Genomic DNA, 60948 nt, shown 5'->3' with positions numbered 1-60948 from the left:
ACTCCAGTTCAGGCAGCTGCCACAAATGGAGCATGTAAACCTGCTCTGATACATCTTTACCTAAATCATTGGGAGTTTTGCCATTGAGTCTTAAAGAGAATCAGCTTTTAGGATACAGGTTAAGTTCAGAAGCACTTCCTATCCATGCCTTGGCCCTTGTTTGTCTGTAGCACTAACATGAAGCTTAGTATGTTGACAGCTGAGTTTTTGATTTATCAACATGTCCCCTTGGATTCCAGCAAAACCTGTTGCAAAACAGTTAAACTTCCTAAAGTAGCTGTGATGCCGAGTTTTGGTGCACACCCTATCATCACGAGACCGCCTGGAGCAACAGGGGCCTTACTCTTGATGGTGCATCTTTGGGAGCAGGGCCTAGCTGGATTGTCATGAGCAAGGGCTTTATGAACCAACTGGTAGGTGTGAAGGTCTATTTGCGTATGTTGGGCTGGTGAAATAATGCAAATTCTTAGCATAATTTCCTTCCAGTCCTGACGCTGCTATCCAGCTTATATTATTACTGTGTTTTTGTTACCGGGTTTGTTGCCCTCAGTTTACCGCTTCTCTTTGTTCTCCCCTAGCTCTCTCAACCACATCCCCAACTTCTCCATCTCCTGGGAGAGTACGTGGGAGAGCAGCCTGCAAGGCTGGACCTGGAGCAGGCAGCACGCTGCCTTCCTCCCACCTTCATCCTCCTGAGAGTTCTTACTTCTGTCCCCACCTCCCTGCTCTGTCCTGGTCAGAGATGCAGGGAAAGGGGAAAGACGAAAGACAGCAAATTCCAGCAGGAAATACCCCACTTTCCAGCAGTGCCTGATTCACAGCACGGGGCTTAATGATGAACTGACTGTCACACCAGCGGCACAAGCTGGTCTGAACCGTGACACGGGGGGCTTGAAGTCCACTTTGCAGAAGTGGTGAGGCTCTATGGTGCAGTGGCAACAGGGACATGTGCAAAGATGACAAAAATCATCTTCTGAACTGTGCTGCAGGTCTTGGTTACGGGGCTGGTTTCAGTCCCTTAACATTCTTCTCCTCAAATGCGTCAGTTGATGCACTCATGGTGTTAATTAAGGCAGATGAGAGTGTGCTAAGGACAGTGTATGTTGAACATACGACTTCTAAGCATATCCCAGGTTCAGAGGAACACCAAGCCTCTACAGCTTATTTTTGCAACCTCTATTTGCAGCTGCCTATTTTTTACACTTCTTCCCCCTCTCCCTCTCCCAGATTTCCCCCTCCAGGCTGTTTTTTCCTCCCCTCCCACCTCCCCAGGTGCTGTACTGTGACTCCTTTTGCTCCTTCCCCTCTTTTCTTACTCAGAAGCACCAGACCAGAGCTGTCGCAGAAGGCTGGACAGAAAGGCCACCCAGCACAACACCCTGGCTGGGGTGCGAATTTGGTGCAGTCTGCAGACATCCCAGATGTCTATCAGTGCAAATGAGTTACTTGGGAAACACGCTGGCCACCACGCAGGGTTGGCAGTGGGGCCATAAAAACCTCTCCAAACTGATTCATGGAGGGATGAGGCAAGCTCTGGCAGTCTCCTTAGAGACAAGAGATAAAGAAAATATCCGTGCCAGCGTCGCCACGGTCTGTGCCCGAGAGCGCTGAGTGCCGCTCTCCGCGCAAGGCTGACGAAATCCTCGCAGCTCAGTAACTGCTGGCGGAGAAAAATATGGGAAGGGGAGGGCGGAACGCACAAAAGCATGAGCTGAGCTTTCCCCACGTAGGTCCCAGCTTCCAGCTGGCCCTCCCATCGGCAAACCCTGCCAGCCCTTGGCTCCCGGCGGCGTTTCCGCAGCCTGTCTGAGCATGCACGGCTGCCGGCGCATGTGCGGCCGAGGCAAAGGCCGCGGACGCCAACACGGCCCTGCCCCTCCCCGGCTGTGCCCGCAGTGTCAGCCCGGGGACGGAACGCTCCGGCTGCCCGGGCGCGATGGAGCGGCTCGGGAAGCTGCCAGGGCCGACGGCGCGGCTGGACGCCATCCTCCGGCACCTCTCCCCACGGCCAGGAGCAGCCGCTGCTCCTGTATCCTTTCTGATGTGGGATCAAGGTGGGGGGAGCGAGATGTTGGCCCCGTTGGGGTCGGGGCTCGGCTTCCCCCGCCCCCGCGAGCTTTGCGCATCGCTCCCCATGCCCAGCGTGTGCCCGGGCGCCGAGGAGGGGCTCCTGGTGGTTTCCCCTACAGAGACACTGGGTCCGGGAAGGACATGTGGGCAATGTGGCAGTCCTGTGGCCTGGTTATGGGGTGGCAATGTGCAGGGGGAACATGCCCCATGCAGCCGCTCGGCGAGCAGGGATGCACAAAACCCCTGTGACTGGCGTTTTTGGGGTCAGCACCTGTCCCACCCTGAAAACCTCTTGCTGCCTGGTGCTTTTTCCAGGAGATTCAGCCCTGCAACCTGTCAGACGTGGGGATGTGCATCTGATGGGCCAGCTGCCTCTTGGCAGCCCCCCGGCACATCGACCCCGACACTGAGTGGGGGGGGTTACCTGCAGTGAATTTTCTTCCTAGAGATTTGTGGGTTTGGGGGAGATAAGCTCTGCGAGGCTTAGCAGTTGCACAGTGAGTCTCAGACTTTGTTGAGACGTCCAGACTTGACTGGTAGACCAGCAGCAGGAAAAACATGAAGGTTTGGTTTGTGAGTGGGAAATGAGGTGGAAATGTTGGAGGCTGCCAGCTTTACAACAGATCAGAGAATGGAAATCAGGGCAGACAGAAGTTTTCACGTTGGGCTGTCCTGTGTTTCCAAAAGTTAAACGGAGACTGCTTGTTTGTAGTGTTTTTAAAGCTGCTGCCATAAATCTTGCTTAGAAAAAAAATATTTTAAAAAATGCTGCTGATTCTCAGTGAGAGCTGAATGCTGACAAGTTATCTCTGAATTATAGTAAATTGGTGAAGAGGATGTGATCAAACAGCTTGTAGGAGTCTTCGAATGTATTAAAAATATGAAGATAGATGGATAGTAGTTGACTCAGACTGCCATAAGACAAAGGCACAAGTAGGAACACAAAATTGGAAATAAATGCTAGGAAAAGCACCCTGGTTGTAAAGAGAGAGCAAGTAAGTAAGGAGAGGCACTGCACAGCTGTTTTTTTTTTAAATCCAGCTACGATGGTCCTGATGCAAAGAGCTTTGGAGAAATATATGACGAAATTGAGCTGGAACAAGAAAGCTGTCTGGATAGAATAAATGACAGAATCTTGTAAGAATAAATTTATTTGATATACGTTACCTTAGTGCAGTGGTTTTGTTGTCATCTCTGGCTTGGTGAACTGGGTAGGACAGTCAATTTTCCTTCCAGAAAATGCCTCTCCTTTTATGAAGGGAGAAATGTCTTAATAGAAATGTCTGACTTGATAGAGACATAAAATGTGTGGAACTGGCTCAAGCCCGCAGGGTCTCTGCACTGCCTTGCTAGGGTGCAGATTGCGCATCCGCTTCTCTGCCCAGCGAGCCCTGCAGCATGGGTTAGCTGCCTTCTCCCGGCTCACCTCAGGCTCCGACCTTCCCCACCTGGAAAAGAGAGCATCCTGATCCTCTCTGATCATTTAAAATTAAACCTGCGTAATAGAGAGCTTAACACCAGCTTGTACATACCCAGTTTCCTCCTGGAGTTGCTTTTAGGGATCAGTATATTAGAGATTGGTGTATGATGTTGGTTGTACTGGTTTATTGGAAGATGAGTTATTTCTACACCACAGTGGAAAAATTCTGCCTTTGCCAAGCCCTCGCATGTGGCCTCAGGAAGGAGACAAAGCAGTGGAAGGTGAAATGTGGTAGATTTTTCTTGTGAGCTTGGCATAGGAGCCAGAGGGAAGTGCTGTGTCGGTAACAGCAGCATTTGTTTCCTTGCAGAAAGGCCGCTGAGAAAAAGTCACTTTCACAAGTGCCTGCGGGAGACCTCCATTCCTACAGCTGTGAATTCAGCTTGGATGCTGCCTGATTTGGGACACTGAAAAAAAACCCAGCACACCAAGTGTAGAAGTGAAGGTTTCCTTAAAATGCAGGCAAATTGGGGCGATTCAGAAAGCGACTGCACCTCTTGAGTGATTTGGGTGTTTGGCTTCTTCAGGTCAAACCCTGATGCTGCTGGCAGAGCGGGGGCTGTCAGGCCAGGAGCTACCGAGCACCAGCTGTCTGTGAGATTGTTTCTAGGAGAACTACACAAGTTTACCATGCTTGTCTTAGACATGCAGGAGTTGGCACCATCCCTCCAGACTCTGCAGGGAGATGGTTTGAAAGAGCTTCTGGGGATCTTGAACCTTGCTGTGCCTGTGCTTCAGTCCCTCCAAAAGTATTGTATTGCCTGCTCAGCTGGATAATGTGACTGTGGATACATTATTCCCAAAAGGATGTGTGTGAGGGGAAGGGAAGGGTTTAAATACCCCATGTCTTCACCAAAATGAGCTGCTGGAGGTGGCATCTCCTTATCAGCCTGTGTACCTCTTGTTTTCAGGTGTCCAAGCAACTCCTACTTGTCATTTGAGCATTGTAAGGTGGCAAAAGCAAAACCAGTGAGAGGAAGAGGTGCTGTGAAGGCCAGGAGGAAGGTGTTTGAATGAGGTCCAGCTCTTGGGGGACTTGTCTGCTGACCCCCCTTCTGGGAGGTGGAGGTGTGCTGAGGAGGGCACATCAGCTGAGGTTCAGCTAGTGCCTATGTCTCCATCAGCTGTCTGCAGATGTTTGGGAGCCTGAATGGCTAGGAGTCCCATTTTCACTGAAACTGGACCTGAAATGTGATGTGTGGAGCAGCAGTGCCCTCAGTTGGGCAATCCCTTGCTCTGGGACCCACTGTAGTGGCTTCCACTTGGTCTTCCCCATGTCCTCTTCCTTCCCTCTGTCTTCCATCCAGTTCTTAGCACCTTTTCCTCCCTCTAACTCATCATTTTTGCTACACATTTTTGCACGTATTGTGTTTCTTCTCCCACCGTACGCAGCTCTTGACCTGCTAATGTTTAAGCTTCCTGGTGTAGGGACCATAACACAACTGTTGTGATGAAACCTATTTCTTATTCCATGAAGCATGCACGCATCTATGGCACATTGAAAAAGTAGTGGCGAGCAGTAGAGGAAAGTCTTTGGTTTACATAAAACCCTGAAGCACAGAGGTCTCCAAACATGCATGTGCGGAGCCAGAGATCTGCATGAAAATGTTCTTTGTCCCTGGGCAAGGCTTCAATACCATACACAAAGCTCTTGCAAGGCTTCATTAGCAAGTGGGGTTTAGTTGCTCTGTGGATGAGGACACCTATCTCTGCATAGAACACAACTGTGTTTATTTATACCTGTTGAAATCAATTGAGGTGGAGGACAAGCCCATAGCTTTCCTCTCTTTGTGATCGCACCCGTCAAGTTTTGGAGTGACCTAATCTCTGCAGTAACTGGAGAGAAGGTGAGGGTTTGCACCACCGCGTGGGAATGTGAAGTCCCACGTTCACCCCATAAGACTTCTGGCTCCAAATTTGGTGCACAGATGTTAGGAGGGGAGAGACGGAGAAGCACCTCAGGAGGCAATGCAGGTTTTGGGTAGGTCTGGCTGCTCTCTGGAGCATAGGGAGGGAAACTGGGCAAATAAAACATCTCCACTGATCATCTCAGTGAGTGTCTTGATGTTCTGGGAGATGAATCAAGGCCCATGGACTACTCTGGAGTCTCAGGCATTTTGTACTGACTTTCTATAGCCATGGCCAAGGCTGTACTATGCTGTTGTTTTGTAGTTCTCTGCCAGACTTGCTACTCCAAAGGCAGGAAAGATTTTTTTAGAAGCAAAATAAACAAGGATATGAATTGAATGTCCAGCACAGCGCTTATCTTTAAGATGAACCACATTATAGGATTCAGGCTGCATGTGTATAGATGCTCTTTTGTGCTTAAGTGTATATTCCTTAATTTCCACCCCAGACAGGCATTCCTACTTCAGCCCAAATTAGTACTGATCCTCAGCCAGGGAGGTTTCGGTAAGTTGTATCTTTCTTTGTAGAGATTAAAAACAGTAACCTGCAGAACTCCATTCTTTTTTCCGCCCTAGCACACCTGTTGATCACCAGACGTTGTGTAGCCTTTCGTTTTGCAAGGGTATATTCTCCTGGGTCTAACTGCAGTTTAATAAAAAAGCTGAACCACGCATCTTGAAAATGCCTGAGTGGGTAATCTGACTGCAGAGACTATTCTCGTGTCTTCAGTATCTCTGTTGAGAGTAAAGCTGCTGAGGACCGATCCCAGCTTTCCTGCTTGCTTCTCCGCCTTGGGAGGGCACAAGGGGGATGCTTTGAATTCTGCTGCAGAAGCAGTGGGTGGCTGTGGGCAGAGATGCTGCACAGCCAGGAACACACCGTGCTGGGTCTGTGGGGGCGTGGGAAATGCTGCACACCTGCAGAGCCGAGGTCAACATGCAAGTGGGGAGAATTTCTCATCAATTCTTTCCAGCAGCTGCTGATCGCCTGTATGGCACTGTCCTCCTGCCAGGTCTCGCCATCGGTGGTCCCATGGCTTTGCTCAGCCTTACTAACATGTTTCTCCTCTGTGTCTCAGCTATACCCTGGACAACGATGTCCTCACCACAGAGCAAAGGCAGTTCTATGAAGACAATGGGTATCTGCTCATTAAGAAGCTCGTTTCTGACGAAGACATTGAGCGCTTCAGGTACGGGGCACTTGCTTAAGGTGCAGGGGGGTCCTGTGTGCAGCAGCATCCCGAGGGAGCTCTGGGAAGCTGGAGGAAGCTGGACTGTCACAACATAGATGTTCCCTCTGCTTTGCAGGAAGGAGTTTGTGAGGATCTGTAAAAAAGAGGTGAATCCACTGGGAGCTATGATTATGAAAGACGAGTCCCTGAGATCCCGGTATGGTCAGTCTGAAAAAGTAGTTAATAAAGTGCAGGACTTCCAGGAAGACAAAGAGTTGTTCAGATACTGTACTCTGCCAGAGGTAAAATTGAAAAAAAAAAAAACAAACAGCAAAAAGGGGGATGGTGGTGGAAGAGCATATACGAATGTATCTATGTTTTAATGCTTATGTGAAGAAGCTTTTTTTTTTTTGGGGTCTGCTAAAGCAATATCCTTTATGCCTTAGAGTCCCTGTATGCCACTTGTATAAGTATATATGTGAGGAAGGAATATCAAGACATCTTTTAATAATGTTCTGCATGAACACGGGACGGATGGTGGTCAGGGCAGAAGACTTAGAGCAGTGCTCCTCCGCTCCTGTGGTGGGCGAGCCAGTCAGGAAGGCAACTAGCCCAAACCATGCTGGACTAGCAGGACAGATCAGCAACATTTTCTGAATGTCTTTTATCCGGGCAAAGCATCTGCTCTCTGGGCAGGTCCACCTTTGTAGTGAATATTCATGCTGTGGTTGAAAGCCATAGCTTTGTGGAAGTATGACCCTCCCCATCTTTTCAAATCCCCCCAGCAGCCTGCTGCACCATCTTCTACCCTGGCCTCCTACCACCATGTGTGCCGTGCTGGATCCTGCCTCCTGTCCACCATGCTTCCATCCTGACCTCCTCCTCCTGTACCCTGGTCCTCAGCCAAACATCTAGGTCCCAGTGCTTCCTCAGCATTCTTTCCTCGTCTTTCATGTTTCTAATATATTTTTCTAATGTTTTCTTCCCTGTAGGTCCTCAAATATGTGGAGTGCTTCACAGGGCCAAACATCATGGCAATGCACACCATGCTGATAAATAAACTTCCAGATTCTGGTAGGGAGAACTTGGATAAGAGGAAAACAGAGAAAATGTGTGTATGCTGTCTATCTGGCCCAAATTGAACTTAGTGTTTTAGAAAACCTGTTTGAAAAAAAATGAGTCAGATTAAACCCCAAGTTTTTCAAACTTATGTTTGAAAATTTATGAGGCCATTTTGGTCATAATTTGCTTTCTTTTAACCTTGGCTTAATGAGATAACATTTCTTGTCTTTCAGTGTTCAGTGGATGTTTGTTTGCTAAAGATGGTGGTGGTCTTGGCTGCTCCGCTCACGTGTTCAAAGCGAGCAAGCAAGCTCCCTGTTCGGCCAGCTGCATAACGGCTTTTTAAGCTCAGCTTTTGAATGTGTTGAGAACTAATGCTTCCGTGGCCCTCGGTAAAAGGCAATAAATCCAGAGGTCATCCTTTGCTTGGAGTTTATACGCTCCTGACCTCACTGTCGGTGGTTGCATGCTCAGCGCTTTGATACGAAGATACTTGAAGAGGTGCCAAAAGGAGTTTTGAAGCCTGGCTTTGGCTCCTGCTGCTGGAAATTGAGATCGTAATTTATACGGGGGTGCTGGGCAGGGAGAGAGGAAGAGAACCGGAATAAACGTGTTACAGTTTTCAAAGTAGCTTTGACTTCGCATAAGCCGTTTTGGTTTAGTGAAGTTGAGACCTGAGCTACGTTTCTTATTCTCAGGTGTGCAGCTTCTGAGCAGATATATAGTACTTTGAGTTATTAAAATACTGAGTTTGTTCAGGTTATCTCCGCTTGTCATCTTAAATACTCCACAAAAAGCTGTGTCATTTTGATTCGGAGATTCAACAAGAGACCATACATTTTTAAAGTAAAAACAAAACGATAATGGATAAGAAACAGGAAACTGCTCCATATTTGCAAGGTCTCCATTCAGTGTCTTTGAGGAGTACTTTAGGAGAGCTGCAGATCTCAGTAGAGTTTTTGAGGCTGCCCAAATTCTAAATAATAAGGCAAATGGTGCAAGTGGAAACATCCTAACTGTATCTATCTGAGGAGCAAACTCAATGGTAAAATAAATATATTAATAATACATAAAAGACTGTTTTGGTGTCATAATGTTTCCATTTCTATGATGGGAAAAGAATTAACAAGCACAAATTTAGAAATACTTATTTTTGTTTAGACTTCATGGAAAAAAGCTTCTAGGTTGAAGGCTAATAGCGTGGTGGGTAGACTGTCTGGGGAGACTGCAGCCTATAAATTGGGATTTTTTAAAATTTTTTTTTTTAAAGAACACTGAGTAAACACCTGCTGGGTGCAGCACAGGCAGGGTTGATTCCGCTTGCAACACAGTGATAGATCAAGTGACTGCAGAGAGCACGGCTGTTTGAAAGTCTTTGTACTGGGAAAGGCTTGTGCAACACCGTGCTGGTTAAAGTTCACGAAGGTGGAGAGCAGCCAGAGTTGATGGTGAAAACTTGGCAGGGGGTTGTTGGTGGTGCAGACCAGCAAAATCCATCTTCTGAGGGACTGCGCAGCCCGGCAGCCTCCTGGTGTTCACTGTGTCCCCATGCTGTTGCTGACCCAAGAGCCACACTGTGCTCTTGGTCCATCCTGGGATGGGGTGTAGGATAACCCTTTTGGCTTCTGAGTCAGCGGTGGGCTGGAGCAGACACCGAGTCTTCAAAGTCTCTCCAGTGGCAAGCAACAGCTTCTTAGTACGTGTCATAAGCACCATGATTTAACGGGAAGGAAAAAGCTGCGTTATGTTTGATGCCGTTGAATATTTTGAACCTGTGTTGCAGATAAACAGACTTTTCTGCACCCCATGCATCAGGACTTGCACTATTTCCCCTTCCGGCCCCCGGAACGCATCGTCTGCGCCTGGACCGCCATGGAGAGGGCCGACCAGGACAACGGCTGCCTGGTGGTGCAGCCGGGGACGCACCAGGAGCCCCTGAAGCCTCATGGCTATCCAAAGTGGGAGGTAGGACAGCTGGGGGGTTGGGGACCACATTTTGACCGGTGAGAGCTCACTGTGGAGGGGTGATGCACAGATCAAAGCTGAGGTTTTCAGGGATGGTTTTTCTGTTTATGCAAACACTGACTTGTTGCTTCAAGAGAGAGTTCTGTGGTTGGCCTCACTCCATGTAACCTGGGTAGATTTTCCTCTGTTCCCACCTTCACCTAGAAATTGTCCAGCTTGTCGTGGCATAACAGCATTACCGTATTCAGCCATTCTCCACTGCCCTGGCCGAGTCTGAGGACTCCTTCTGCAGCCTTCCAGTACTTAAAGGGGACCTACAGGAAAGCTGTAGAGGGGCTTTTTACAAGGGTGTGTAGTGATAGCACAAGGAGCAATGGCTTTAAACTGAAAGAGGGGAGATTTAGATTAGATATAAGAAAGAAATTCTTCACTCAGAGGGTGGTGAGGCACTGGAACAGGTTGCCCAGAGAAGTTGTAGGTGCCCCATCCCTGGAAATGTTCAAGGCCAGGGTGGATGAGGCTTTGGGCAACCTGGTGTAGTGGAGGGTTTCCCTGCCCATGGCAGGGGGGTTGGAACTAGATGATCTTTAAGGTCCCTTCCAACCCAAACCATTCTGTGATTCTATGATTCCTGTTCTTGTTCCTGCCTGGTGAGCATGTGCACTCTCCTGAGGAGGAGAAATGGGTAGTACCTTCCTCTTAAGAACAGATGTTTCCTGACCTGGCCTGGTGTTGGTGATGGTTATACTGCGAGGAGAAGGCTGGACCCCAGTGGTGTCACAGAAATGTGGGGTTCTCTGGTGGTCATCTTTGTTCTCTCCAGCTGAAAAATGTTCTTAATTGTCTGAATCCAGCTTCAGAAAATAGAAGAAGTATTATTTTGCTGTACCTCAGGCTTGAAGTAGGAAGAGTTGTAGAGAAGTGGACAGGCTCTTAGTTGGGCATATCAAATACACTGCCCAGAGGAAAGCAGATCAGTAGCTGTCCCTGTGTTCCTCACGCTGGGAATCAGCACTTGCTCCAATTAAACCAAGTGATTTCAACTCAGCCTTTTTTTCTAGGGTAAAGCCAACAAACTTTTCCATGGGCTGCTTGATGAGGATGAGAAGAGTCCCAGGGTTCACCTTGTCATGGAGAAGGGAGACACGGTGTTCTTCCATCCCCTGCTCATTCACGGCTCTGGGATAAACAAGACATCAGGTTTCCGAAAGGTAGGAAACCATCTCTTGATACACCTTTTGATATTTTTGATTTTTTTAAAACCAATCAAACTATCTCCCCACTTTCCAAGCTTATGAATGTATGGATGAACTTTTAAATGAGTTTTTACCTTCCTAATATACTTTTACACTTTCTTTTTTGTTTTTAAACATCTCTGTCTTTTGGGAGAAGAGCATGTTGAACCTATGTTTGAAGCCTGGCTGGCTGTACTTGTTTTTCCAATAGTTCCCTTTCAGCCGTCCCAAATATCAGGAGCTTTCGCTAACTTTATTCTCCGTGCCTTCTTGGTATCTCATCTCTGGATAGCAGGAGCCTCCGTCATCCTATAAATAATATTTATTTATATGATAGCACAACCCATTTTTCTATTTAAGATTTGATGGTGCATCATCTATTTGTTTTGCACCAAGTTTTTTGAACTGAAACAGGCAGAAGTGCCCTCCTTTGGAGCGCTGATCCTTCTCAGAAGTGGATTAATTCAGGCATGTAAGGGAACTGTAGCCTCTAGAGTAGCCACTAGTAGCAATGCAAATATTTCCCTTTGTGCACTGCAGCACAGGATGCTCTGTTTTTATTTGTTTTGCCTGCATCAGCTATTATATGGCCCATGCATTCAGCCCCCAGTAGCAGTTTACTGGTGTAGAATTCCTTCCTTCTGCAATCCTGAAAGCAAAGAGGACATCAGGTACTGAGAGTCTCACCTACTGGCTCTTTCCTGGCCAGCAGAGCAATAGTCCTGCTTAGTATCCTGCAGGAACACCACAGCTTCCTCATACTGTGCCAAATCCCAACATTTGTCTGCCTTTAGGGTAAATCAGTGAGTATCCTGCAGATCTCTGAGCCAGGTTGTGATCCAGCACCCTTTGAGATCTGGCATGTTGTCGCTTGCAGCTGGCAGAGCTCATGTAATGACAGAACAGCTTTTTCCAGTGGGGTGTTTCTATTTATTTCCTCTAGACCCTGCTTAAGCAAGAACTAATTACAAAATAAATGGGTTGATGTGACTGGGTATGGAAAGTAAGAATCCTTACTGAACACAGAGGTCTGCTCCAACCCTGACTTTCCCTATTCCCACTCTAGTTGCCAATATTCTGAGATCAAGTAGTACAGTTCATGCTGGGGAAGTGTTTGGGAGAGAAGGGAAGGAAGAAGAGCACATCAGCAAGCAAGAATATTTCTCCAGAAAGAGTATTTTTCCAAGGGGATGCACTCAGGAGAGCCGGAGTGCTCAGAAAGGAGGAAGGAATTTGCTGACATGACCTGTAGGGAAGGGGAGGGGTGTCCACGATCTGGGATGCACAAGATTTTTTTCCACCAGTCATTTGTAATCGATGTGGTAGTGAGTGATGTCCTATCTCCTCATGCAGAGTATAAGCTGTCACTTTGCCAGCTCCGAGTGCTACTACATTGACGTCAAGAACACGATCCAAGAGAGCCTGGAGAAAGAAATAGTAGAAATGGTTCGCAAGAAATACGACACGACATCCGTGGAACTCAGGGTAAGACTTGGCTATATGTCCTTTGTTACAAACCAGGTCCATTCCTGTTCCTAAGTCACTCTCATGTGACAGATTTGTGCTTTTTGCTGTGCCCAGTTCGGCAGATCAAGCTGTGCCAAGCAGAGGTGCTTGGCAGAATAAGAGACCTGATGTTCAGAGGATGACCGGCAGGCTTTTTTTGGACCTTTTTGCTCCTAAGGCTCTCTTTTTTTGCTCCTTGCTCTCTGGGCAGCCCCTTCACATCCCTGGAGCTCTAGAAGTTCCTCCTCCAGCTCCATTTGTCAAAATGGGTTTTGTGAGCACGCCTTCATCCCTTCCAGTGCCGGCTGAGCTGGTGCAGATTAGATCAGCACTTTGTTATGTGGCTGCGACTGATGATGTACTGTGAGGAGGAGCTGTGGACTCTGCTGTCGTGATGGCTCAGCTGTGGGGCTGCTCACACGCGCTTCTTGCACCATTCAAGGAGGTCTGGACTTCTCCCCACTGGGGAGCAGTCAGGAGGGCTAACGTGGCAAGGCAGGGATAAGATGAAGTCTATGAAAGCTTTGCCCTTCGCTGCACCTCCTGGTTCCCTATTTGTTGTGGGGAGTGTGTCTGAACCAGAGCTCTTTGCAGTTCTATTTGAACTGCACGATGTAAATAGGAAGATGTGGTCATCTCTTGCCCTGAATTCAGAAGTTATAAGAAGGTGCAATAAATGCAGTGCTTGTTGGCAGTTTGTATTGTCCACAGTTCTTACCGTTTCCCCTCCTAATGGCAGGTGGATTTTCCTTTTAAAACAAGAAGTCACATCTGACTGCAACAGTAGACTGAATTTTTCTGGTTAAATATAATCCCACATCAATTGTTTAGACTTGAGGCTACAGCAGGTATGCCAGCAGAGATATACATCTGCCTCCCCCCCCAGAAAAATGAGGGTAATGGACTTTTGCTGAATAACTGAAACCATTGTGTAAAATAGAAAGCAAAACTAAATTCTTCAGGGATCCAGCCTCTGAAAAAAAAATAAATTTTGTTACTGGGGTGGAAATATTCTGAATTTCTTAATCCATAGCAGTTCTCAAACACGTGCACAGCCAATATCATAGAATCATAGAATCGTCTGGTTGGAAGAGACCTTCAAGATCATCGAGGAGATCATCATTCTGGAGGAGAGGACTTTCTTTTTCACCTTTGAGGTTCTTGGTTTGGTTTGGTTTTTCCCACAGTGTTCCTGGGTGTAGTGGGAGATCCCAGCTGTGTTTTGCAAGCCTGATCTTACATGTTGTCTGTAAAGTTACAGTTTGCTTGACTTTTGATTCCTGGAGGTATTTAGGTACACAGTGAAATCCACAGCGATGCGTAGTGAGCCTCTACCTCTTGTGAGTGGAAATGAATCATAGAATCGTTTAGGCTGGAAGATCATTGAGTCCAACCGTTAACGTAGCACTGCCAAGTCTACTAAACCATGTTCCTAAGCAGCACATCTACACGTCTTTTAAACGCCTCCAGGGATGGTGACTCAACCACTTCCCTGGGCAGCCTGTTCCAATGCTTGACAACCCTTTTGGTGAAGAAATTTTTCCTAATATCCAATCTAAACCTTCACTGGCACGACTTGAGGGTGTTTCCTCTTGTCCTATCACTTGTTACTTGGAAAAAGAGACCCGCATCCACCTCACTACAACCTCCTTTCTTTCAGGTAGTTGTAGAAAGCGATAAGGTGTTCCCTGACCCTTCTTTTCTCCAGGCAAAATAGCTCCAGTTCCCTCAGCTGCTCCTCATAAGATTTGTGCTCTAGACCCTTCACCAGCTTCGTTGCTCTTGTTTTGAGTGTGTGCCCATACAAGCCTCAGATGATTCTGTGTGTTTTCATGTAGCTTTAAGCTTTTTTTAACCAGAGTCGGAGCTTTCTCCCAAAGGAGTGCCCAGCTCTTATGTTTCACCTTCACAGGACTAGTGATATGAACTAAGTAATCCTCACACAGGGAAACCGAGGTAGGAGCTTGCCCAAGACTTACCTCCATGAAGCAAACAGCAGTGGTCTTCTCCGCTTTACAGTCTGCAGCAATGCCTGCCCAGCACCTGATTTCTGGCTAAGGGCTTGCATTCACATCTGTTTTTTCCTGCTGGTTTCTGCTGCACAAGGAATATCACTCGCTCGCAGAGAGCAGCATGCAAGGTGTAGTCAGTTGGTGAGCTCACTTGATCCCTCAAAGGCGTACAAGGGAGGCATTGTGTGCACGAGCAGGCAAGGGTGACTTCTGCAAGGGTAATATTCTCTGTGCTGCTCATGTTTCCTCTTCTGCTGCCTTCCAGAATTGAAGCATGGGCATCTTTCCATCTGTGATACCTGCCAACAACCTGTCTCCTGGGGGTGGAGGTCACACCTCTTCCTTAGTTTGTGCTGTATTTTTGTTCTTGGTATGTAGGATTTGACGTGATGTTCAGTAAGTTGCTTTGATATGTTTTTATGGGTAGGTAGCTAAGCTGAAAATGTTCTATCTATATCCACCTCTGTAAACTGAAATCATGGTTGCCATTTTTGCTGGCCCTTAAGGCTTTTCCTTTGTCTCATTTTTGTTTTTGAAGGATCTTTGGAACTTCCGAGCACGGCTTGTGCAAGGGGAAAGAATTAACCTGTAGAACAACCTCTGAAGAGCAGGATGGAAAACAAGTGCCTGAGAATGAGCTTCCCTGCCCCAGCAGGCAGAATCCTGTGTGCTTTACTGACCACTGTATTGGTAACTGAGCCAAATGCTGCATCACAAAATCTTTTCATGCTAATACAGAATAATTGCACTGAGGTTGAACAGCTGATGTACATCAAAGAAAACCTGACCTAGAAAAACAGAGATTTGCTGCGGTTATCTTAGACAATCAAAGAATTAAGGTCTTGAAAGATCACCTTGATTTTCTTGATGTTTTAATTCTTATTTTTTAAAAGTTTCTTACTTGACTTACCTTTGGAATGATGCTCTACTAACATAAGATTTTATGTAAGATCTTATGCAAGGGTATGTTTTTTAACGTTTCCAACTTCCTTTTCTACTCAAAAATGAATCAGAGTTTCATGCCAAGCCCTCAGTATGAGCTCACATGGGAAGTCATTAGCACATCCAACGAAGATGGAGATATTAGTACCAGCAGAATCAACAGTGTAAGGAACTGGATAAAGCAGAAGCTGCAACACATAGAAAAATGGGATCAATGGGCTGGAACATGATCACTAGTAGAGTTCCTCAAACATGACCTGGTGTCGTGTCATGTGTTACGGAGCAGTGCTGGCGCAAGTGAAATATGTGGCTGACAGGGTTGGGAGCTACTGGGCCAGCAAACCAGCCTCCTGTTGGGCTTGTGCAACCGACCCGAGGCTGTGTGGAAGGAGGGAGTCCTCCTTTGAGTCTGGTGGGTCTGGGAAAAGGGGCCTTTTGGTGCTGCCAGGTCCAAGAGGCAGTTAGATGCTCCTCAGGATGCACTAGTGGCAGGATGGAGCAACGTGCACTGAAATGGTCCTCTCGCCTTCCTCAATGTTTTTCCTTGGTTTCTGAAAGGTTCTTTTGCTTTCAGAACCTATTTTTTGAAAGATAGATTAAGTCAGAGCAAAACTGCATTCGAGGGCTGTGCTGTGTTATTTCCGACGCTCACAAATCCTGGCCGTGGGTGCGCCGTTGAATACCCCAGTGCAAAACATCAATCCGCAGCGCTTTTCCACTCCCCCCTTCCACTCGAAGAAGGTGCCGAAACAGCACCAAAGGCTGTGCTGATGGGCTCTCACGGCTCCTTCTGTTCTGTTATCCTGCAGCTCGGGAGGTCACTTGGTTGAGAGAGGAGATGAAGTGCAGCCCTGCCCTCAACCCACAAGGCTCAAACACTTCTTCCCCCGGGTCTGCCTGGACAAGTGGCTGCAAGTCAAAGCTGTTGCAGCCACTTGACACATGACAACGTAACGTGGAGGGGGGTTTTGCACTTCATCTTCCTGCAGCATCTATAGGTTTTCTGTTTGTTTGTATGCTTTTTACACAAGGTGAGGTTTGAGCACAGTTATTGCATTGGTCCTAAACCCTCGGTGGTGGGTGAGGTGTCTGGGCTGTGGTTCCTGCCTCGTGGTAGCCTCTGGTTTGACCACAACACCAAGAAGTCTGACGAGGAGGAGATTTTAGGACAGGCCCTCAGCCTTGCTCAGTGGGTGATTTTGAGTATCCTGGTTCCTGCACCTCTTCCCTTGCCCTCTACATAACCTTGGCACTGATCCCTCTTTTGGGAAGATGTGTTATAGATGCCTCTCCAGACTTGGACCTTCTCACCCTGGTCTTTGCTTGCTGCATGGGCCTGAGTCAATGATTTCCAGTGAGTTGGAGGCTTCTCTGTTGACTTTGCTGAGCTCCGGCTCACAACCTAGCTGATGCTCTCCTTGGGATTTTTGTGAGGACTTAAGAGTATCCCGTCTGGTTCACAACACAGGATTCCTGGGGAGACTTCACCGTCTGGTGTTACTGCTGCAGCTGAGCTGACTGCAGAGGGTGCTGTGATCACGGAGAAAAGCTACAGGTGTCCAGCAGATTCTGTTTCCAGACGGAATTTCTCAGAACCTATTTTTTGAAAGATAGATTAAATCAGAGCAAAACTACGTTCAAGGGCTGTGCTGTGTTATTTCCAACGCTCACAAATCCTGGCAGTGGGTGCACCGTTGAATACCCCAGTGCAAAACATCAATCCACAGCTCTTTTCCACTCCCCCCTTCCACTCGAAGAAGGTGCCGAAACAGCACCAAAGGCTGTGCTGATGGGCTCTCACTGCTCCTTCTGCTCTGTTATCCTGCAGCTCGGGAGGTCACTCGGTTGAGAGAGGAGATCAGCAATCTTGCTATGGCTGGGAGAGAGCAGGAAAGGAAGAACTTTGGCTTTGTTTTTAGAATTTGCACATCTCTGCCTACGGATTTAGCTTAAATTTTCTCTTTCAAAAGAACAAACCCATCAAAGACCTCACAGATCATCTAGGCTCAGCAATTGTCCCACCTGATGAGAGACCCATGTCCTCACTCCTTACAACAACAGGTCGAGGATACTCTAGAGCCTGGGGAGGACTAAGCTTAGGCAAGCTCCCCTCGACTGCAAGGCCAGCCCAGCTTCATCCTAGCAATGCCAAGGAGTCTGATCCCTGCTGCTGGAATGACCCTGAGCAGAGCCAGACCCAGCAGGGCTTCTTGGCTCCTTCTCAGCAAATCTACATGCTCATGGGTTCACAATCATGTCCCTGGGCAAGTAAGGGTCTACAAGCATTTCCCACAAGATGTTTCAGCAAGGACTGGAGTCCAAAGGGAACTTCATCAATGCATGTAAATGTGACCCCCTGAGTGAGGAATCTACCTGGTAAGTACTTTTTTGTTCCTGTCCCCGTCGATCCCATCCAGCAGAGATTCTGCAGTCACGGGTTTCCAAAGCACATGTCCCACCAGTGGAAATTCACAGCTAGAAATTCATCTCAGTCTCCAGCACTTGGCTTTCTGGTGAAAACCAAAATCACAACCACCATGTATCTCTTAGGGTTTGGTTTCCTGGCAGAAGAGCGCAGCTGATTTGGGCATGTCAGGAGGGTGTCTGCAGAGGGAGCTGCGGCCACAGGGGAGCTGCAAAATCTTGTCAGCCTTCAGGTCCAAACTCCCTCTTCTTTGAACTACCACCACAGCAGCAGGAAGGGAGGAGGAAAGGAAAAGCAATAATTAATCAAGTCACCTGCTGCCCGAAGCTTAATTTTTTTCCAGGAGGAAACCCGCCCAGCGTGCCACAGCTCCGTGAAGAACAAGTACAAGAATCCGAGTGCTGTTCCCGAAAACACTGCCCATCCCTCATTGATTTTTTGCAATCCCAAAGTATCAAGCTATTTCCATCAGAAAGGGGTTTTTGTTTTTTTTTTTGCTAACCTCTGAAAAGCTCGTGAGAAAAAAAGGAAGAGTCCTGACAAGAGAAGGACCGTGTTCAGCCTGTGACCTCCACCTTTTTTGGAGTCAGAAGAGATTGAAGGAAAGCTGACCCCAGTTCTTAATGAGGATATGCTGCATTCAGTCTGCTCCTGGTCCTTGCAGCAAGAGCCTTACCTCCAACTTCCCTCCTGCAGCAAGTGCCTTGAGCTGCAGGCTGGGAAGTTGGCCCAGGGAGAGGGGAAAGATGAGGGGACAGCAAATTCCAGCAGGACAAACCCCACCTTTTAGCAGCGTCTGCTTCACAGCGTAGAGCTCGAGGGGAAAGTGAGGATGAACTGACTGTCACACTGATGGCACAAGCTGGTCTGAACTGTGCCATGGTGGGGCTGAAGTCCACTCTGCGGGAATGGTGAGGCTCTACGGCGTGGTGGCAACACAGGATATGTGTAAAAATGTCAAAAATCATCTTCTGAACTGCACTGCAGGTCTGTTAGATCCACAATCAATCTCAGTATTTATCTCCTCTCAGATATCACTCACAGAGTTAATGTAGGCAGATGAGAGCAGTAAGTGCACTGCTAAGGACAATGTACATCAAATATATAGTTTTTAAGCATGTCCCAACTTGAGAGGAATAGAAGGCCTTTGCAACCTCTCTTGGCAGCTCCCCATTTTTAAGCTAGCTTCACTTTTCCTTCTCTCCCTACTCCAGGATTTCCCCTCCAGGCTGTTTCTTTCCCAGCAGGGCACTGTTAGAGGACAGGAGCTGTCACGCTGGTTGACTTAGCGAACCACCCACGTCAGCACAGCCGTGGTGCGTGGCCGAGCATGCCAGTGCTGGGTTCTGCAGCCCTGTTGACCATGTCCCTGCAGCCATCATGGCAGCTGCTGGCAGCTGTGAATGAGCAGAGTACGGGAAAGGGAGCATGTAGAAGCATGCTTGAACTTTCTTCACCTACTTCCCAGCCTCTAGCAACAAGCTCTCCTGTTCCCACACCTTCCCGTTCCTTCACAGTGTTTGTTTAAACTCATTAAAATGGACTGGAGGTCTCCTTTCTTCGTGCTTTCTTTGTCAAGTGTTGGGAGGGGTTTAATTGCTCTGCAGTAATGTTTTCATACCCTATTGTGTCCGAGTGTATATTCCTTAATTTGTATCCCAGATAACTGCTCCTGCTCCAGCAGCAGCTCGTGCTCAGCTCAGTCAAGGATGTTTCAGTAAATTGTATCTTAATTCATACGAAAATTAAAAATCAAACATTGAATTTGAATTGCTACTTACTTTTAATTATTTTCTTCCAAGTGCCCTTGATGTCTGCTGTGGGGAGAGTTTCTCACCGATTCTTCCCCAGATGCTGGCTGGAGCCACCCTGCCCTTCCCAGCTGATTCCCCCCATGGCACAGTCCTCCCCAGCTGATTCCCCCCATGGCAGTGTCCTCACAAGCTGATTCCACCCATGGCACTGTCCTCCCCAGCTGATTCCCTCCCTGGCACAGTCCTCACCAGCTGATTCCACCCATGGCACTGTCCTCCCGATGGATCTCACCATCGGTGCTCCCGTCACTCTGCCCAGTCCTACTAATGCATTTCTCCTCTGTGTCTCAGCTATGCCCTGGACAACGATGTTCTCACCACAGAGCAAAGACAGTTCTATGAAGACAATGGGTATCTGCTCATTAGGAAACTCATTTCTGACGAAGACATCATTGAGCACTTTAAGGACAGGGCACTTGCCTAAGGTGCGGGGGGGTCCTGTGTGCAGCAGCATCCCAAGGGAGCTCTGGGAAGCTGGAGGAAGCTGGACTTTCTCAACGTGGATGTGCATGGTGTTGCTGGATATCTTCCTCCGTAGCAGCAGTGTCTTTGAGGAGAGTAATATGGCTGAACATGGCTAAAACATGCTCTGGCTTCTCTGGTTCCCTCTGCTTTGCAAAAAGAAATTTGTGAGGATCTGTAACAAGAAGGTGTTCTTTAGGAGTTCCGACAATGAGAGATGAGATCTGCCAGCCCAACTTTGTTCAGTCTGAAAAACATTTAATTAAGTGCGTGATTTCAGGGAGGATGAAGAGTTGTTCAGGTACTGTGCTCTGCCAGAGGTAAAAAGCCTTAAGGAGTGGGAGGACCAGGCAGAGATTTATGGATACATATGTGTTTTAATGCCAAGGTGAAGGCAATGTCCAAGCTGGGCAGGCCAAACTAACACTTCTGGGAGGTTCTGTGATGCTCCGTGCTGTACAGGCCTACTTTAATACATGCATCCAACATCAGATGGATTTGTACTTTGTCTTCATGTTGGAATAGTTATCAGGAGCAGATTCCCATCACTTTTCGTAAGAGAAGAAAGTATACCGATGTATGTAATGTGTAGCTACAATTCCTCATGTGTTAGCTTGTTCTGGATCTTGGAAAACTACAAAAGTCAGGTTGTGTTGGAAATTCACAGGTGGTTATAGGAGATTTCACAGAGCTCTCGAGCTGCTGCCCTGGCAGTTATCCATCTTGGGCAATGCCTTGGCAGACACTGCAGCAGAGAAAGCGCTGGTGAGCATCCTATGGCAGGATGTATATGTGGTTTGTTTGTATTTGGTTTTTATTTGGGATAAAACCACTGATACTAGGTCCACCTTCATGAAAACCCCATCAACAGTTAGTTTACAGTATAGATCTGCCTACTTTTTTTGATAAATAAACTTCCAAATCCTGGTAAGCAGAGGTCTAGGGAGAGGAAAATGCAGAAGTTGTTACGTATGCCTGGGTTAGCATGTAATTAACTATGCTTAGCCTTTTAGAAACGTTACATGAGCTGAATTGAACGAAAAACAATTCCGAAATACACGAAATTATTTTGGGAATAGTGCATTTTAGTTCAGCCCTGGCTTGGTGGGATATGTTTCTTATCGTTCGGTTTGCTGTAGATGTTTGGGATCACACGTTGGGAGATACGTGTGTGCCTCCTAAATTGAAGTGCGGTTATATCTAACCGCATGTTGCATTTAAAACTTTCTTTCCTCCTAATTTAATATGTTTCTGCAGTTTAGGTCTTTGCACCATGTTAACTGTCCTTCAACCATTTTTTTAAAAGCAGCATTCAAGTTTCAAAAAGGAACATAGAAAAATCAGACACCCGGCTGCTTATTCAGCCATCCGCACTTGCACGAAGCACCATTGTTTAAGACACTTTTTTTTTTTTGACTTGACATTTCACATGTGTTGAAGACAAGTGCTCCCTGGGGACAATAAATACAGAGAAGATCCTTTGCTTGTCCTGGCTTTGGCTTCTAGTGCTGCAGATCGAAGTCTTGTTTCGTGTAAGAGAAATGAGGGGAAAAAGGAAGTTTAAGTAACTACATTACACTTTTTTTTCAAAGTGGATTTTACTCTTTTGCAATCCAGCAGAGCTGAGGCCCGAGCTGTTTCGTATTCTGAGGTGTCCAGCTTGTGTGCGGGCACAGAGTACGTTGAGTTATTACAACATTCAGTTTGTCCATGCCATTCCCAACAACTCCGCACAGCAGCTATGGACCCAAGAACCATGTTTGGGGTCTGACTGTGCCATAGAGTGAGATTTAAACACATTTGGCCTCAGAACTGAGTGCCAGCAAGGAGCTTGCTTAGAGACAGTGATTCACCTGCAGCTTTGGAGCAGCTTCTTGGGACACAATACCGTCAAAAGTGACATGATGTTCCCCAGGACAATTCTATGTCATATCTAAAGTGGATGAAGAGTCTTTTCAGTGCAACAACCCACATTCCTCGTGTTTCAGGTAACCTGAGTTCTCACCACTCCATGCATCAGGACTTGCACTATTTCCCCTTCTGGCCAGCAAACCACATCTCCTTGCTACGGAGAGGGCCAACCAGGACAATGGCTGCCTGGCCATGCAGCCAGGGACTTGCAAGGAGCCCTTGAAGCCTCATGGCTATCCAAAGTGGGAGGTAGAGCAGCCCAGGGGGTTGGGGAGGGTGTGCATATGGGGACAACATTTTGGCTGGTGGGTACAATATAACACAATCTGTGTCTGAGAATCTCTCTGTTACAAATTGGTCTTTGTTCACACTGATCAACCATTTTTCTCTCTTCTTGTGAAGTCTAAGACGCTTTCTCCTTCTCTGAATTTGTTCCTGCCAGGCAAGCATGTTTACTTTCCTGTAGAAGAAAACTGGATGATAAACAATTGACCAGAGTTTAATTTCAAGCAATATTTTTCTCCTAGGCAAGGATACTTCCTGGCCAGGCCCAGGGTTGGTGATGGCTGTGCTTGGAGCGGGAGGCTGGACTTGACACTGCAGAGGTGGCATCAGGCAACACTTGTGGGGCTCCCTTGTGCTCCTCTCCATTCTCTCCAGTGGAGAGAAATTCTTAATTTTTTGAATTCAACTTTAGAAAGCAAATGAAGAATATTTTAGTTGTGAAATAGGAATTTCTCATAGGGGTTTGCAGGTCGAAAGAGAAAGTGAGCAGAGAAGTCCTATCACATGTGTGTATGAGGTGCAACTGGGGAAGCTGAGCTATCTTTGAGATGTACAAAGATGATCCAGAAAGCACAGTAGATCATTCTGATTCTTTGTAAATGAGTCTTTATAAGTGATCAGCAAGGCTTGTAGGCAAACACACATCAGGTATACTGAATGTCCTACCTTCAAGAAAGAAAATGAGTAACCGCCTTTGCATCTCTTGTTCTACACTGAGAAACTGGTATTGTTCTAATTTTACTGAATTATTTCCACTCTTCCTTGGTTTCTGGAATCTCTTGATGAAATTTTTCCAATGGGCTGCTGGATTACGATGAGAAAAGTCCCAGGGTTCACATTGTCATGTAGAAGGGAGACATGGTGTATCCAAAGGTGGTGGCTTCTAAGTATTTTTTATTATTTGTTTGGGTGGAGTTTTGTTTGGTTTTGTTTTTGTTTTTTGGTTTTGGTGTGGGGTTTGTTTTTGTTTTGATGCAAAGTGTTTGGAAGAGGACAACAAAGGTCATAGAATCATAAAATTCTTTAGGTTGGAAGAGACCTTTAAGATCATTGAGTCCAACCATTAACCTACCACTGCCAAGTCCACTGATAAACCATGTCCATAAGCACCACAGCTACATATCTTACAAACACCTCCAGGGATGGTGACTCAACCACTTCCCAGAGCAGCCTGTTCCAGTGGTCAATAATCCTTTCAGTGAAGAAGTTTTTCCTAGTATCCAATCTAAACCTCCCCTGGCACAACTTGAGGCCATTCCCTCTTGTCCTATCATTCAATACTTGGAAAAAGAGACTGACACCCACCTGCTACAACCTCCTTTCAGGTAGTTGTAAAGAGCGATAAAGACTCACCTGAGCCTCCTTTTCTCCAGACTAAACAACCCCAGTTCCCTCAGCTGCTGCTCACAAGACGTGTGCTCCAGACCCTTCACCAGCTTTGTTGCCCTTCTCTGGACACGCTCCAGCACCTCAATGTCTGTCTTGTAGTGGAGGACCCAAAACTGAACACAGTATTCAAGGTGTGGCCTCACCAGTGCTGAGTCCAGGGTAGTGCAAGGAAAAGGAATTAATCTTTAACATGGCCTTGGAAGACCAGGATGGAAAAAGTGTGTCTGAGCACCAGCTTCCGAGCAGGCTGATTTATGTGCTTTTGGCCCTCTGTGTGAGAAACTTACTCAAACCCTGCGCTACAACACCCTTTTATGCCAATTCAAAATAGCTGCACTGAGGTCGAACAGCTGATGTACTTCAAAGCACACCTGACCTACAAAACCAGATTTGCTGTGGTTATTTTAGGTAATCAAAGAAAAGTGATGATGAGAGATGTGCTTTACTCCTTGATTATTTTTTTTCTACTCTCTCTTGATACACTTTTGAGCTGATGCTCTCTTAATGTTAGAGTATTAATAAGCTTAATAGAATTATGATAATTATTATAGTTGGATGAAATTAATATTACCACTATAAGATTCTATGCATGATTACGTTTCTGAGGTTTCTAACATCCTTCTCCCATGCAAAGTAAACACAATGAATCAGTTTCTTGCACATTTCAGTATGAGCTCGCATGGGAAGTCATTAGTTCAACTGATGAAGACATGGATTTTATTATTTTTGAAATAAAGATTAAATTAGAGCAAAACCATGTTTGGTGGCTGCGTTATATTATTTTTATGGTTCAGAAATTCTGCTGATGGGTATGAGGTTGAATAACCAAAGAAGTGAACCCTGGGAAGGTGTTTGGTCTGAGAAAAACGTCAGGACGCTGCAGCTGAAAGTCACTCCAAACCCAAATAACAACTGCCTGTATCCTGCCTGTCTTGCAGGATATTTGGGAGATGGAGTGCAGGGCAGAGCAGCCGAGAGCAGTCCTGGTTCTCCTGCCACTGAGCCCTCCTGGTGTGGTTGGCAGGACTGGGGAGCAGGTGAGGGACGGCTCCTCTTTCTTCCTCTGCATTTGCGTGTCATTCTAAAATAAGGTTTTGAGTTTTTGCCTAAGGGACCATGGACAAAGGTTCTTTCGCCATTTCGGAGTCTCTGTTAGTTGTATAAATAGAAGAGCACTGATTGCCCTGGCTGTGTTCTCAGCCAACAGTGCAGGACCCCAGTTGCACCTGGAGGATCTCCCACATGGACATTTCAGGGCAAACTGAAACAGGATCTGCGACACAGCTTCGCATGGGAAATGAGAATAAAAGGAGAAGAGCTTTGCCTGCACTCTTGTCCCACACATACTGAATTCTGGGAGGGAAAAGCCAGGCAGCAAGTGGGTTGGGAAAAACAAAATGATGTGAAATGGCTGGGTGAGATGCACGTGATGACCCAAGAGACCATTGCACGGGCTCTGCTGTGAAAAACTGATGGGCAAAAAGGAAGGGTCTTCAGTAGTGTATTTATTGTGAAAGAGTATGAAGTTTTCCTTAAGCTGATATTTAATTGAGAGTTAATAAACCTAAACTGACTAGCGCAGAAGGAGAAAACACTAAAGGTTTAATTTTTCCTCAAAGTGGAAAATCCAAGGAAAGACAATTTATGGCAGCAGGGTGAGGCACTTTAAAAACATTTCAGCAGCAGCTAAGGGCTGAGGAGAGGCAGGATGCTGCACGTATCTGAAAACCAAGCCTGACTTTGTAGGTTATTATGAGAAGCTGGATATCTTCCTTCCCATTCCCATATATATGCAGGGTACTTTGTAGCTGGATGAAGACCCCTGCAGACAGGAGAACGTTTCCTGGTTCGGAAAAGGGCTGATTTATCACCTCACTACCCTGCAAATCTTAATAGTGGCTCTGAGAACACACGTTCAGCACTATATTCTCAGTGAAGTTTTGCTTTTGCAGTGTGGCCCAGCGGGTAGGCTCCCCTCCTGCCTGCTTCTGCTGGGCTGGAGCCATCTCTGGCACAAGAAAAGTATCTCCAAAACCAGACTGAGGCGCATAAAATCCAACACATCAACCTACCCCACTCCTTGTTTACTGCTGGGGTTTAAGCAAAGCAACGGGCCTTGGTTTCCTCATCCTACTTTTACACACAAGGATGAATCGAGAGCATTGCTTTAATTCCTCGGCTCCCCAGGAGGTGCATGCCTTTCCTACACCTTACAGTCCTGGAGGCATTTGTGAAGATAAAGCATCACTCTACCTTTGACACTTGAATTTCTGCAGAAATCTCCTCTCCTTTGGCCAAAGAGACAGGAACTGGAGAAAGCCTGAAGCTCTCACCGTGCTGGCTGAAGGCTGACACCGATGTGGAATTTCATGCTGGTTTTGTGGACTCCAGGTGAGGAACTTCTGTTGGTCTGAATAAGAAAACTGTGGCAGCCGGAGTCATGGACCACAAACCAATTCCTTTTGGTGATTCAGCACACAGCTCTCAGGCAAATTAAGATGTGGAACAAGCAACTCTTCCTCAGAGAAATGACACCACACAAATCCAGGGAGTGTTTTATTGTGCACTGTATTTACTCTGAGTGAAGAACCAACAGGAGACACGGCCAAGCAACGTCACAGTTATGTACTTAGTCACCTACCAGTGACACTTCACCCATCAAATGGTACTGACATGGGACTGAAATGAATGTAACATGCCAAGCAAAGTTGCCCAGCAAAAGCACCAGCTGGAGCTGAGGGCTGCAGAATACGGAGGTAAATCTGTCCAGTTGCTTCAAAGAAAGTAACTTATTTCTCTTCCAGCCCCTGTGCAAGCAAATAAAACGTATCGACAAGGCCACTGGGACACGTGAGGCTGTTGGTGGCAGTTTCACCAAATCACTGAGGTATTAGTGGTTTTAGGCACTTAAAAATACCCTGTGATCCCACGGGGCAGCAGAAGGATCACGCCCAGGAAAAACTGGCCAAGTGCCACAGGCATCCCTACAGAGATGTGCGTTCAGAGAAACGCCTGTATGAAGACAGCCCTTCTCAGCAGCAAACCCCGTGGAGACCTTGTCCTGCTTGGTCCGAGACAGCTACTGTCCCCACGCAGCTGTGTCAGCAGCCAAGGCTGACATGGTGATGACTGGGAAAGATTTCAGGAAAATGTAAAATGCCAAAAAAAGAGTAAAAGCCATTACACATAATTGCTCAGCTCTTTAAAACCATTCACAAAACAGTGCCAGATTCATTAAAATGCTTTTCCAAGTGGGAGCTGCAGGTTTGTAGCTGTAAAGGCGTCGTAGTGTGGATGGTGCTGGGAACCCATTAGGGGCTGTGCAATAGGGAAAGGGCTCCCGAGAGCCTGCAGTGCAAACACCGCTGGCTTGCGATGCCAAAGCCTCTCAAGGGTTTTGGACACAAAACCCATTTGTGTCCAAATGTTTTGACATCTGTCCTTACGGGTTCAAGGTGAGTAATTTTGGAGCCAACGAAGGCTGCTCCGTGGGTGCAACCCTCTCGCACCACTTTTCAGCCAACAGCTGAAAAACCTTGGCAGGCTGGCATTTACACACCACAGTATTAACTTCCCAAGTGCTTATGGAGCCTGCAGTCCTCACGGTTCGTGATGATTTGTCACTTAAAATTCTGGTGAGTCACTCTACACCAGCCATTCAACATAAACTGTGGGATCCCTAGAGATTTCTGGGTACAAATTCCTCTCTAGATGTCTCTTTTCTAGGTTAAATGTTGTAAACAAGTCGTTAGTAACAAGGAATAAGCATAAATGTGTATTTTATATGCAGCCTTTTTCAGTCATTTTTACATAGACCAAAGCTGAATATCCATGCAGTGGCCCGGTGGAAACTTTGTGGATGCCCTTCTCATCAGAAATTGACTCTCCTGATCATTCATCATTAAAACCAGAATCCTCTTGGCATTCCAGTACAGAAATGTGTGTTTTAGACACAGAAACCCATTGTTACGTTGTGAAAAAATCAACTCCAGGTCACTTCAGACTATTGAGAAATTTTGGTTGTTCCTCTCCTCTTGGTAAAAGTGTTTCTCCACCAATCTTCGGACCTTTTTTCTCCTAGAAAGATGAACCATAGAGAAAAGGAGTTAAATGTGTGGTAAGACGTCTCCCAAACAGTTCTTTGACAGAAGTTGTAGTAGGGCTAAATTATCCGGTTAAATATTTGTCAGACAGACACTCTAGGAACCTTGACATTCTGAATTCTTACAACTTTGGTCAGAATCAAATTCCCCACAGTTAAATAAAACAAAGCTTAAGGAACAAAAGCAAGAAGAGAAAGTCCACTAGAAGACAGCCTGCAGGAACCTGTATGTACCTGACAAAATGCAGAGCTGCTTGGTTTTGCCGGCAGCTGCAAGGGCACTAAGGCAAAGCGTGGGACAAAAGTACCAAGAGAAGCAGACAGGGTGCTGAGATGCCCAGAAACTGCGGGCTCACACTGACCTTTAGCATCCCGTCTCGCTCCCACTTGAAGAGGCCGCAGGTACTGCAAGATGAAGAAGGCAGGTGAGGACCACTGTGGTGTGTGTTTGTTGCACAGTATGAGGGAATCCAAACCTAACTCCACACCTTCCCCCCACTGCTTAGCACAAGGGCTAACGTTCCCATTTTAGGACATGGTTACGTGACTCCCAACACGTTACTTGTGAACGCACGGCAGAAAAGCCCCAGTTGCTATTTCACGAGGCTCGTTTCTTACCTGCAGGGCTTTTTTGGGAGCCTGTCAAGGGAAATCGCTCGGTTTCCACAAGGACATTTGAAAAATCGCTTGATGGCATCGTGCCAGTGGTAGTCGTGGTTATCCTGCACACACGTCTCCAGAGGCTTGAAATAGGTGTAATTACACTGTCAGGGAGGAGAAAGAGAGCTGTGAGTGCTTCACCAGCATGAGACTGGCAACAGCTGAACAGCTGGAGGAATGCATGTCTGTCTTCTCCCATCCTGAGGAGCCCACCAGTCTGAGGGTCATCGCCCCAGGCTTTGTCGCTGCTCCTTCTAATGCCATTCTCCCCAGTTTGCCACCACCCTGTGGCCCTGCTCCCAGTACTTCACGGGGCACACAGTGGCCCTCTGTGCAGTTGTAAAACAGATAGGCAAGGCAGCGAGAGGAGAAAGTCCAGCTGCGGCTGAAACTCTGGGAATAGGAGATAACTCCTCCCTTACTCTCAGCACATTTAGGACAGTAACAAAGCTCCATTCCTCTTTCTGATGGCAAAGTTCCTGGAAATGCAGATAGAGGAATCCCACTCAGTGTTATGTTTTTGAAGCACTTTGCTTATCTTGTCATCTAATATGAGGAACTGAGGGTCTTGATACAAAACATTTCAGGGAAGAAACTAATAAATATTTCCAGGACACCCCAACGCAAGGAACCCACTGGCATAAACATCAAGTTGAGATGTTCAGCACAGCCTGCCTCGCCAGTGTCTTCGTGTCACTCAGTGCATGGGCTGCTCTCAGCAACAGTCATAAGGAATGAAACTGTCTCTGTTTGACCCCTGCACTGGACTTTGGCCAAGAGAGTGACAGACAGGAGCGTGCAGGATGGTCCCAGCTAACTTTGTAGAATTCATGCCCTCCTCCCCTGCTGTCACCCTGGCTCCCCTTCACTCACCGTTTTACACGTCACAACTCGACATTTCACTTCTTTAATACTCCTCATCTTCTCTTCCATTTCTTCCTTTTTCACCAGGGGCTGAAAGTATTGCTCCTGCAGTTCGGCCTCTGCCTGTTGGGGCACACAAAAAGGGTTGTGGGGAGACAAAGATGGGAGAAACCATTCCATAAATGGCCCTAGGGCAAATTCCTACTGGGCCTGCTTGAAGCAGATGGCAGTCTGGGAGCCAAAGAAACACCGAATATCTCTTGCTTCAAAAAATCCATGGAGCGCACATGCTGTGCTTCACCAACACTGAAATGAGCCACCTCTGAGATGTATGAGTGGGAGGGTTTAACAACAGCATGTATCTGCAAGGACACTGCAGGGAGAGGTCAGGCAGGCAGGTGTAATGAAAGGAATTGGTTCTCAGCCAAAATATTACTCCTCGGAAGACCTTAAAACAATTAGGACTTCATACCAATATAATGTGTGCAAGACATGGTGCCACTGAAGGTGATGTATCCCTGGGGATATGCTCAGCAAAGACCTCGATGGGAGAAACCCAACCTCTGAGCTCTTCAGGGCAACTGCTGGCATTTCACAGGCTCCACAACTCTCATGAGTCCCAGATGAAGGTGGCAGCTGTCTTTATGCAGCCAAGAAGTGAGGGAGAAAATAGGCACGTGGCTAATTTGGTTTTGAGGTAGAAGGATTTCTTTGTTCATCCACTAACCAGGAAACTTCACTAATGGTTCCAAACACAGCAGAAAAGACAATGGCAGCTTGACCTTACCATGGCTATGGCAGTAACACTGACTTGCAGGCACTGTGTGCTCAGAGACCCCTGACCCTATTCATCAGGACAATTCGCTGCCTGCAACATGTTTGAGTGCCTGCTTCTTGCTGAAATCAGTATGAGGAGTCCAGACAGCTCCCTAGTTCTGAGCCCTCAGTCATGGCTGGATTGAGGCCACACCTCTTTCAGGACATCTGTGTGCTTGGACTTGGCATTCAGGATTTTCTGGAACTCTTCTGACTCCAGGTAGGCCAGCTGCTCACGTCGTTTCTTTTGGGCAGGCTCCAGTTCATCTATATCTAAAGAGACAAAAGAACTCAGTCCTATGGAAACCAAGTTCAAAACAAGGTTGTGATCTCTAAGCATTGACCACTGTAGGAGATTTTTGAAGTCTCAGGTCTCTCAGGAAGACGTTCAGGTCAAACAGCAGCCTTTCATAGTTCAGGAGAACATGAAGCCAAGTTCAAATATGGCTTCGGAAAAAATGAAAGCATTTTTTTAAATAACATTGCATCTTCTCTCAAAGTACTGTACTAGGAATTTTCACATCACTCCCCAGAGCAGTGTTGCCTCCCTGACTGGTTGTGAAGCTTTAAAGGGAATTTAGCAATTCATCTAAGATCACACAGTGAATCACCAGCAGGCAAACTCAGGTTCTCACAGAAAATTCAGATACTGCCACTGGTGGGACTATTTCTTGGCTTCCCTTGGTTAAGTCAGCCATGCATTGCAGATGCTCAGGTGTCAGAGGACAGGGAGCAGAGAGGAGGACACGGAGCCATCAGAGATTACATCTCACACTTTCTCCACAAGGTTAGAGATTGCTTATCCTTTGCAACAAACCCTTTAAGTTCTACACAGACCTAACGCAGCCTCTCTTTGGCACAGCAATTAAGTCCTTAACCCAGCAACTAGTGCTCCATCCAGCCGGACGTATTTTTTCTAATCTAGAAGTTAACATTACATACCATGCTCTGCTTTTGTACTTTGTGGCTGAGCAACATTTTTCTCAACTCTTTCAACAATTTCTAGGACATCGTCAGCGTCAGCTCTTTTCCTCTTGACACTGTTCGGGTCAGTTTTAGCAAGAATCTGGCCTTTTGCTCGTAGTCGGTGTATTGCAGCCAGCTAGAAAAGAGAAAAGAGCAGTCAATATGTTGGTGATCACTCCAGTTCCTACTTACACAAGTAGCAGAGGAAGTCTGTCAAACGGAGGAGACAGGATCCACTGGTCTGAGCACGGAGCTGGCCAAAGAGAGGCCCAACAAAATTCCCATTTCTGCTGTACATCTAAATCACCACATCATACAACCTCTCGTGACTTCCCAAACCATAAAATTACTTCTCCAGGGATGTTACCAGGCTTGACATCTCTGCAGCTGTGCTTCAGAAATCAGTAAGTCTTCCAGAGGAATCAAATCACATGAGGTTTCCGCATAAATTGGTAATAATTGGAAACTAATGGAAAATTGCTTACAACTATTCCTTTCCATACTCCCAAAACATTAAGACTCTTTCTTCCTTGCTGGAAGAGGAAAGTTTCTTTGACAAACATGTGAACAGATCTATGCCAAGGAAAGATGCAGTCTGTTCTGGCTAGGCACCAAACTGGTCCAAACTCATGGCACAACATAGCTAAACCAGTTTAGTTCCCTGCTGCTCACCTGGCAGACAGAAAACACCCATAATATACAGCACTAGCAATGCCAAAGAACAAACCACTCCAGGCATTTTCAGCACAAATTCCCTGCCCTTTCCCAGCACTTAAGGGTTTTCATGCTTGTAAAACAATCAATATCGACAAGCTTTGCTCTCCTTTCTTCTGTAAAAATCACTTCAGCATCTCCCATCCTGGTCCAGGACCTACATAGAACCTGATGCTCAAACCTAGAACCTGTGTCCCAAACCCCCAAAACACAAGAGCAAAAGAGCAGCCACTGGTGGACAGAGAATCTCTGTCCCATCTGCATGAAGAACAGAGTGGAAGCAGAGCAACACAGCTACTCCAAACTGCTCTCCAGAAGTGTTGTCCCCAAGAGGTGACAGACTATGTCAGGTCACGAAGAACAGTCACTTCTACTCACAGAAGCTACTAGTGTGCGTAAAGAGGTGTTTCTTCAGCAAAAAGCTCAGCAGCAGGCTCACGACTTAAATGAGATGCCTTATCTCCCCCTCTCCTTTTCCCCAGTCCCATTCCAAGAGGCTCCTCTGTCCCCTGTCCACGCCCAACTGCCATTTGCTGAAATTGCCATTGCGTAAGTGGCTCCAGTGATGCTTGTCTTCAGAGAAGATCAAGAGTGAGCTCCTGAGCATCACACGCCAGACAGATCATCACAACTCGCTGCTGACCAATTCAGGTGAGTATTGAATTAGCAAGAGACACCAAGTGACACAAATGCCACAGACACAGCCCTCTCTTTAGCTGCTGTTCCACTGCTCTGGAGGTTGACTACATGCACAATGGTAGCATGAAACTTGGTACTAACAGCTGTCAGGAACCACAGATTTCTTGTGTACTGTAATACAGCCCAGTCTGATCCCACAAATCAGAGACTTCACCAGTATCAGCACTGAGCAGTTCTATATCTGCTCAAAGACTCCTCTACTACCACAAACCAAACTTCTCTTAACCCCCCCTTCTCAATACTCTAAACGTTCAAAGAGATGTTACCTTTTTGGCTTCTGCCAAGCTGTCTAGTTTTGGTGTTGGAGGTGGAGACCCGTCAAAGAAGAGGATATCTTCTCCTTCTGAGAAGCCTGTGCCCAGCCTGGGCCTTTGAGAAACTGACATTTTTGCAGCTTTAGGAAACTCTGCCCCAGGTATTGGCAAATGGAGTGAGGACTGTCTGGAGGAGGATGGCAAAGCAGGGCTGCCGGCTTTACTTGTGTTCTGGAGAAACCTTGTAAGACAAGAATAATCCATTGAAATAGGGACACTAGTCAAAGAGACAGAAAGGTTTAAGAAACAGATAGGAAAGGAAGGGATGCAGACTGATTTTTCAACTAGTTGACCTTTTATTGCTAGAAAACCATGCAGCAATTCAGGTGTTCAGGAGAGGAACACAAGACTGGCAAGGAACTCACTGGGTTGCTGAAATCTGATGACTTGAAGTCACCAGAACGAGCGAATGACTGATTGCTTTCCAAAACAAAAACCAGAGAGAAGCATCAAATAAAGCTGGGAGGTGGGAGCTGAAAGCACAAAAATGGTCTTCTTTGCAGTACAGGTAGCTAAGCAGTGGGAGTCCTTGTCACAGGAGTCACATTAATGCTTAGGTTTACACAGGTCATGGTGAAGAGGTTGGACAGGTTCATGGGAATAAAAAACCCAAACCCTTCAGCAATATTGTGACAGACACTGCCTCTAGTTTGGAAAGACCCTGAAACAGATAGTGCTGTAAGATGGAAGAGTATTTGGGGGAAATATCATCGTGACTGTGTCTAGTCTTATTTTTCTCCTTCAGGTTCTGTTTTGGCACTTGCTGGGCCTTTTGAGACTACATAGCTACACCAATCTCAGTCTCACGCAGGGTGGCTCTTCTGAGGTTCTTCTTAGGTTTGTTAACAAGATATACACAAAACACTTGGCAAATCTCAAGACTCAGTAGACCCTTGCAAGCCAGCAATGAACAGAACCAGGAGTCTTGATCCCAGTTTCCTACTCTAATCAGCCTCTTCCCATCATGCCTTCGAGTTGCTGGGCACTGTGCTGGAGCATTTGATTCTCCACTGAAAACTGGGGTATTTCTGTTTAAATGAAGTTTTTATTAAAATACCTCCCACAGTTATACTTAGGGCCACAATAACGGAACCCTTCCTGTGAAAGTCAGTATGTATTACCGCCTCTGAATCTCTTCAGATCGCTTTTTTCTGGCCTCCAGCAACTTCTGTTTCTGTTGCTTGAGCAGTGCTGAAGCAGAGACGGACTGGAAATTGGCCCCTTGCTTCTTTTCAGCATCTGGGGAAAAAACAAACCAAAACAAAATAAAAAGCCACTAATGTCTGCTCAGAAGGAAGTTCAGTGATTTCAGGAGTGTGTTTTCCTTCAGGCAAAAGAGCAATACCTGCTTTGGTCCAGTGTTTGCAGAGGTTTCGTGCTCCAAATGTTGGCTGTGCCAGCAGTTCCTTGAATTCCTCAGAACATTGCATGGGTCTCTTTGCTGCACCTGGAGCAGATGAGGCAGAAATACAACAGATTTGGAGCCAGGAAGGGAAGCAGGCCTGGCTCTAGAGATGAAGAGTAGTCTCGGTTGGAAGAACCCCCAGTGAGTCACCTGAGTGAGCACCCCTGCAAAGCGAGGCCAACTTGTACGTTATATTTGGTTGCCCAAGGCCTTGTCCTCACCGAGCACACCACAAAGACACTTCTACCCCTTCAGTAATTTCATCAGTCAGTTCCCCATCAACCTTGGCTGTCTGTGGTGCTCCTACCATTCCCATTTTCAGAATGCTTGAAAGCCCTGAAGCCACCACATCTTATCCCTGGAGAATTAAGAGCAGCTGAAGGCTAGAGACAGGACACACACTATGTTGTCTGAAATGGAGGCAGCTGAGGGAACTGAAAGATGTGAATAAGACATCTAAGTGTCAGTTAGAGCGCATAGTTTGAATGATCTGTCATCTGCTCTCCACCAAGCATAAAGAGGGTGTAATATTTCGTGCTTTACAGAAACAAAATTGAGGCAGAGAAGATCGGTGGCATCCCAAAGGCTATGGAAGGAACATGCTTTGAAGATCACAAAAGAAAAGCACTAGAAACAGGCTGGGTACTCAGGAGGTCCCCTGCACTGAAAACCTTACTCTGATTTATACTTAGTAGTCCTTGGAAGTTTTCAAGATTGACACAAATCATTTATTTTAATGAAACGAAATAAATTCTCCAGTTCAAAGTTCTTAAAACTTCCAATTCTCATCAATCTGGCAAAGATCTGCTGTTACTGTCCAAAGACAGAACAGAAGACTTAATTCAGAGGCGCTGATGAAAAAAAGATGCATGGAGCTACCCAGATGCTTAGTTTTATTTGCCTTGCAGCTGTGATCTCAAGAGGAAAGAATAGTTTTGATCAATTGAGAAAGCAGCCTGCAAACAGCTATCTCTGTAGCAAATCCATTGCCAGATTCATTCTGTGAGCAGCAGAGTCCTGGGACACATCTAGCATCAAGCTGGAAATATCTGTAGGGTGAAGAGACTACATGGGTAATTAGGTACCAATTTTCTGCCTGGTTTCCTGGACAATTGCATCGACTCCTCTCACGACCAGATTGGAGAGAGTGGTTTGAATCTTCCTTTTCGGCACTGCAGCCGCTGCACTAGAAAGAGGAAACAAAACCAGAATATCAGAGTTTTCCCACGCTTGGATCAAAGACAAAAGCTCAAACGCTAGCCCGGTGCTTCAGCAAAACTCCAGCCACCCTAAAGGGTGCTCCTCTCCTGTCATCTGTCTGTCTTTGGGAAGGATGTGGATCTAAATCCGAATTCTAGCACAATGTTTAGAATCTCTCATTTCTCCTTGGGTTGAGATATGTAATTACTATGCATTGAGAGAAAATTAAACATAGGTAATGGCTAAGCTTTGCTTAGGTAGTTCCAGGGATGGAGAGGAGGCTGGAATTGCTTCACTACTGTGGAGTCACACCAGTTATCAGAGGGCACAGCATACGGGAATGAAAGCCATGTGCAAGCACAGGGCTTGATCCAGCTGTGAGTCAAGTCTTCCCACAGCTGTCTTCAGGGGGATTAGGATGAAGGATCTGGCCCCTCCATGCTAGTTATGAGATGCACACTGATCTCCTGATCTTGGTCACTTAATATGCAGGGTGTACTACTGTCTCTTCGTTAACACATAGTGATACTGTATTATTTCAGTCAAGGAAGAGAGGAGGAGGAAACACAGAATACACTGAGTCTGAGATTAAATGCAATGAGCCCTAACAAAATATGGTAAGGGAATGCCATTGAAAAATACTCATGTCCGAGCCTTGAATGCTTGGGATCTCTTGATAAAGTTCATTTCATCTACTGAAACACAATGCCGCCCGGCTTCACAACACAGCATTAATTTATTGGTAACCACCCCTTACCACATCTTAGCACTGACTGTTAAGATTTTCCTGTCAAATAGCAGGTCTGTTACCCCATGGGGTCAGCAGGATTACACCAGACGTGGGGCATTTATTCCTATTTGGTGAAGGTAGTTAAGTCAAAGGGACCTCTAACTAAATAGTCCCCCTTAGAGACAGGTTCAGGCTCACTTGTATAAGAGACAGAAATTCTGTTCAAAGGCAAGCGAAAGAAGTAGTTTAACTTACACTGAGGCTGCATATGCTGCTGAAGAGACACCTCCATAGTAAAACCCATCCTGACACAGCCTCTCCTTCAAACTGGGATTTTTCCGACCAACTTTTTTGGGAATGCGGCCACCAGAGAAGGTAGACTGCAGATCTGCCCGCTTTGAGCTTAGCTTCTTGTACTGGGATTGGATGTGATACTGACAATATTCACAGTCATTCTGAAAAGAAATGGGAGAAGCCTGTTGCAGAACACTAGCAAATACAACTTCCTTCATCCCCCTCACCCACACGGATCCTTCTATGGCTAAACTGAAGTAACATCTCTACTGTGGTACTCCAGCATTTGACCCAGCAAACGTATGCCCACACTCCAGCAATGAAAAAACAAACTATTTTGGAATACAAAACTAAAATCGTCCAATTGCTGGAAAAAAAACTGTGTATCAAGGAATTTTAAGGCTATTCCTCGGCTCAAGTCAATAGATGTCACAGGTCCTCTTGCCCAGATTCTGTACTCTTGACTCTGAACTGTATGCAGTTTTCTTACTTGTATGAACATAAAGGAAATCTAACATCGGAGCAAGATGTTTCATGCACTAATTTCAAATTAATTAATCAGTTTTCAGTGTCGGTCTGAGGGAGTTTAGAACTGAAGATAGTGAGCCTGCCAGACAGACACAGCAGTGCCACAAATGCGTTCACTCAGGGTGTTCGTTAACTTTTCATCAAAAAAATAACTCCATTCTCGTTGATATTCATCTGGCCCAGATTTGTATTAGTACAGTTATCCCACTATCAAATATTTTTTGTCACTAATTAAACAGACAGCCAATTCCTTCATGAGGTTCTTCTGCCAGACAGTCTCTGTCTATGGTTTGTTCCAGGTGTCACTGGAACATCCCACTGACATTGAGAACCCTGAGCACAGGCACCTCCTGGAGCAGGTCTGCAATCACAGCCTTGTTTTGCTAGAAGTACATTCTGTATTTGTCTTCCTCCCACCCCACACACCCCGAGTTCCTCCCCAGTTCTTCATTCATTCATTTTTTCTCCTCCTTCTCGTTGCTACCCTACTAACTATAAACCATAGCCATGAAACGACGTAGTCCACAATTCCTCTAAACTAGTACAAGTCAGTACTGTCCCTAAAAGAAGAATCCCAGCACCTTTTTCCTCTCATCTCCAGTGCTCCATGTTCAGATGTAAGTATTCTGGCAGCTTGTGGGCATGCTGGACCAGGGAACTCATTGGGTTAAACCAGCTCTAAAAACCACAACTACTCTCGAGAAAAAAATATTGTTTTACCTTGGATGAGTTCTCTAGTGCAGTACATGGAAGCTTGCACTGTCGCAAAGGAGAGTGAAAGGGTGTGGAGATGATGGCAGTTATGGGTCAAGATGATCTTTTTCACTGCAGCACCAGCTTTGCATTTAGGGAACTACTGTGCTGCTGGTACAGTGCCATCACAGAAACAGTTCCTTTGGGTTTCATTTCTCAGTTTCTCAATCCACTTTAGTCAGTTACAAGTCAAGATCCAGAAACAAGTCAGAGTCGGAGTATCGGAACAAAATCAGCAGCCAGATTTTTACCAACAGCTTGAGGATGTCCTAACTACTGAGATACAAACCAGGTTCACAATCTGTGCACAAGGATCACCGTTCTTCTTCCTGGCTTTGCAGGTGCCCATGTCCAGAGCTTCACCCATGAGGAGGATCTTCTGGGGATGGTCAATAGACAAACACACCTAGAAAGAAAGCAGAACATGTCTTGTGGAGGACTGGATGGGCTTCTCTCTAGATGTCACTGGTTTGACCTGGGTCCAGTTTGGTACCTCTGGTATTAACAATGCAGTTTTAAAATGCAGACCTAGTTTAAGAAAGCCGCATGTCCTGTTCAGATTAAGAAAAGGCTCAGTTAAAAAGAAAAAAGTGAATTTCTTTCTCACAGTCAGATGAAAGGTGTTGGATTTCTATGCTCAGAGCCTCAGGAAACCAGGGGTCAGCAAAGGCAGATAGAGTTGTGCTACAAATGATGGTCCTATTCAACTGCTTGGTTCTGACACCATCGTGGCAATCATATCTGGGAGTGGATGGGAAGAGGAGAAGTACTAGAGTGCTCTGTCCCTCTCCGTATGTCTAGGTCCAATCAAAGCTGACTACCGTGCAAGAAGAGCACCCACTTTACACAAAGGTACTAGGAATTGCGTCTGTAAGTAGGAAACGCTTTGAGAAGTCAGTTTTACTGTAGTTCTAGATGTGTACATTTTAGCTAAGAAGAGCCAGTCCTAACAGTTAAATACAGCCCTTACATTACATCTGGAATGACTTTCTACTCACCAACAGGACTTTGTACTGCTTATTCATGTTAATTTAAGCAATTAGATAGCTTAATAGACCATTAATGAGATTTTTCATTTTTCCATTTAGAGAATTTAAAATGCAAAACGCTACACCACCAGCTACTAGGCTGAAACTCCCCTTGACAGAAGTCAGTAAAAATGGTTTCCATTCCAGTGCAATTAAAAAGATATTTAAAAAAAAATAATTTATTAGCAAAATGAAGCCACTTTAAATGTTTTGATACATAAAAGTAATTCATCGTGTTCTGCATTTATAAGTAACTGATTAAACAAGTGAACTACTATGTATCAACTTACTATACGTAATATATCGTTTGTTTAATAAATCAAACACTGCTTCTTCTCAGTCATGATTTTGGAACCAGGGAACATCTTGCAATCGCATCTCACGGTTAAATTAGGACAGAGAAATGAGTTTCCCCACCTTTTTCAGCTTTGAGAGAGCTCTAGGTTGAAACAGGCATCGCAGTGAAGTAGCTAAATAAACTGAAAATACACTCCCTACGTCTGCAAAAGAGCCAACCACTACTGAGAGCAGATTAAACACGTGACAAACTCTAGGTTTGGATGCTTAATAGCACTTCTTGAAGTTCAGTGTTCCAGAACACCAGGAGCAAATACACACTGTGGAAATATCTGAATGCAATTCAAACAGTTTAGGCAGGCTGCTGTGATTTCAGCCTTAACGCGTGTTATAAAGCTGAATCTCAAGCAGATATGAAAAAGTTCAGCTATGTCTTTTTTAATCTATTGAAAGTGAATTTTTTTTTTTCACTTGCTGATGAGCAAGTGAAAAATCCTCTCACCTCATCTGAGCCCTCTTTAGGTTTCATAGGATTCGCGTTGAGCAGCCCGATGACTGTGCCTTGGTCTGTCTTCCAGTGCTCTTTGTGGACATCACCGAACAAGAAGAGGGAGACACACTGGTTGAGATCCCGTAGGTCGTTCAGTCGCCAGATACTGAAGGTTCTGCCCTGGAACAGACATTCGCTTTCCTTTCAGCTCTCAGTGCAAGGACACCAACTGCTTCTCCTCTTGCTGTTGCTTTTAAAGAGTTATTCTGATTTTCCCCCTCCCTGAGTTTTCTCGATTTAGAAAAGCACAACTCGTAACCTTAGTAGAGGTTAGATACAATATCTCCAGTCATCTCACAAAGTCAGTTCTGGGATTTTTAAAGGCCAAAATAGCACAATAGTACTGCTTCCACCAGTCTTACCGATTTTAAAGACAGACAGCACTCTTGCTTGCTGAATAAAGAGAGTTTTACTGCACTGAACAAAAAAAAAAAACCCAAGACATATCCAGATCTCTGTTTCATCAATGACATCAATGACTTTCTACAGGACAAGCACATCATCTAGGACAGAATGACCTCTAGGGAAAGGATGGAAGCAGAATGCGTTGGCACGTTTAAAACAAGGGTCTGTCTAGAAAGACTGAGAGTCACCGCCCTTTTTTTTGCACTGGCATTTAACATACAACAGTGGATGAACAGATTTAAGACAGATTTATGCCATGGTTACATTAGCCAATGCTGTCGTCTGGGACAGTCTCACCAGACAAGCTAAGGACTTACCCTGAGGACTAAAAGCAGCATTACTACATGAAACCAGATGAACCGAGATCTTTAATACAGTAGCTTTTCATTAACTACACGGAGTTGGCTGATTAACTTGAAGACCCAATTAGTTCCTCAGGAAAGAAGATCAGCATTTCACTTGAACTGAGCAAGAAATACAACAAAGTTACTCACATTATTTGCACTTTGAGGAGTGACCTTCTTCACTATGACTCCAAATGTTACCCAGTCTATTTCCTCCAGATTTTCTGCAGCAAGTTTATTCTTCAGCTGAGACAGTCGGATGAGCTTCCGGTTAGCCATTTTCCTGTCCATTTCAGCTGAAGACACCCGGGGTTTTCTAGATCAAGCGAAAGCATGTGAAAGAGAACACATCCATTGGCTTAAATGGACAGACACAATCAAAACCATCCAGCATTCTCCTGGGTAGGCTATGTCTCGCTGCAAAATGCCTCTGTGCCTTATTTGACCTCGAGTTCACTTGAAACAAAACCCCTCAGGACAAAAATCAGAAAGCTACTGCTCAGGCTGGTTTTTGTCCATACAGCTGCACTGCAACTTAGCCCTGAGCCTGCATTAACTCTGCTCGTTTCAGGAAGGAAAGAGCATCGTGACTGTCTGAGCAAGATTTGGAAATGCAGCCCGGTTGCTGGTGAAGAAAGACACCGTGAGTATTCAGAGACCTCTTGTGGCCACATCGAGTATGGGGATCATGAGTGGCTCCCGAGGCTTCTGCATGGAGCAACACCTGCTCAACTGGAGCACAGTCCAGCTTCGCACATGCCCACTGCTTCCCTCCTCCCCTACTGAGGACATCTCGGGGAAGGCAGTGCTAATAAAATGATAGGTTTTTTGTTAGAGAAGAGAAAAGGTGAAAATAGAAACATGGTAATAAGCCAGAAGTCATTGTTACCTCTTTACTGATCAAACAGCCAATGCTGAGGCTTTCTGTTATGTCCCTTAATAACAATTGACTATCTGACATGTTAAATTATATACATACAGCAAATCAGAAACCCAGTCCTCTGCTCACCCCTTGCGTGACTAGCATCACAGGACACTGGACAGATTGTGCTTTCTCTCTCACTACTGGAGGGTGATGTCCTCAGACAGGGCTCAGTGCTGACCTTAATCTCAGTCCCGAGAAGGTTTCCACAGACACTGGCTGAGCTGTTGTACTGGAGCACGTAGGCATGTGAGGAGTCTTCTCTCTGGTCACCTTATTGGGTGTGTTCCCTGTGGCAGATTTGAGAGGCTGGAATGCCAGACTGAGGACTTGCCGAGGAGGAGGAGTCTTGTTCTCTTTAGTAGGAAAAAAACGGCAAGAAAAAGAAATCTTGATAACAAAAGAAAACTTCCAAATAAAAATAACACTAACTTACACCTGATCAGAAACAGCAGTCTATATAACGCACTTGAGAAAAAGCTGTAAAACTGCCTTATCTGTACCAGACTGATCTCCCAGTTTAGGCAGGAACTGACAGCTCTAGATCAGTCACACGTAATTCAAGCAATGAGTTCTGCCTGGTGAGGAGCTTCCCAGAGCAGCTCTCATTTTCCAGGCAAGCTAAACTGCAGGATACACAGATGCAAGCTAGACCATTGTTAGTGTCCAAGTTAACCACAGCAGTGCAGAGCATAGCACCCACCGCAAAGAATCCAATAATTAAATTTGTAACAAGCTCCCTTCCACTGTGACCAGCGTGCTACTGGTGCACTGACTGGGGTAAAACTATCCTGGATGTGTCTATGCTGCTGCTGCGAACTGCTTAGGCATTCGACAAAAGCCCAGTGTGTTTCAGTGAAAGGCAGACTGAGAGCAGTACCTGCTGAGGATGATTTTGATTTCTGGATTCCTCGTTTGGCTGGCAGTAAAGGATTGCCCAGCTGGGCCGAGAAACATGGTGACTCTTGCAGCTTCTGAACTTTCCTTTCCTTTAAGGGTAGACAGGGAGATTTACCTGGCCAGGAAAACAAAAAAAAATGTCAAAGAGATCTCAGGATCTGGGCTCAAACTCTAAGAATTGCTCCAAACTAAGTGAACCTCTGAAAAACAAGCCCAAGTTAGGGCCCCACATGGAAACCCTTCAGCTAAGTTGCCAGCATCTGAAATGGATGTCACTGAAACCACAAAACTGTGGAAAGTGGGAACATCCCCTCGCTTTTCCATTTTCCCATAAAATTTTATTACTACACCTAATGTGCCACAGCAACAAACATAGTTGTGTTTTCTTGATGTGCCAACATCTTCCAGTAAGAAGGAATGCTTCCAGCAGAAGACTGTGGAGCACTTCAGTTACAAAAGCTGTCCCATGTAGAATCAACCCGTGATGCAGATACCAAAACTGCAGCTCGTTCACTCAGTCTGTAGCTGCAGGAAACAACCTGTGCAGAACACACCAGACTACCATTCCTCCTTGCTACGCAGTGCCACTTTAGGATTATCTGCAGTCTTGCCTACAAATTGCAGGTTGGTAGGCCAACAAATCATAGAACTATTTAATTAGTCTTATTACCAGGGGTTTTCTTCTCAGGGCCTGAACTGGATTGCTGCCCAATAGCAGTCTTTTGCAACTGCTCCTGTAACGTCTTCATCTGTTCTTGCAATTTTCTCAGCTCAGCTAGGAAAGAGAGGAGAAGGATAACAATGAAAACAGCAGGAAGCCATTGCAAACAGGGATTTACGAGATCCCTGGAAGTCTGACAGTTTTACTAAATCATAGGAACTCAGAAAAGAAAGACTTGAGCCACAGTACAGATTTACTTGAGTCTAATAGCTCACAATGAAGGGACACTTTTCCCTACAGCCTGGAGTTGACTTCTCTCATATAAATATTTTACTTGACTGTGGTATGTTCCTTGCAATGTTGCATATATCTTCCCTACTGAACAGAAGAAAATCTAAACAGTTGATGATCACACTCCTTACTATAAAGCAATCTTTCCAATATAACCAAATATGTGGCCTGAACACATGAAGACTCAGTGGTCAGCTCTGCTTCCGCACTGACTGGTATGGCAGAACCTTCTGCTGATAAGCCCTGAGGGGGAAGGGATTGCTGTGCTGCTGAAAGATGCAGAGCATCTTTGAGTCCATCCATCTTGGGTCCAGAGGAGGGCCACGAAGATGATCCGAGGGCTGGAGCACCTCTGCTATGAAGACAGGCTGAGAGAGTTGGGGCTGTTCAGCCTGGAGAAGAGAAGGCTCCGGGGTGATCTTATAGCAGCCTTCCAGTACCTAAAGGGGGCCTACAGGAAAGCTGGAGAGGGACTTTTTACAAGGCCGTGTAGCGACAGGACAAGGGGCAATGGATTCAAACTGAAAAAGGGGAGATTTAGATTGGATATAAGGAAGAAATTCTTCACTGTGAGGGTGGTGAGGCACTGGAACAGGTTGCCCAGAGAAGTTGTAGCTGCCCCATCCCTGGAAGTGTTCAAGGCCAGGTTGGATGAGGCTTTGGACAACCTGGTGTAGTGGAGGGCGTCCCTGCCCGTGGTAGGGGGGTTGGAACTAGATGATCTTTGAGGTCCCTTCCAACCCTAATCATTCTATGATTCTATACCACGATGACAGCCTGAAGCAATGTTGCTTTTCATCAGACAAGGCACAGGTACATAGGCAAACTTCCCTGTCCTGCTCACCAGGGCTAGTTTAGTCTTCCTGCCTTACTTCAGTCCTCTGTCTTTCTTTCAGAAAAACAAGTGTGGCCACTGAGCACTGAAAACTGGACTTAGAAACTTTCACAAGGACTTTCTCTATTGCCTCTCTGGGCACCATCCTGAAGCGACAGCAGCAGGCCCTGCCTTTCTGCCCATTAGCTCTCTAGAGACAAGATATGTATCACAAATCAGATAAAAGATGCTGTTATAGAAACCTTGCAGTTCTTCGTTGGTTTTCTCTTTTGCCTGACTGGGAGCTGAAGTGGTGACAGTTTCTTCTGCTGCCTCCTCTTCCAGCAGGTCATCTACATCTCCAAACAGCATAGCCAGGTTCTCCTTCTGCTCATCAATCATGCTGTCCTCCGCATCGACCTCCTCAGTGTAGGATGCATCATCTTCTGCATCAAAGAGTTCATCATATTCATCTGGGTTTCCCTCCTCATCCTCTGAGGCATCTTCCTCCTCAGGAGAATTCCCCTCCTCGGTTGCCTCGCTTTCTTCCAGGAGGGAGGCCAACAGATCCAAGTCATCATCAGCTAAGGCAAAAATTAAACTCAGTTTAATTTCTCTCTAGTTAGAGGAAAGCTGCCATGGAATAAAACATCCAAGATAAAGCTAATGACAACTGAAACAATCAGAGCAGCAAGCAGCATTCTTAAAAAACTACTTCAGCTTTGGCTAAAGGAAGATAGAGCAGCTTCCTGCTGTCTGGTCAGATGGAAAGGCAGTTGCAGACACCCTCAGCATGTGTTTGAGGCTGGCTAGTCAGTGAAAACTTGCAGGCTACTTAGCCTATGCAGCTGCTTGTACAACAGCTGCTGTTACAAAGAAAAGCCTGAGGACCTGTAAAGGTGTAGCCAGGAGCTCTACAGAGACACTTATGTGGCTTTTGCCAATGGAAAGTGAAGAGGAAGATGCAAGGCAGGCAAGAAAGCATATTCTTAGATATAGTTTGCTCAAGGAAGAGAATAGAGAACAAAGAAATATGAACCAGAGGGACACATAATGAAAAAAAGAAAGTCAAGTACAGAGAGAAGAATGGGACAGACAGAGCAGAACTGAAATTCAGAACAAAACAAGAAATTTATTTAAACTTTGCTGCTGAAGAAAACACAAAACCAGGGAAGGGATAGAGCAGCCTCACAGAATGGTTACCAGAATGAAGGTAAAAGGCAACCTCAAAGGTATCTGCAAGTGAAGTCAGTGCAACAAAATTTCCTTTACTAAAAGGTTTACCAAATGTTCTGAATTCTTGAACTTATTAACTAACATGCTGATCAGAAGACAACTTTCTTAATGAAAGAAAAAGAGTACTTTTCCCCTTACCATCCATGATTTCACTGGGATTTCTTCAAGAGCCTCTCAAGGAAAAATACGCTCTGTTATGGGGAGAACAACAGTGATACTGTTAAAGTAGATATAGCTCAACTAGAAATACACATTGTATTCAGACTCTTTATTTAATGATTTGCAAACCACCAGCTTGTTTTTGTTTACAGCAGCAGATGAGGACTCCTCTAAATTTAAAACCCTCATGTGCATTTTCTACATCTGAAGTCTGACCTATGCTGAACTCACTGCAGCATATGGGCATTGCTTTTAGAAAAAAGCCCATCATAGTCACAGATTTTAAGAAATACCTACCATGTTCCCATAGCAATAACCATTTCCACCTCACTAGTCCTGCATAATAATCATAATTAGCATGTAACTAAAGCAAATCTCCCAAAAAGGATGCAGTCTTCACTTGAAAAATGTGAGCAGAGCTAAACCCTGCTACCTTCTTCTAATACAGTTGTTATTATTAAAAGCGTATGTTCTACATTTCTCACAGCTCCTCCACTTCATGGACATATGTCCATGAAAAACAATCAGCACAGCTGGACATAAATGGCTAGGGAAAACTGGAAAGCTGGAGACTTTTTACAAGGGCATGTAGTGACAGGACAAGGGGCAATGGCTTTAAACTGAAAGAGGGGAGATTTAGGTTAGATATAAGGAAGAAATTTTTCACTCAGAGGGTGGTGAGGCACTAGAACAGGTTGCCCAGAGAAGTTGTAGATGCCCCATCCCTGGCAGTGTTCAAGGCCAGGTTGGATGAGGCTTTGGGCAACCTGGTGTAGTGGAGGGTTTCCCTGCCCATGGCAGGGGGGTTGGAACTAGATGATCTTTGAGGACCCTTCCAACCCTAACCATTCTGTGATTCTATGAGAAGAAGGGAAATCCACTGAGGACAGATTACACACAAACTCTAACTCTGCTTACAGGTCTTCCTGCTGCAAAGACTCTTGTTTCGCCCACAAACTCCACTTTTAATAGCCCTCTCTTTCTTTCGCCCCAGAATATGAGCTTTTAGCACAGAACAAAACAAACCTCAAGAGCACACACGAGCAGGCGCGGCTAGTGACCATCGCCAGCTCCGCGGCCCCCGGTGACAATGCCGCAGGGATCCACTGCCGAGCGGGCCCTGCGGGGCCCACCCGGGGTCTGCCTGCCTCCTCACGGCCAGCCCCGCGCTCCCAGGGCCCGGCAGCGCTCGGCCGTGCCGCGCTCACCGCCTCCTCCCTTCCCGTGGATCACGGCAGCCGCGGGATCGCCATCCCTGCCTCCAGCGGATCCCCGGTTCTCCCCCAGCGCTGCCCGGGATCCCCTTCCCCCCCACACTCCATCCCAGGGGATGCTTCTCCTCACGGATCCCCCCTCCGCGCTCAGCCGCCTCATCTACCCAGGGAAACCCGGCCCTCCCCCAGGGCTTCCCCGTGGATCTCCGCTCCCTCAGCCCAGCCTCTGCCCCCCGGAGATGGCTCTCTGGGCTCCGAGCCCCCCGACCCCGCCATGGCCCCCAGCCCTTCCCTCACACAACCCCGCTCACCGCCAGCCGCGCGCTCCCCGGCACCCGCCAAAACTCCAATCCAGCCCCGCCCCCTCCCGCGCATGCGCGGCCGCCTCTCCGGGGTGCGCCGCGCGCCCGCGCCATCCTTAGTCCTGGCAACGGGGGCGCTGACCGCCGCCATCTTGGTTGTGGGCGGGCGGCCGGGAGGGTTCGGGTGCTCGCTGGGGTTGGAGGGAAGGGAGGAGGCGGTGGCGGCGGAGGGGTGAGGTGCTGTGCTGGGTGAGATCACGACTGTGAGGATGACCGCGTCCTGCCGTCGTTACGTGCCTCAGAGGGGCTGCATGTGGTGTCATGGCGTGGCCTGTGGGGCAGCCCTGTGGTGTGAGGCCTGTGCCCACACAGCTCGGGGTGAGGCTGCCTCAGCTGTGAATAACTGCCAGTTTGTGGTCAGAGTGATCCGGGGGTGGTTACAGCAGGCTCCATAGTCATGTGGATAACCTAAATTGTCTCAGCGCTTGTGTTAACCCAGCAGATTCGAACTCGGGTGTTGTCCTGTGAAGCTGAGAGGACTTCTAGACTTGTTCAGCATTTCTTTGGTATGGACAACCACGATTCTGTGAAAAGTAGTATTTCTGAATATGCATGAGGTCACTGCCGGTGCCCATTTCCCCTTGCATCAATTGTGTGCAGAAATTACCACCAAATTGCCCCCAAAACAGAAGGATTTTAGCTCAGATCCCAAGGCTCTTGCACTAAATCCACCCTGCAAGACGATATACAAAGAAAGGGGATGTCTTGAGTATTTAAAGGCCAGTGGTACCGGTACTGGATTAGGAAAGGTAAATTGAGGACAGAAATTCTGTGGTAGCTGAAGGAGTCAAGAAGTTCCAGCAGATGGCAGGAAAAAACTCAAGAGAAATGCTTTGCTGAGCAGTTGAAATGCTCTGCTGAATAGTTGTCAACCAGCTGTCCACTCATATTCAACTCTCTTGGTTTTGGGTTTTCTCCCAAAACCCACATGCTTAGCCCAGGCTTGCTGGGATAACTCGTTCTGGATGCATCCGCCTGCATGGTGCTTGTGAATAGGTGTTTCAGGGGAGCAGGTGCAATGAACAATGACAGGAGCTGGAAAGGAGTGTGTGGGTGCTGAGGGCCTTAGAGGGCTCCTCCGTATTGCTGCTCATCCATGATGGAAGCAGGGAAACACCTTGTGCCCCATCTTGGCATGGGTGTAAATCCATGGACAGGCATGGGAACACTGTGGTTTTCACATTTTCCCTCTCTGTGGCTCCTAATTGCTGACATGACCCAGACTAATCACAGAGCATCACCAAGTCCTCCTACTCTCCGTCTAACTGGAGTAATGATGGCTTGCCCACTCCTGTGACTTGAAGTTTGCAAATACAGAGATACTTTCCTGCTCACAAATCTCAAGCGCACCCCACAGGAGTGTTCTAGCCCTTTCCCAGTCTGGATTTTAAATCTGAAGGGGAATGAAATGCTTCTGGCTCCTGTTCCACATCGAGTCAGGGTATAATCGCAGAACACACTGCTACACCAAAAATGTCCTTTGTTAAACACAGATATGTGGACAAGTAGTAATTCATGGACATGTAGCATCCAGTCACTTTAAAACACAAATCCATTTCATCTTCTCTTTCATCTCAGGGAAAACAAACACAAACAGGACATACTCTTAAACCTGTGCTAATGAGCATCGGCTGACCGTGGCCACTGGTCATGATCGCTCACTTGCCCTCTTGACTGCAGTTAATGGCGACAACAACAGACGTGTTTCTCTGTTGCATGAACAGGTTTCAGTGTGTTGTGGCTGTATTCTTTGCAGTTCCTTGTCCCTCCTGATTTGCACTGTTAGACCTACAGTCTTATTCTTCCTACATCGGCTAATGCCCTTGTCTTCCTGTTAGTATTCCTGTGCTAAGGTACCTTCTCTTTCTGAAGCCTCTTAAAATGATTAATTTTGACTTGACGGATGCATAAGTAATTCCTCCTTTGGCCTTTCATATTGATTTTCTGTGTTTTCATTAAGGTTAATGCTCCTCGGATGAAATCAGCTCTATTATCATTCTATTAGTTTGATTTTGGCCTAGTTGCATTTCCATCGGATTTTGATCATTGCAGAATCCATAACTGTCACAAAGCTCCCATAATAAAATGGGATTCAAGGAAAAAAGCCCATAAATCCTACCGTCACAAGGAACCAATTAAAAGCCAATATGAGATTGCATCTTCTGGGAGTGCTTACAATTGATGAAGAAGATTGCAACCAAGCCGATGAGTACCTCTTCACAACGGACTTCAGTCGGCTCTTGCATTACCTGAAATTATGGATGAAGCTGTGTGAGAGCACAAGCTATAGCTAGCAGAAAACAAGAATCCAGAGTCTACAAAAGATAATTAGAATAGCAGTGATAGCCAGCAAAATAAAAGCAACTCCTCACTTTAATTACACAGGCAAAAAAGGGATTGTTTCTTCTGCTATTGGTAGCTGAGAATTCACTGACAGCATAACATGAAAAATACACTGAAGAAATATTTTTTTTGGCCCAAGAAACATTTGCAGGTATTTTTCTTGTGTATATTTTAAGAATGTTCATCTGCTTAACGTGAAACATAAATCTTACACTATTGAGGCCTGTGTTTTGAATTAATCAGCTCTATAATAGTTTCTGTTTCAGGTTTGAAGCAAAAATATTGAGTAACCAAACTTTTTATTTCTAATTCCGCTATTGATCCGTTCAGTGTGTTTTCTCCCCTGTGATTTGGATCTCCACCCACAGGACAATTTGAAGAAGCACTTATTTATGGAAGTAGGTTGACAGGAGAATTTCTCATGTGCGAGTACAACGTATCTGTTCTAACTCTGCCCATTCAGTTGTGGTATCCAGCATCCCTAAGGCCTTCTCCTATAGAGTTGTTCCATTCTCCTTAGCTCAACATCACAGGATGAGATAAGCTATGTTAATTTTACCGCACAAGCATCTCTCTCTCTCAGGTTGTACCATCATTTTAATGCTCAGAAATCCAGAATACAGAAGTATGCTGATCTGCCACGTGGCCTGATCTTTACCTTCGTTTGGAAGAAGAGCACTCCTGCTCCCGTACCTGAAAAACCGTGCTGCTCTCCTTTAGTTATCACTGATGGCCAGCAGTAACACTTGAACTTTGTACCGTGGGTTGACTTCTTTTCCTTGAGAATGGTCTGTATCACCTTGTCTGAAGCTGGGGGCCCAGTGCGATTTCCACGAATGCTATTATGCTAGAACAGCCATCCCCAAAACAGAACCCCTCTTCCAAGTGCGTGGATACACCCTTTCTCCTCACCAATCAAAGCTCTGAGGTGCGATCTTCTCATAGACCCTGTGAGCGCAGTGGAGAGAGGACAAGCAATGACAAAAATGGATGCTCCTTTTAGCTAATCTCTCTTAAAACTGGAATCCAGTGTTTCTGGAGGTGAAACCCCTTCCTGAAATAAGCCAGCAGTAAAGGGCACGAACCAGTTGCTGTCAGTCACAGAGCAGTCTTCTATTTCTTGCAGGTCATAAGCCACGTCATGGAGGGTGAGCACATGACTGCTTCCCATACGCAACGCTCCCACGAGGGTGTCAGATGCGTGAGGAGACGTGTCTGAACACGGGGTCTTACCTCCCTGGCGTAGTGCTTGTGGGGAAGCGACAGTGGCAACTGCTTTCTCCGTTTCTGGTGTGCATGTAAACGGAGAAACCCCAGATTTTGGGACTAAAACTGTTGCTAATTGTAGTCATATCATCATTTGTCCTGCCATTTAGGATCTTTCAACACATATTCTAACAGAAATGTATTATGTGAGTATCTACGTAACGGGTATGGAAGTAGCTGTTCTTTTCAAATGAAAAGAACAACTGCGTCAATGGAGATCTGTTAAGTCCTGAGCTCACCTTACTCTGTCCCACCTCCCTTGTCCCTCACCTACCTGATTTACTGAATCTAATGCTAATCCCAGTAACTCCTGCAGTGGGACACAGTAAATAACTGTCACCATAGCTGTCAGTTCTCTGTTCACAAATTCCCACCTTGGACTACTCCAAGTCTGCCTGGTGAATAATTAATGTTATAATGGTCTCTTACCCCGATTTGCTACGTTCTGAGTAGAATTTGTGTCCCTTCTATTAAACTTTTTAATCATTTTATTAGACTAATGCTGAAAAGCCAGTATTTTGATCAGACTGTGCAATATTAGCAGTTTATGACGACTCTGGCACTATCCTAATGAAGTCGGATACATAAGGGAAGTCAATCACTTCCACTCACACTGATTCTGTAGGAAGCCTATGATCCACATAGTCCTTCAGGGGGATTTTAGGTGATTCTCTCCACAAGACATTTCCCTCACCTTTTCCCTTCTGCTCATTTCTTTCTGCATTAGGAAAACGCAATTGCCTAAAATCTAGAGACACAAATTCCTGCTTGGTTGCTTTTAATTCTGAACAACTTTGTAACTGATGAGTCCCTCAGATAAGCATACTCCACGGTTAGAGCAAGGTTTTGGGATCAGGGCACTGTTTTTTCTTAAAATTATTACAAATGTACAAACAAAAACTAATTACAATTGCATTCTGTTACAGTTTTTCCCTTTAAATAAACCTACTCCAGCATAGGTGCTTTAGTTATAAACACGTTCTCTTGCATTTTATCATAGAATCATAGAATCATAGAATGGTTAGGGCTGGAAGGGACCTTCGAAGGTCATCTAGTCCAACCCCCCTGCAAGGAACAGGGATATCTCCAACTAGATCAGGTTGCTCAGGGCCTCATCCAACCTGGCCTTGAACGTCTCCAGGGATGGAGCATCCACCACCTCTCTGGGCAACCTGTTCCAGTGTTCTACCACTCTTATAGTAAAAAATTTTTCCTAATATCCAACCTGAACCTACCTCCCTCTATTTTAAAACCATTACCCCTTGTCCTATCATAACTGGCCCTCCTGAACAGCCTCTCCCCATCTTTCCTGTAGGCCCCCTTGAGGTACTGGAAGACCGCTATAAGGTCACCCCGGAGCCTCCTCTTCTCCAGGCTGAAGAGCCCCAACTCTTTCAGCCTGTCCTCATAGGAAAGGTGCTCCAGCCCTCTTATCATCTTCGTGGCCCTCCTCTGGACCCTCTCCAACTGGTCCATGTCCTTCTTATGTTGGGGGCTCCAGAACTGGACGCAGTACTCCAAGTGAGGTCTCACAAGGGCAGAGTAGAGGGGGAGAATCACCTCCCTCGACCTGCTGGCCACACTCCTCTTGATGCAGCCCAGGACGCGGTTGGCCTTCTGGGCCGCAAGAGCACATTGCCGGCTCATATTGAGCTTCTCGTCCACCAGTACTCCCAAGTCCTTCTCCTCAGGGCTGCTCTCGATCCAATCACCACCCAGTCTGTATTTATGCCTGGGATTGCCACGACCCAGATGTAGGACCTTGCATTTGGCCTGGTTAAACTTCATGAGGTTGGTACGGGCCCACCTCTCCAGCCTGTCAAGGTCCCTCTGGATGGCATCCCTCCCTTCCAGCGTGTCAACGGCACCACACAGCTTGGTGTCATCGGCGAACTTGCTGAGGGTGCACTCCATGCCACTGTCCACGTCACCGACAAAGATGTTGAAGAGGGCCGGGCCCAACACGGACCCTGAGGGACGCCACTCGTGACCGGTCTCCACTTGGACATTGAGCCGTTGACCACTACTCTCTGAGTGCGGCCATTGAGCCAATTCCTTATCCACCGAGTGGTCCATCCATCAAACCCATGACTCTCTAATTTAGAGGGAAGAATGTCGTGCGGGACAGTGTCAAAAGCTTTGCACAAGTCCAGGTAGATGACATCCATTGGTCGACCCTTGTCCACCGATGCTGTCACCCCATCGTAAAAGGCCACCAAGTTGGTCAGGCACGATCTGCCTTTGGTGAAGCCATGTTGGCTGTCACCCACCACCTCCTTGCTCTCCAGGTGCCTTAGCATGGTTCCCAGGAGAATCTGCTCCATGACCTTGCCAGGCACAGAGGTGAGGCTGACCGGTCTGTAGTTGCCCGGGTCCTCCTTGTTCCCCTTTTTAAAAATGGGGGTTATGTTCCCTCTCTTCCAGTCATCGGGGACCTCGCCAGACCGCCACGACTTCTCGAATACAATAGCCAGTGGCTTGGCAACTTCATCCGCCAGTTCCTTCAGGACCCGCGGATGGATCTCATCAGGTCCCATGGACTTGTGCACCTTCAAGTTCCTCAGATGTTCTCGAACCTGGTCTTCAAGTACAGTGGGCGGTGGTTCATCCTCACAGTCCCTGCTAGTTCTTTCCACAGCTTGGGTGGTAAGACAAGAGGCTTTACCATTGAAGACTGAGGCAAAAAATTCATTAAGTACCTCAGCCTTCTCTATGTCCCGGGTAACTAGAGCACCATCCCGGGTAACTAGAGCACTTTATCTTCTAGAGATCCAAGTATTTCTACAGGTCACACTGCCTTTATAGGAAGGAGGATTCAGGCTTCCTAACTCTGGCAACCCAACACCTCTGAGACTAGGAATGTCAAATCAGGAAACATTCAGGCTTATTATAATGTGAACTTTGAAGTGAAAGGGTGACCTAAGAAGTCATAAAGTGATATTAAAAATAAAACGTTGATTTTCATATTCAGGTTGCGTGATCATCCCACCCTGTTCCTTCCCAAAACCCAGTTCACAATTCTGGCCATCAGACTGGGCACAAACAGACCTTGCTGTTGCCACTCGGTGAGCCTAACAGACCTACAGCAGAACAAGATGGCACAGATTTAGCTACTGGATTGTAACGAGTCCTGGCATATTTGCTTCCAGAAATTCAGTTTTGAACAGTGGAGGGAAAAAATAAAGATCTTGCCCTACACCAGTGTTTGCAGATTAGTCTAAAACCACTTGGAGGCTTCCTTCCAACTGGGCAGGGCCAAAGCGACCAACACTTTCTTTTCTCCAGCAGGAAGACGATCCCATAAGGAGACACCATTTTGGCTGAAGGTTTTCATGCATCTCTTACTCCCCTTCTCTGCCAGTTTCCAACAGTTCAAACATTAACTACTTACAAGAGACACGAAACTCCGTGTTTGCATGGATTCCAGCAGTTTGCTCGAGTTGTTTCCTGCCATTCATGCTGGTTCACATTTTGTTGTGTGTTTTCCTCCCTTATGCAATGGCAAGAACTGGTTTTTGTTGAGATAAAAACACCAGTGAGGACAAGAACAGATCTAATGCACTGTTCTTTCTACACAAGCTTTTCAGTCACAGGTATTTGCAATCCTGTTTCAGCCTCCAAAGTATTCACAGACATAGGTAATTCTATATTTGCAATAGATTTATTTTGAGATGTGAAAATCCATTATACTCTTTTCTTTAAATTAGGTTACATCCATCTCAGCTCTCTCTAGCACAATACTGTACAGGTTCAAATAAATTTATTATAATTAAGAGGAATCAACACAACACCTTAAAAATGAACAGTTCTATAAAACCAAGTGACTTGAGTACACCAGGAGCTACATATATCAGACCTAAATGATCTGTTTTAAACCTTACCCACATCTGGCTAAAGCAAGAAGTTACATAAGCCATCAAAAATTTAACATCAGATTAGTATGGTCACAAGGGCAGCGCTAAAAACTGCCATCTGGAGAAAGAGCAGGGTTCATTTCGAATGCTCGATGAATACAGCACTACTCCATTTTGCTGAAAGCTTCTCAAACAGCTTTTTCATCTATCAGTTTCCTGACACATAGTATACGAGAGATGAAGTATTTACAAGCTCACAGTACTTTTAATTGATCAGCATATATCCCTTTTCCCTTCAGTGATTCAGCCCTGTTCTGCGGGCTAGACATAGGAGCAGAGTGCAGCAGGGGAATGTTCCTTAAAGATTTCCTAGCAGCAGACACACTGGAAGTTCTTTAACACATCCATGTTGTTAAACTATAAAAATTATTTTCCTAAAGCAGATTAAAACACAATTAGTGAGTACAGGGCAGGGTACGAGTTTTACCCTTTTCTCATTGAATTAATGAGAAAAACCCTGAAAACCTCCTTTAAGAGATGTAGAGTTGAGCATTATTCAAGCGGGAAGGAAAAAAAAAAAGTGTTTAGCAAGTGAAATTCCAGAAGATGAAGAATTGGAGGGCATCACTCAATTAATGCAGTCCATAACATGAATCTGCAGAGTGTCCAAATCAGGTAGAATTTCTTCACATTTGGGACATGAATATACTGAGATATTCCGCTGCTCTGGCCAGGCTTGACCACCAGTTCCTGCAAGTGGAGAAGATAAAACGATTACCTGTTGTATTACTTGATTTGTCCACTCTTTTTGTGGAACAACTGAAGGAGGATTGGACGCTTGCTCCTAACAGCCAGAAAAATCACGCTCTCTGCAGCTACAGAATAGCCACAGAGGAGCTGGGGAGCTGCCTGCAGCCAAGCAAAGCTGTTTTAAACTGAACACAGCAGGGCCTGGCCCCAAGAGCTGGAGAAGCTGCTTACAGTACCTCTTTGGACTAGGCGAGGTGAGTGTTCCCGATCTGGTGCCCTGGCTCCGTGGCGATTCTGCATCTCCGCCAAAGAGTTTCTGCAAAGAGTAAGTTAAGTCAAGGGCTCTGAAAAAAGACTCAGCAAAAAGTATCTTCCCTTTGTCTCCAGAAAAGGTAAGAGGATTCAAATTAAATCAAAGGATTTGCAAGTAAATCATGTCAACTGGTCATGCATTTAGTTCACAACTGCTGCTCAGAAACAGGGTGCTGCTGCTTTGTGAGACTGTACCAGGGTCCTGCTGAAATCTGTCATACAACCGACACCAGCAGGATTTGGGCAGCTACACACCTAGGGATCTGGGACACACTCCTCTGGAAAATTCCAAAGGACTCTCAGCTATTCAGGGCAAACTCCAAATTTGATTAACGTAGAAAAGCAAGTTATACCAGAAAAAGGGTTCAGTGCACAGTTAATGTGAAATTTAACTTGAATCTTAAAATTCTGGGCACTCTTCTTGTACTCATGGCTTCTACAAAATGAGTGGAGGACACACGGTTAATATTTCTTCTTTCTCCTTTACAGTTAAAGAGTGCCAAAATGGTGCAATTCCAGGGTATCACAGTACTTGAAACTACAGGTACTCATTCCCCACTACCACCCGGAAAAGCAGCAGATATCCCTGGCACACACGCAGCAAGCTTAGCTGCAGATTCACCACTAAATCTGAGGCAAGAAACTCAAATGAACCAGCAGGGAGAATTTACCAAGTGTGAATCATCCAAAATGAAATCTTGCTAAGGCACCCAAGCAAGGACTAACATGCCTTATAAATATTTTATCGCAAAATTAAAATGAGAAGTCAGCCAACTCATTTTTTCCTCTTTTAAAATTCATATTAACCAAGAAATAAATTTCTGCAAAGTTGTTTGCCTTTCTACTGAGATGGCAGCAATGTTGGTCAAATCCAGCACACAGGGTAACAAGACAGTCCAAAGGCAGCTCAGCCAAAGTCTGTTCTCACCGGCCCAGATCTTCGAGATTTTGCTGCTCTTTTAGCAGGTATGCCAGCTGGACAGCCAACTGCTCCTTCTCCTCATGGATCTTCTCTCTTGCTGCCCTCTCAGCGTGGAAATCAGAACAATAAACCTCCATCTGATCAGAGAAATGAAATCATGCTGAGAATTTATAACTTAAGACTGAACGGTAACCATACCATATACACCAAGACAGCGATTCTGTATCACAGCCTGCATCTACTTAGAACACTCGCACACCACCTACACACTGCAAAGTGAAGACCTGCACTGAGTACAACATGAAGACGATTCAGTAGTTTCTGGATTCTGTGAAAGACACTTCCAGTGCCTTATCTGGGACAGTGCTATTGCCCTCTGCTGTACAGAGGCAGAAACGACGCACAGACAAGCAGTGAAGAGGTGACTTGACCGATGACACAGACAAATCTGTGGCACAGACAGTGGAACCGGGCCAAGACGCCAGTTCTCTGCCTTAAATGTGTGGCAGACTCTTTTTAGTCACTGTTTACACATACTGGTTAGAATAAATTCATCCCTAGAATATATGCAGTGATTCTTAAGACAGTAGTTTTAAATACACAAACACATCTATTCCCAGTTTTTGTTTGTTGTGCCAGACTCCAGCATACACAGTTCCTCCTACAGAACCATAGGATACGGTGGTAAAAGCTCTGTAGGGATCTGCAAGGCAGGCTCAGTAAGGGAATTATGCTTTGGAATTGAGGAAACATATTCAGTATTCCAGAGTGAGCCATTAAATACTTCCTTTTGGTTTCTGAGTATTGGGTGGGGGAACTAGACAATTTCTGAGGAAGAGCTGATACCTGAGTGCGGAGCACAGCCATGGTTTCAAGATCCTCCTCTTGCTTAGCAATTATTTGCTTCATTTCATCTATCTGGAGCTGCTTTGCAGCAAGGGCTTGTTCTGCCAACTCCACCTTTGCATTCAGTTGCTCCACCACAGCTTTATCCACTCTGTTCAGCTGCAAGGAAGAACTATGACTATGAGATGAACTCAGAACATGACCCGGCTTGAAGTGAAAGTTTGTTTCTTACTCCCCCCGCTCTTGGAAAAGCTTCCAATTTTGGTAATCAAAGGAACTTGGACTAAGACAGCAGCATTAATTTTGAGCTTTCAAGCTCCCTTCTAACAAGTCAAAAGAGAACTCGCTAGTGGACACTGCAAAGAATGTTTTCCCACTTTCCAAAATTATACTGACTAATCTGGCACTTCCATGGAGACTCAGTTATGGGCAGGACCTCACTGTGGCAGGCATTCTATTTAAGGTTACAAAAACGTTTAGAGGTCTGTCTTCCCGTATTTACAAATTATGCTGCAGGAACACCTATATGCCTTTGCATATCACTGATCTCTAAGGACTGGACTCCATATTGAACTGCAGATTAGACCTTAGCTAGAAAACATCATGGAAGTACTGAGGTGGGGATAAAGTTTTATATAATTGACAGCACAGGATCTATGTTTATCAGAGCAATGCTGCTATGGTACATGCTATATTATGTAGAAGGGATGATGGTAGTTTCCTGCCTGAATTTTTTCCTACATACACTCTCCCATCCCTTCCCGCTCCCCTCTAATTAATTATGATTTCTTCTTGTGATAAGTTTACCTCTTTGAGTTTCATTTCACTGATTGTTTTCATTGCCTCAGTGAGTTCAGGAAGAAGTTTGCTGTATGCATCCTGCAAGCTACTAAATCTTGCCCTGTTTATGACAAAACAAGAGGTGAAAGTTTGAAACACTTAAAAATTATTTGAAATCTAAATAATCTGTCAGAATTTAGAAAAAAAACACCAACCACCACCAGCTCCTTGCAAATGAATCTGCATTTCTGAGGAGAAAAAAATCATGTTCAATGTCTCAACATATCTCTTCCCATGAGTTATGTACTGCACTATCCATGGACTGAGTCCAAACAAATGTCCTTACTGATGATCTGCATTTCAGACTGAAGAATCCATCACCCAGTATATCAAGCTCACAAATTCTGTTCAAAATGTAACACCTCTCTTAGGAAGACATCCAAGTCTTGACTCAGAGACTTCAAGTGAAAGAGAATTCATCAGGAGAAGAACCAGACACAGACTCCAAGGATAATAAGCAGGTTCTCCAGCAGCTGAAGACGGGTTCTTCAGGCAGTTCAGCCTCTCTGTACAGCTTGGACTGACACTTTCACACTCCTTACATGGACTGCACATGAAAAGGAGCGGGGAGCCAGAGCAAACAGTGAGTGTCTACTTCAGCTTCACTGCATACTCACCTCTCCTAGCTGGAAATGTATTGTAGGGACCGCAGACCTCTTCATTAATGTCACTTTCCCATCATGGTCCACCTGACTTGTGCCTGCCCTCCATGCTGTGGATGCATTCACCCCTGCTAGTCAGTGGGAGAGCTTTTGGCACTTTTCTGCTTCCTCTGCTTGTATATTATACCTGACCCTATTCCACCTTTGACTTTGTGACAAAAGGAAGATACAAGTCAGAGCCTACAGCTCAAATTTTCCTAAGTGAGAGGTTCACTAGACGAAAGGACACAGCTTGGACCTAACATGGAGACTCCAGATTCAAAGTGACATAGATGCTGAGGTGAATGCAGGTTTCTAGGTCAGACTCTACAAACATAACATGGTTTCAAAGGGTGCAGAACACAAAACTTCTATTCAGATCCAATTCCCCTTTGGCCAGGTTCCCTTGGACTTCCCTTCCTCACTGACAATACCTCCCTGGAATATAAACCCAAGTCATACTCACTTTTCTTCATGTGTCTTGGCTTGTTCCAGCCTGACCTCTGCCTGCATGCTCTCCACCTGAAGTTCCAGCTTCTTGATGGTGTATGTTAGCTGCTGCTTCTCCTCCAGTTCTGAGGCAGCAGCTGAGCTTTTTCTTTCCAGTACTTGGCACCTGACAAAGAAACAAGGTTGATCTCTCCCGTTCACTTTTTCCTGACGGATGTGGCACACTAGGCATAATACAAAAAGAATCTATGTGTGGTTCACTTCAAAGGCTTATTTTGATGAAGGACAAGGAAAGACAAAAATAAATCTATACACAGCCATCAGAAAACAAAGTTACTGAAACCAACGCTTGCTTTCTTACTATTATGAATCTCAAAGAACTGGAATTTGACAGAAAACTAAGCAATTAAAGTGAGGGTCTTGTAACCACTTTTTATGATCTACACAATTGTCTTCAAAAGCACAGACAGTTCATGTGAAAAGGGTCATAACCAGGTCCTTTAGCATCTTACCCTGAGACTAAAACAAGGGTTGATTATGTGAAGCAGAAAACAGGAAATATTTGCTTTTACTTCAGGAAGGGTTAAAATCCAAATCTTAAAATCCAAGGCATTTGGGTTCTATTTGTAGAACTAGGTCGGCAGCTCACATTTTCTGACAGTTACTGTATTTCTGTACTTTCATCTCCACTTACGAAGAAGTGATCTTTTACACCGTTTCTATGAAACATATTTAAGTTGATATTGGTAGAGCTGGTGAGTTTCCCAAGGTAGGAGTTATCATACAAATATATACTGGATGTCACGGCAGAACTTTTGTTCTTCTGAACCTTACTTTTCTTGAAGCTTCTTCTGAATCAATTCTGCTTCTTTTAACTTCTCATGGGTTTCCTGAAGCTCTCTAAACAGAGCACAAACTTGCTTATTCAGGGTTTCTACTTCACTGGTAACCTTTTAGAGAAAAAATAAGGAAAATTACTTATGGACAATTCAAGATAGGAAAGTTGCAGGCTAACAAAGAGCTCTAACCAGGAAGTATCATTCTTTCTCTAGAGAAAACAGCGTAAGTCAGTGTGCACCGTTACACTCTATACTCAAGGCCCCATCCACAAGGCTTCACAATACAAATTATTCCTAAATATAGCAGAACCCATTTTGACTTAAGACTTTCGTAAAATCCAGGTGACTCAAAAGACAACACTATTACTTACTTTCCAATGTTGGCTAGAGTACACCTCATGCAGATGGGAGACACATCTACATTTAATTTCTCAGAGTTCACAATTTAAAACACACATGAGAAAAGCAGACAGACTTAGTGATTACTGCCACTCCCCCAGACAATAGTTATAGTCTGTCAAAGAAACAAACAAATGATTTATCCCTAGGTAGACTTCCAGTCTGCTAGCATCAGTGAGCTCCTTCAAAAGAGGTGTGACAGCAGATGTAGAACAGAAGCAGCAGTTTGGAAGTAGAGAAGGCAGACTAGAACCCTAAACTTTTTCTTCCCAGTTACATCCTGCACCAGTATTACCCCTTCCATTCTACCTTCCTCCATTCTTGTTTTGTGCAGCAAGCAGAGAACACAGAAGTTTTGATGCACTGTTATTTATTTCAGTTATCCATGAAACCCCTCCAGCAAAATGGCTCTCTCCCTACCTATACCAGCCTCTCTCACACCACATGCATGAGCACCACAGGACTGGAAGGCTTCAGCTCTTGACTTTTTGAAGAAGAAAATACCACCCCAGATGGTAACTCCATTACCATTCATTCATGAATCAACTTTGCAAACCAAGAAGAAAATTATTTCTAGTAAAATTGTAATCAGTTTTGTTGTGAGTCACTGGCCCTCTCATT

At 45.7% G+C, this 60948-nt stretch overlaps 3 protein-coding genes across 5 annotated transcripts in view; 1 reads left to right on the top strand and 2 right to left on the bottom strand.

The window, feature by feature from the left end:
- Window positions 1-1918: 1918 nt before the first annotated feature.
- On the top strand, window positions 1919-15001 carry PHYH (phytanoyl-CoA 2-hydroxylase). 2 transcript variants are annotated; one of them, XM_009985871.2, is made up of 9 exons: window positions 1919-2029; window positions 5907-5962; window positions 6537-6647; window positions 6766-6931; window positions 7622-7703; window positions 9475-9656; window positions 10718-10867; window positions 12245-12376; window positions 14948-15001. In XM_009985871.2, exons 1-9 carry the CDS (start codon window positions 1937-1939, stop codon window positions 14999-15001), a joined length of 1026 nt encoding a protein of 341 aa, XP_009984173.2. In that variant the 5' UTR covers window positions 1919-1936. The 2 variants fall into 2 exon arrangements, with proteins under 2 accessions (XP_009984173.2, XP_086466519.1); XM_086610393.1 differs by lacking the exons at window positions 1919-2029; window positions 5907-5962 and adding an exon at window positions 8570-8575 and having other exon boundaries at window positions 6544-6647.
- Window positions 15002-27630: 12629 nt separating this feature from the next.
- On the bottom strand, window positions 27631-45275 carry MCM10 (minichromosome maintenance 10 replication initiation factor). 2 transcript variants are annotated; one of them, XM_086610327.1, is made up of 19 exons: window positions 45269-45275; window positions 44158-44478; window positions 42799-42903; window positions 42109-42243; window positions 41410-41584; window positions 40457-40622; window positions 39510-39677; window positions 37972-38088; window positions 36363-36562; window positions 35263-35363; window positions 34118-34219; window positions 33894-34011; window positions 32725-32953; window positions 31022-31181; window positions 30234-30352; window positions 29273-29386; window positions 28358-28503; window positions 28102-28144; window positions 27631-27714 (listed from the first exon to the last, which is right to left on the bottom strand). In XM_086610327.1, the coding sequence occupies exons 1-19, from the start codon at window positions 45273-45275 to the stop codon at window positions 27631-27633; spliced, it is 2610 nt and encodes an 869-aa protein (XP_086466453.1). The 2 variants fall into 2 exon arrangements, with proteins under 2 accessions (XP_086466453.1, XP_086466454.1); XM_086610328.1 differs by having other exon boundaries at window positions 31040-31181.
- Window positions 45276-54122: 8847 nt separating this feature from the next.
- The window catches only part of OPTN (optineurin), a 20280-nt gene continuing 13454 nt past the window's right edge, over window positions 54123-60948 (bottom strand). Inside the window, 8 exon segments of the mRNA XM_086610013.1 lie at window positions 54123-55078; window positions 55315-55394; window positions 56319-56449; window positions 57159-57317; window positions 57966-58059; window positions 59106-59255; window positions 59924-60039; window positions 60168-60176. Of these exon segments, the coding sequence (XP_086466139.1) occupies window positions 54957-55078; window positions 55315-55394; window positions 56319-56449; window positions 57159-57317; window positions 57966-58059; window positions 59106-59255; window positions 59924-60039; window positions 60168-60176 (861 nt within the window). The 3' untranslated portion in view covers window positions 54123-54956.

The sequence above is a fragment of the Tauraco erythrolophus genome, chromosome 4 (genome assembly GCF_009769465.1).
Source record: "Tauraco erythrolophus isolate bTauEry1 chromosome 4, bTauEry1.pri, whole genome shotgun sequence".
Lineage (NCBI taxonomy): Eukaryota > Metazoa > Chordata > Aves > Musophagiformes > Musophagidae > Tauraco > Tauraco erythrolophus.
This window is presented reverse-complemented; position numbering and strand designations above follow the sequence as displayed.

What these genes read in the sequence shown, in the direction of transcription:
- PHYH (XM_009985871.2), top strand. Translation starts at nt 1,937, where the DNA reads ATGGAGCGGCTCGGGAAGCTGCCAGGGCCGACGGCGCGGCTGGACGCC. An exon ending in CCTCAGCCAGGGAGGTTTCG is followed by an intron (nt 5,963 to 6,536) that starts GTAAGTTGTATC and finishes TCTGTGTCTCAG; the next exon opens with CTATACCCTGGACAACGATG. An exon ending in AAATAAACTTCCAGATTCTG is followed by an intron (nt 7,704 to 9,474) that starts GTAGGGAGAACT and finishes CCTGTGTTGCAG; the next exon opens with ATAAACAGACTTTTCTGCAC.
- MCM10 (XM_086610327.1), bottom strand. An exon ending in CCCTGAGAAGAAAACCCCTG is followed by an intron (nt 42,244 to 42,798) that starts GTAATAAGACTA and finishes TTTCCTGGCCAG; the next exon opens with GTAAATCTCCCTGTCTACCC. An exon ending in ATCAAAATCATCCTCAGCAG is followed by an intron (nt 41,585 to 42,108) that starts GTACTGCTCTCA and finishes TTCCTACTAAAG; the next exon opens with AGAACAAGACTCCTCCTCCT.